The sequence below is a fragment of the Hemiscyllium ocellatum genome, unplaced genomic scaffold (genome assembly GCF_020745735.1).
Source record: "Hemiscyllium ocellatum isolate sHemOce1 unplaced genomic scaffold, sHemOce1.pat.X.cur. scaffold_296_pat_ctg1, whole genome shotgun sequence".
Lineage (NCBI taxonomy): Eukaryota > Metazoa > Chordata > Chondrichthyes > Orectolobiformes > Hemiscylliidae > Hemiscyllium > Hemiscyllium ocellatum.
Window position 1 is genome coordinate 3,718 of NW_026868264.1, and position 72,089 is coordinate 75,806.

At 49.8% G+C, this 72,089-nt stretch overlaps 1 long non-coding RNA gene across 1 annotated transcript; it reads right to left on the reverse strand.

Moving 5' to 3' along the window:
• Nucleotides 1–25,296: 25,296 nt before the first annotated feature.
• Nucleotides 25,297–55,838, reverse strand: LOC132812742 (uncharacterized). Its single transcript, XR_009643772.1, has 3 exons — nt 55,756–55,838; nt 29,090–29,226; nt 25,297–25,376 (listed from the first exon to the last, which is right to left on the reverse strand). It is a non-coding gene; the product is annotated as an uncharacterized LOC132812742 (long non-coding RNA).
• Nucleotides 55,839–72,089: the final 16,251 nt, after the last annotated feature.

Below are 72,089 nucleotides of genomic sequence, written 5' to 3' on the forward strand. Positions count from 1 at the left end.
ATTAGGATGTTAGGTATTGGAGAACCTGACAGAGACAGAGAGAATGATGTGAACTAGAGAAGATTCCAGACAGAGGTAGGATTATTGGGACTGGAGGATATTACAGAGATCACTAACACAGCATGGGCCAGGATTGATGCCTGCGATCCCCTGTGCTGTCGCATTGAGGACCAGTACAGCAGAGGTGAAAGCAGACCCTCACAAAATGGTGGGAATGAAGCCTAGAATGTTTGCTGTTCCTTGCCCAGCTCTGTATCTATGTCCTGTATTCCAAGTCTGAATATAGAAAGTCTACCACCCCACCCTGTGCTGTTTACTGTGAGTGATCTTACCGGCTGCAGGATTTACTGAAGGCTCCAGATCTCCCTCTCCACCTCTCTCACTCGGGCTGACCAACCAGTTTCAATGAGGTGATGGATGAGACAGGAGTGAGGAACATCCTGATTACCTGCATGAGACAGAAGTAGACAGAATGGGAAATTAGACTGATGCAATGAGGATAACTCATGCAGAGTGGCACTGAGTCCAACAGAGATCTCGAGAATCCCAGTCTCCATCCCTTGCCTGTGTTGCTGTGTCTCTCTGGAGTGGACAATTCTGTTGACTCAGGATCTCAGGCCATCTGTAAGAGGGAGAAATGCTGCCAGAGGCAGCAAATAGACCGACACAGCGAGGATACCACATGGAGAGATACTGAGTGATATCACATTATTAGACACTGCATTAACAGGGAATTTTTTGAATTTGTAACAAAGGCACTGGATAATTGTGAGGGATTCAACATTCCTGTCTCGTCATCCTTTGGCGGTGGGTCACAGACGAGGCTGACTCTCTCCCACTCTCGGGGCGGGCGGGGGGGGGGGGGTAGAGGGGAAGTTTGTTGTTGGCTGTACAGACCGATGTGGACTTTCACACACACTGTTAGACTTGGGGCAGAAGGTGGCCATGGGAAAGGGGTGGGTGGGGCATTGATGTGACAGCGCGCTCCTTGTGCTGTTTTCTCCTGGATCCCATTTCACCACAGCAAGTCTCGAGGTGCTCAACATTTACATATAATAAATAGAAAGCAGGAGACAACAGCTTCGCTTCACTTAGAGGTCACCACTGATGATGTTACCGAGCCAGGTAACGAAATCTCTGGAAATCAAACCTACAGCTCAGCGAGCAAACCTACACCCTAAACCTCAACCTGAGCTACAAACCTTCACAAAACGTGCGACATTCCAGCACGTTCCCTACTTACTGTCAGGCTAACATCGTTTGGTTTCAGACTGACTGCACAAAGGATTTTGGTAATCCTTGTGTATCAATCTGACAAAGGGAGTTTACGGATCAGCAGGTAATTGAGAAGGCAAATCAAATGCTGGCATTTATTACAAAGGGAATGGAGTTTAAAAGTAGGGAGGTCCTGCTACAACGAATGTAAGGTAAAAGTCAGACCAACCTAGATTAAATGAACAGTATGTGTGCCCTAAGGAAAGATATTCTTGTATTGGAGGCAGGCCAGGGAAGGTTCACTCAGCTGATCCTGGAGATGGCAGGTTTTTCCAATGAGCAGAGGTGGGGTAGATTGGCCTTGAAATTATTGGGGTTTTGAAGAATGGGAGAGAAATCGAAAGAAACATCCAGGATTCTGATTTGCTTTGACAGGGTAGATGCCGTTAAGTTGGAAAATAGAACAGTACAACACAGTAATAGGCCCTTCGGCACACCATGGCTGTACTGACCATGATGCTATTCTCAACTAATCGCATCTGCCTGCACATGGTTGATATCCCTCTATTCTCTGCCTGTTCATGTTCCTGTCTAAATGCCACTTCAAAACTTTGCTCTCATTGCCACCTCTCCCACCTCCTGAGCAGCTTCCACTCTCTCGGTAAAGAAAACTGGCCTCATTCATCTCACTTAAAACTCTCACTCTCACCTTAAACCGAGGCAGACTAGTATTTGATATTTCTACAGTGAAAGAAGGATTCCAACTCTCCACACTGTTCACACCTCTCCTAACGCTATATACCTGTACCAGGTTACCCCCCAGTCTCTGATATTCTCACAAAATAATCCAACTGCGTCCAACCTCCTTACAGTAAACACATTCTCATCCATGCAACATTCTGCCAACCCTCTGTTACACCCTCCCCAAAACCTCCACATCCTTCCTGTAGCGTGGAGATGAGAACGACACACAAACCTTCCAAACATGGCCGAATGAAGTTTCATTCAGTCACAACATGACATGCAAACGTCTGTACTCAATACTGTGACCAATGAAGGTAAGAATACCATACTCCTCCTTTACCACCACATCCTACTGTGTTGTTATTTTGCGGGAGCTATGGATTTGCATCCAAGGTCATCTGTTTATCAATGTTTCCAATTAGTCAATCATTGTACTTCTCTCTTCCATTTGACTTCATAAATGTATCACTTCACACTTGTCCCGATGAAATTCGGTTTGCAATTTCTCTGCACAGCGTCCCAGCTGATCTACACACTGCTGCAACCTTTAACACTCTCCTCACTATCCACAATTCCCCTCACTATCCCTGATCATTACATGCTTTTCCAAATTTCATCTGCAAAATACTAAGCAAACTGCTGACCTTTTCATCTGAAGCACAGATATAAATTACACACAGACACCGCAGCACTGATCCTTGTGAAACACCATTGGCCACAGACGTCCAATCAGAAATTGACCACTCCACATTCCTCTGTCTACTATCACCAAGGAAATATTGTATCCAACTTACCAACGAGCATGAATTGTGATTTGATCTTCCAGATCCCCCTTGCTATTTGGAAGCTGCAAATTCAAAATGATTCGATATTTTGATTCCCAGATTAAATTGGCTGTCTCACTAAAGCACTGACTGTATCCTTTCTTCACAACAGACGGATATTGCTTTTTTTTTGCTGATCCTGCCTAAATCCCTACAACCCCTCAATAATCACATTGCTGTCATGATCATTCTGCAGCCACCCCTCCACAATAACAGTTCGATCATTTCTGTTCTCTTCAGTTAATGCTCTCATTCCATCTGCCTTGTTGCAAATGCATGGCGCGTGTCACCGAGAGAGGACCTTGAGGGATGTTTGGGAGCGCAACAATGTTAAATGTAGTTATAGTTGCTACAAAATGTTCGCAGGAGAAAACATTTTATTGTTTGGAGGAAGTTAGAGAGATAAAGCAACTTTGATTAGACTTCAGAGACAGGGATGTGTGTAGGGCTGTGGATCATTACATGAGAATATCACAGTGATAGGGAGGGTGGTATGGAATGGAGAATATTACAGGGAAAGGGAGGGTGGTATGGACAGGAGAATGTTGCAAGCACATGGAAGATGCTATAGACTGGAGTATGTAGCAGGGATAGGGAGGAAGTTGTAGACGGCATAAAGTTAGAAGGAGAGATGATTTTATGCACTGTAAGGTATGTCAGAGAGAGTGAGTGGTGTGCATGCTGCAAGATACGACAGGGATAGGGAAGCTTGTAGAGACTGGATGAGAGAGTCGTAGAGAGTCTTGTGAGAGACCAGATTCACTTATGAGCATAGGATGTGCTGCAGTGAGCGGAGCCTTTTGCAGATATAAACGAGGATACAATTGCCACAAAGCAGTCACACCAATACATAGGTATATAGGAACGGAAGGATTTAAAGAGATTACACAGACTCGGAGTGTTGTATGCAGTGGAGGAGATTAAACTGATAGGGATGGTTTTGGAGTCTCAAAAATGTTAGAAAATAATGAGAGTTGCGATGGTGAGGGCAAGTTTCAACAATTTGGAGGATATAGATCTAAAGGAGCTTTGTCAGTTAGCGATGGTACAGTAAAGGGAATTGTAGTGGCTTCCCTTCCATAAGCAATCCATAAGCACTTAAAATAGCCTGTTTGACATCTGCATTATCTCTCGACCATTCATCAGACAGTGCTGCAAATACTTCACTGCCTCCGCCTACCAGCTTAGACTGAACTAGCATTTGTCAGAAGATCTCGGGCCACTCTATCTCTCTCTGCAATTTTTCAAATGAAATATAGAGTTCCTTGACACTAGAGTCACACATAGTCAGGATAACGAAGAAGGTGCTTGGTATGCATTCCTTTATTGGTCAGAGTATTGAGTACAGGAGTTGGGGGTCATGTTGCGGCCGTACAGGACAGTGGTTAGGCCACTTTTGGAAGACTGCATGCAACTCTGTTCTACTTCCTATCGGAAGGGTGTTGTGAAAATTGAAAGGGTTCAGAAAAGATTTACAAGGATGTTGCAAGTGTTGAGCTATAGGGAGAGTTGAACAGCTGATGGTTGTTTTCCCTGGAGAGTCGGAGGTTGAGGGTGATCTTATAGAGGTTTATAAAATCAAGAGAGGCATGGATAGGTAAATAGACAAAATCTTTCTCCTGGGACGTGCGAGTCCAGAATTGTAGGGTGAGGTTTAGGATGAGAGGAGAAAGATATAAAAGAGAACCAAGGGGCAACATTTTCATGCAGAGGGTAGTACATGTATGGAATGAGCTGCCAGAGGAAGTGGTGGAAGCTAGTACAACTGCAATAGTTAAAAGGCATCTGGATGGATGTATGAATAGGAAGGGTTTAGAGGGAGATGAGCTGGGTGCTAGTAGGTGGGTCTACATTGGGTTGGGATATCAGATCTGCAGGATGGGACCGTGAATGGGTTGTGGGACCTGGAAGATGTTATGATTTGAGCTACCTATAATTTTTGATTGGATCTTTTAGCTGATCTTACAGCTGGTACAATTGCAACATTTAAGAAGCATTTGGATGGATATATGAATAGAAAGAATTGGGAGGGATATAGGCCAGGTACTGGCAGGTGGGACTAGATTGGGTTGGAATATCCTGTCGGCATGGACGGGTTGGAATGAAGGGTCTGTTTCTATGCTGTACATCTGTATGACTGTAAGACTGGCTGAATGGTCCAATCAAAAATTACCTCCGGTTCAAATCATAATATCCTCCATGTTCCACAACCCATCCTCAGTCACATCCTGCAGGTTCTATGAATTCCGTAACCTCCTGCAGGTCCCAAGTCCCTTCCTACATTTGTACCATCCTCCATGTTCTGCAGCCCTTCATACCTCGTAACATGGCCCAGGCTCTCCCACTCCTCCTTCCTCTGCAATGTTCCCCAGAAGGGCACTGGAGGATGGTGGGGGTTACAGATATATGGAGGGACATCAAGACGGCAGGATTTTGTAGATATTAGAAATATAGGGACTTGAGGAGTTTAGGAGTGTTGTAGGGACTGGAGGAACTTACAAAAGGTAGGGATAGTTTTAGATTGGAGGATTCTGCAGAAAACCTTTACGTGGTAAAAGGCAGGATTCTTAGCAGCGTGCAGGAACAAAGGGATCCTGTGTCCTTCAGGTCACCACCCAAGTTGACAGGGTGTTAAGAAGGCGGATGGTGTGTTGGCTTTCATTAGCGGGGGGATTGATTGTCAGAGATGAGAGGTTTTCCTGCAGCTATACAGAACCCCAGTTAGACCAAACTTGGAATATTGTGAACAGTTCTATTCGCTTCATTATAGGAAGGATGTGGAAGCTTTAAAGACAGTGCAGAGGAGATTGAGCAGGATGCAACCTGGACTAGAGGGCATGCCCATAGAAGGTAGTTTGTGGAAGCTGGGGCTTTTCTGATCAGAGCGAAGAAGGAAGAATGGTGACATGATAGAGGTGTACAAGGGAATGAGAGGCATAGATAGAGTGGATAACCAGAGACTATTTCCCATGACGAAATGGCTATCACAAGGGGACATAAGTGTCAGGTAATTGGCGGAGTGTTTAGCTTAGATATCAGAGGGTCTGGTGCTGGCAGGTAGAACTAGATTGGGTTGGGATATGCTGTCGGCATGGTCAGGACTGGTACGTTATTTACACAGAGTGTGGTGGGTGCGTGGAATGGACTGCCAGCTTTGGTAGTAGATTCAAACACATTACAGACATCTAAGCAACTCTTGGATCGGCATATCAATGATAGTAAAATGTAAGGTATGTAGGTTTGTTTCGTCTTCAGAATAGGATAAAAGGTCAGCACAATATTGAGCGTGGAAGAGCTTGTACTGGAACATGCAATTCCATGTTCTAAATAGCAAGCGTTATGTTGGCAGCAAGATGTTTTGGGAGATGGGAGAGGATGTGATCTGAATTAAGTGACACAAATAAGAGGCGTTGCTAAGGTTGTAGGAGGGAACAGAGACAGAAATTGTCTGGTCTTGAGCAGATGACCCTGACTGAGACGGGTGTGGGGACTGGAGGTGGTTTCACAGGGAAAGAGGACCATAGAGCCACGGGAGGTTGCAGAAATGTGGAGAGCTACCGGGCCTACAGGAGTTCATGGAGATGGGAGGTTGGGAGGAATGGAGCAGTTTACAGGGATAAGGATAGTGGTAGGATGGGGTGTTTTACACAGACAGGAATGTTTCAGGTGAATGGAGCTGAGTACAGAGATAAAGTGGGTTGTACAGATTGGAAAAACAAATAGACGTATGGAGGGTAGTCGTGACTGAAGATGTTTGTATTTTCAGGAAGGCTTAGGTTCTGAAGGTTATTTAGATAAAGAGGATGTGGAATCAATCAGATTTTCCAAGTGATAAAGACAGCAATTTTCTTTGGAGACAGTTTCACAGATTAGCGAGCATTAGTAACCTCCTCCAGTTTGGTCAAAGTGGGAAGGATTGTCGGGGAGGGTGATGTTTACACATGTAAGAGCTGGAGAAGATTATGGAAATGAGTGGATGGATGGAGACACTGGAGGAGCTTCCATTGACAGGGTGGGGCTGGCAATGAAAAGATATCACATAGATAATGGGTCTTGTAGGAACTGGATCGGAAGAGTCACAGGGATTGGAATGATTTCTGCAGATTTGGAGTCTTAGAGGGACTGAAAGAATTGTAGGGTCTCCACAGATTGATCGTGTCTTTAAGAATAGAAGAGTTTATGTAGATACGGATAGCTTAAACCCAATGCAAGCAGTCTTCATTTCAAGACCAGAGCCTTATTATCCCTCACCAGCCAAGGATTCCTAACCCTGCCAGTTTTTCCCTTTATCCCAATGGGGAAGACTGGTCCTGGATTCTTGAGATCACACTCTAACAACCCTCCCATTTACCAGTTGTTCCCTTTCCTTCAAACAGACTCACCCAATCGACTGGAATCATAATATGGAGGTGCCGGTGTTGGACTGGGGGTGTACAAAGTTAAAAATCACCCAACACTCGGTTCCAGTCCAACCAATTTTTTTGAAAGCACTAGCTTTCAGAGCACTGCTCCTTCATCAGGTGGTTGTGGAGCACAATCCTAATACACAGAATTTATAGCAACAGGATGGCAGGGTCATGGAATATAATATCAAACAAATTTAGTTGAAGCCTTTCATCTGTTACAGTGATCACCAGCGCTTCCAAAGGGAGTTGGATTATAACTGGGCATTGTGCAATTTTAAATTCACAGCATTGACGCTGGCCAGATCCTGCAGAATGGCCCCAAACCTGGCCCTGTTCCAGTTTTCCTACTCAATCTGGGGACCTGCTGATCTTCCTCCATAACTATGTTAAAACGAAGACAGTTGTGGGCACTGGACCCAAAGTGCTCTCCGAATGACACTTCAGTCACTAGTCCGACCTTGTTTTGTGAGGGGTGTTCCAGTGTTGCACCTGCTGAGTAGAGTAGGGCCCTCGGCATACTGATTTAGAAACCTTCCTTGGACACATTTGAAAAATTGCACTCCGTCCAGGTCTTTTATACTCCAGGTGGCCCAGTCAATACAGGGAATATTAAAATCTCCAGCCTGTACTCCTCTTCCAATCCTATAGTTATCAGCAATCTCTCTACACATCTGCTCCTCTGGCATCTGTTGTGTCTATAACAGTCTACAATACAGTCCCATCAAAGTGACCACCCCCCTTCTTCTTTATAAATTCTAACCATGTGGAATTTTAAATGAGTATATGTTTTAAAAATTGGAATTAACAATCCATAAATAAGTATTGATAAAAATCCAAACACTTGACCTTCAGAGAAAGACAACAGTTCACTCTCATGTGGTCTGCACGACATACCCACAGCAAAGTGGTTGCCTCTCAATGACCCTGTGAAATGGGCGAGCCAGCTGCTTAGCTCAAGGGCAGCAAGGGATGGGCAATAAAGACTGGTCAGCCAGAGACACCCACATCCCAGACCGGATTTTTTTAAAAAAAAAATCCATTCAGATTGGTCCCAGCTCAGTTCCAGTGGAACAATGTCCTGGCCAATCACGTTGGTAGGTATATGGACAGGGCTTTAAACTGACAGGGAGGATGCAGGGACAGGCTTCAGGTGAAAGAAGCTTTCCAAATCCAAAGAGAAAACGTGAAGCATCAGAGCAGCGTGGGAATGTGACTGAAGACAACAGAAAGGAACAGGATGGGACAAAGTTTAACTAAAACTGTACATCAGCAAATCCATTTGTGACAGGAAATTGTGGGAACGAGTAAATTATGTTTTTTATTAATGGCCAAAGTCTCTGCAACAAGGTAGATGGATTTGTGACACAGAGATAAAAGAGGTTTAGACACCAGAGAGATGTGGTTACAGGACGAACAAAAGGTGGACAGAAATATTCAATGGTTCACAACCCTGTGCAAATTCAGTCAAAATGGGTAAGAATAACGATAATGGTTAAGAAATGCATTATAGAGAAAGCATTAGGCCTCAGATCATGAAGTAGAGTCAGTTTGAATGTAAATTCTGGCTACTACTTGCCAAGGACACAAGTAGCAGAACAGTTTTAGACCACCAAACAATATTCCATGGCTCGTCACTGCAATAAATAGGAATTCATTGGATTTTTAAAAAAGGAATGGTGAACATTTAGTGAAATGTCAATATTCGCAAAGTCTGGGACACTCACACTGACAACAGTGATATTGGAAGAGGAGTTCAGAGAATTTTTTTCAGTGTTTCTTAGAATAACACATTGTGCAATTGGTTAGGGACGTAACTGTCTCAGAGCGACTGTTGTGTGATAAAACTTAGTGAATGAGTAATGTCACCTGGAGAGATCCTTTGGGAAATTGTGATAAAGTGCAGTTTAAAGAAATATAAAGTTTTAAAGTAAATCACAGAAAGGACAAGCTACAACTAGAAACAAAAATAGCCAATTACATGGATTTGATAGGAGAACTGACCAAGGTAAACAGGCTGAACAGACTGAAATATGGGCGTCTGGAAATGAACAGTGGCAAACATTTGAAGGAACAGTGTAAAACACTCAACAAAAGGACATTCGACTGAAACAGACAAAAACTCAGCAAGAAATCCCCCCCGGTCCCTCACTCAGGACAAAACTGATCATATTAGATTATGAAGCTGAGAACATCACCAAAAAGTACTTAAAATCCTCAACTGAGAGAGAGTTTTAGAGTAAGTTTTAAAGGGATTGAAATGGGTCTGCTAACAGGAGGAGGGCAATGGGAAGGGGAACATTGTCAACGTTTATTGACACGAGAGAAACATGGAGAGACGAAGGTGCTAGAGTTAGTGAGAGAGTTACAGAGAGTGGGCAGGGCCAAAACGGTGTTACAAAGCCAGGACAGATTGCTGCAGCTGGAGGGGTTTGCAGAAGTAGGGAGGGACATATGTACTTTTATTTATTCATTCATGGGATGTGGGTGTCATTGCCTGGACCAGCATTCTTTTACCCTACTGCTAATTACCCTGAATTTGTTGGGCTCCGGTGGATATATATAATACTTTGCTGGACACAGGTGAAGTGCTGACTGACTGCAGGGTCGCTAATGTCGTTCCTTTGTTCAGGAAGGACAGCAGGGATAGGCCAGGTAATTACATAGCAGATAGTCTGACAGCAGGGGGAGGGAAATGATTGGAATGAATTGTGAGGATGAATCGACACTTGCAAAGATAAGGACCAACTTGGTTTAGTCATCACAGATTTGGCAGAGGAAGGTACTGTCGGAGGAATTCAGTTCAGTTTTTTCTTTAAATGGTGCTGAAGTATATTGATGAAGGCAGTGCAGATGAGTGTTTTACATGTACTTGACTAAGTCCTTGAACAAGATGCAAAATGTAAGGCTGATCCAAAAGAACTGCGTTTCAAGGCAGGTTGGCAAATTGGATGCAAATTTGGTGAATAGAATACTTTCACCAGCGGGTGTACCACAGGGATCTGTGCAGGAACCATTGAACATTAATAACTCGGATGTGAAAACAAAAGGTATCATTAGTAGGTTTGCAGATGATATGAAAGGTGAGGGTGTTGTTCACAGTGAGGAGGATCATCTCCGTCTGCTGTTCGATGTCGATCAGATGAAAATCTAAGCAGAGTTTAGTTCTGATCGAAGTGAGGAGATACTCTGTGGGAGGTACGATAAGCGAAGGACAGACATAATGAATGGTAGGACCTTGCGGAGTATTGAGGAATACAGGGTCCTTGGTGGACAAGTCCATAGATCCCTGAAGGTGTCAGCACAGGGAGACAGGGTGGGAAAGGCACCTAAACTGGGAGCGGGAGAGGGACCCACATCCTGCTGGGGTGAATTGCTAGAGATGCTTGAGAGGATATAACCTAGTCTGGCAGGGTGTTGGACCTTAAATAGACGTAAGGCCAGAAAGAAGATTGATGCTGGTACACGAGTTACAGACAGTAATTTTAGCAGACAAGGCAGGCAAGAACATAGCAGGGAATGGGAGAAAACCGATGATTAAACCGCATTTATTTCAATCCAAGGGGCCTGACAGCTAAGGAAGATGAACTCAAGGCATGGATTGGAACATGGGACTGGGATATTTTAGTTATTACAGAAACACAGCTGAGGGAGGGGCAGGACTGGCAGTTCATTGTTTCAAGGTAGAGATGCTACAGGAAGGGGAGGCAAGAGAGGACGTGTGGTGGTGAATGAATCATCCCAGCAGTACTTAGAGAGGATATTCCTGTGGGATCGCCCAGTGAAGCTATGTTAGTCGAACTGAGAAATAAGAATGGGTCATCACTTTGATATGATCTGACTGCTGACCCCGAATAATCCGTGGCAGACTGAGGAACAAATATGTTGGGACATCTTAAATATCAACCAGAATAACAGGGCTGTTATGGTCGGGTTTTTGAACTTTCCAGACCTAGACTGGGACTGCCAGTGTTCAGCGTTTGCAAGGGAGGAATTTGGTAATTGTGTTCCAGAAAACTCCCAATCAATATGTAAATGGCCTGAAAAGAGAAAGGGGCGAAACCTGACCGCCCCTTGGGAATCAAGGTCGGGAAAGGGACTGAGGTGTGAGTGGGAAAGCATTTTGCCAAAGTGACCACAGTTCTAGTAGTTTCAAAACAGCTTTGGAAAAGGACAGGCCTGGTCCACAAGTGCAAGTTATAAAATGGAGCCAGACCAATCTTGATCGTGTTAGCCAGGAACTTTCAAAATATGATTGGGGAAGGGAATTATTTACAGGGAAAGGGAAGTTTGCCAAGTGAGAATATTTTAAAAGTGAGATAAACTGATCGATTAGCGCCAGCATTTTCCTGTTTGTGTGCAGCTCAATACTGACAGCATTCGGAAACACTGGCTGTCTATTGAGGGTCTGGTCAAGGAAAAGGGGGCACATGTCAGGTATAGCCAGCTGGATCAAGGGAATCCCTGAAGATATACAGGGGCTGTAGGAATACACTGAGTAGAAAACAGGAATGGAGAAAGGATACAAGAAATAGCCTCAGCAGAGAAGGAAAGGGAATCCAAAAGTGATTGTATCAGTATATTAAGAGTGCATAAGTAACTCAGGACAAAATAGTATCCATTAAAGATCAATGATGCCATCGATGTGTGGAACTGCAGGATATTTGCTAAGATCCTAAACATTTTTTTCACCCCAGAACTTACTGTGGAGAAAGACCGGGGACCTCAGGGACCAAGAGCAATTCGTTAGACCACATTTGGAGTCCTCTGCAATTCCAGTCTCCCTGCTATAGGAAGGATGTTGTGAAACTTGAAAGGGCTCAGAAAAGATTTACGAGATATTGCCCGGGGTGTTGCTGAATAAGCTGGGGTTACTGTCACTGGAGAATCGGAGACTTAGGGATGACCATATAGAAGTTTATATGAACATGAGCGGTATGGATAGGGTAAGCATTCAGGGCCTTTTCCCAGAATTTGGGGAGTCCAAAACTAGAGGGCATAAGTTTAAGGTTAGAGGTGAATGGTTTACAGAGGGACTGAATGGACAACGTCTTCACACACATCGTGATGTGTGTATGGAATGAGCTGAGAGAGAAAGTAATGGAGACTGATACAATTACAACATTTAAAAGGTATCTGGATGGGCAGCTGAATAGTAAGGGTGTAGACGTATATGGGCCAAATGCTGGAAAAGGGAATGGATTTATTTAGGTCTTCTGGTCAGCCTGGACGAGTTGGGGACCAAAGGGTCTGTTTCTATGCTGTATATCTCTATGACTTGAAAAGAGGTGGTGCTGGAGGTTTTAAAACACAAAGCTATGGCCTGTCCCAGAACCTGATTAAGTGTATCACAGGACACTGTGGAATGCTAGGGAGTAAATTTTGGAGCCCCTAACAAACGTACGTGTACTATGTGTGATGGGCTGGCAGGCTGGAGGGTGGCGTCATGGACAGTGAAGGATGTTTTCTGAGATTACAAAGGGATCTTGATGAAGTGAGTGAATGGGCTGAAAAACTAGAGATGGAATTCCATCTGAATAAATACAAGGCAATGCATTTTGTAAAACAAACAAGGGTAGAGCTTATACAATTAATGTTCGAGCCTCGGTTGGTGTTTTAGAGCAGAGGGACCTCCGGGTTCAGGTACATAATTCTTGACGTTTGCATCACAGGATGGATAAGACAGTGCTTGGCATGCCTGACTATTGCTCAGTAAATTGAGTTGAGGAATTGGGACGTCATGTTGAGATTGCACAGACATTTGTGAGGCCTGTTCTGCAATACTCTATCCAGTCCTGGTCGCCCAGTTAACAGGGAGGGTATTATTAAGCTGCAGGGCATTCAGAAGAGATTTACCAGGATATTGCTGGGTATGTAAGGATTCAGTTCTGAAAAATGGCTGGATAGTCTGAGCCTTTTTTTCACTGGAGCCTGGAGTTTGAGACATTATACTATAAAGGTTTATGAAAAAAATGAGGAATATAGATCAATTTAATGGTCGTTGCCTTTTCCGCAGGATGGGGGAGTCTCAAGAGGAGGAGCCACATTTTAAGGTTAGAGGAGAGAGATGTTCAAAAAAAAGATATGGGGCTATTTGCTACACCGAGGGTGGTTTGAGTGTGGAATGAACGTCCTGAGAATGGGTTGATATGGGTACAATTACAACATTTAAAAGGTATTTGGATAAACAGGTGAATAGGGAAGGGTTGGAGTTATATGGGCCAGCAACAGGCAGCTGGGAAGAGTTTAGTTTCAGATGATGGTGAGTATCAGCTGAAGGGTCAGTTTCTATGCTGTATGGCTCTATGACAAGAATATGGTTTTATTCCTTTATTGAATAAAGGATCAGGGCTGGGTCCACTGATGTGCATCATCTACATAAAGGAATTGGTTGAAAATATAGGAGTGATTGTGCGAAAGTTTGTTGAAGATCAAATTAATGGTGTAGTGGGCAGTAAATACGGTTATCAAAGCGGATCTTGACCAACTGGGCCAGTGGACCAAGGAATGAAAGATGGAGTTTAATTCAGATGTTGGATTTTGTTAAGACAAACCAGGGAGGACTAACACAGTTAATGGAAGGGCTCTGGCCAGGGTTGTCGAAGAAAGAAAGAGAGAGAGACCAGGGGGTGCAAGTTACATTGTTCCTCGGAAGTGGCATACCGGGTGGACAGGGTGGGGAAAGCGGCATTTGGCACACTTGTCGACATTGGCCAGCACTTTGTTACATACGTTGGAGATATTTGTATCATTGTCCTAAATATTTCCCTTGGGCAGAGGAGGCCACGGGGTGACCTAAGAATGATGAATAGCCAAGGGTAGGTGAGTCCAAAACTCGAGGGTATAAACAGGAGGTGAGAGAGCAAGGATTTAAAGAGGGAGTTAACGGGGAACGTTACCCACAGAGGATGGTGCATAGACGGAACAGACTGCCTCAGGCACATTCGAGAAACAAGAACAATTACAGCATGGAACAGACATTTGGGCAGGAACATGGAGAGGATAAGGTTGGAAGAGCTAAGGGCCAAATGCAGGCAATTGAGACTCATTCAGTTTAGGAAACATAGGCAGCATTGTGGAGTTGGACCACAGGTTCTGTTTCCGTGCTATATCACTCTGTATCCAGTTAAAGAGGATTAGTGTACCAAAATAAGGCATGTTGTAGACACTGAAGCAAGTTACAGTGATAGGGATGGTATTCTGGAATGCAGTACATTTCAAATATGTGGAGGGACTATCGGGAATGGAGCAGGTTACAGGGCCAGGGACTATTGTAGGAGTTAAAACTGACTGAAGACACTGGTGCACAAGCCATGCCACAGATACAGTTTTGCAGAGTAGTGAGTCTTAGTACAGTGTTAGAGGGAGACCACAGAACAGAAAGATCCCAGGCAGCATTCACAACATCTCGTCGGAGGCCCACTCTCCCCTCTGTTGTCCTGACGCTCACTGAGACAGCACAGGCCTGGATTGATAACTATGAACTTCCGATGCTGTCTCAGTGCAATTTCAGTTAAAGTAGATGTGGTGACTGAGCATGGGGTGTGTCTATACTGTGCTCCCCACGCAGCACTGTATCTATATCATGTATCGTTAGCCAATATTTGCACTGTGCTCCCTGCTCTGTGCACTGTGAGTGATCTTACCTCACTGCAGGATTTATTGAAGGTTCCAGATCTCCCTGCCCTTTGTCTCTCTGGCTGACCAACCATCTACAATAAGGTGATGGATGAGACACACAGCAGTTGGGAAGTCTATTGAGTCAGGAACTTCCTGAGTACCTACAGGAGACAGAGAAATAGACAGAATGGGAAATTAGACTGATGCAGTGAGGGTTACACAAGGAGAATGGAAATGAACCCCACAGATATCTGGAAAATCCCAAGCTCCATCCCTGGCCTGTGCTGTTGCATCTTTCTGGAGTGGAGAATTCTGTTAGCTCAGGATCTGGAGTAGCTGCAAGAGTGAGAGACACTGACAGAGGCAGCAATTAGACCCACACAGTGAGGGATACCACATGGGGAGAGACTAAGAGAGATCACCGGAGTGCTGGAAGGCTTCAGGATCACACAATCATGTTGGAAGAATGGGTTTAGCTTCATGTATCAGTGCTCAGGGATGAACAACCAGTGAGCAGGTGAAGTGATGACCCAGTAACATTATTGTTAGGGCATTTGTCCAAAACCTCAGTTAGTGCTCAGGGGAGGCAGGTTTGAATCCAATCATAAGATATGGTGGAATTTAAAATCAATAATTTTAAAAATAGCAATTAACAATCCATAAACAAATATGAAACCATTGCTGATGTACAAAAATCACAATCTCTTAGATTAGATTCCCTCCAGTGTGGAAACAGGCCTTTCGACCCAACCAGTCCACGCCATCCCTCGAAAGAGTAACCCACTCAGACCCATCTCCCTCCACCTAATACACCTAACATTATGGACAATTTAGCATGGCCAATTCGCCTGACCTGCACGGCTTTGGACTGTTGGAGGAAACCGGAGAATCCGAAGGCAATTCACGCAGACAAGGGGAGAATGTGCAAACTCTACACAGTCGCTGGTATCGAACCTGGGACCCTGGTGCTGTGAGGCAGGAGTTCTCAGCACTGAGCCAGCGTGCCGCCCACTTGTCCTTTCGACAACAAGGTCTGATCATCCTCACGTAGTCTGCATGACATGCCTACAGCAAAGTGTTTGCCTCTCAATTGCCCTCTGAAATGGCCAAGCAAGCTACTCAGCTCATGGGCAGATAGGGCTGGGCTACAAAGGCTGGTCAGCCAGAGACACCCACATCCCCTACCTGATTTATAAAAAAAATCCATGAGGATGGTCCCACTGGAACTGTGCTGGGACCAGTGTCCTGGCCAAACATGTCAGTTGATTTATGAACAGGGCTTTAAAGTGACATAGAGGATGCAGGGACAGGGTTCGGGTGAAAGGAGATTTCCAAATCCAAAGAAAAAAGGTGAAGCATCAGAACAGCATGGGGATGTGACTGAAGACAATCGGAAAGGAACAGGATGGGACAGAGTTGAACTAAAACTGTACATCAGTGAATAGGTTTGTTATAAGAAATTGTGGGAAAGAGTAAATTATGGGTTTTTTTTTTAAATGGACGAAGTCTTATCAATAAGGTGGATGGATTTGTGACACTGAGATAAAAGAAGCTTAGAAACCAGAGAAATGTGGTTACAGGGTGAACAAAAGGTGGACATAAATATTCAATGGATCACAACCTTGCGGAAACGCAGGCAAAGTGGGCAACACGAACAATAATGGGTAAGAAAGGCATTACAGAGAAAGCATTTGGCATCAGATCATGAAGTAGAGTCAGTATGAATGTAAATTCTGGCTACTACCTGCCAAGCTACAAGCAGCAGAACAGGTTTAGCCACCGAACAGCATTTCATGGCTCATCACTGCATTAAACAGGAACTCTTTGGAATTATTTTAACAAACATATTGTGATAATTTTGGGAAACATCAATATTCCCATAATCTGGGACAGTCACACTGACAACAGTGATATTGGAAGAGGAGTTCAGAGAATTAGTTTTCACTGTTTCTTTGAAAAACAAATTGTGCAACTGGCGAGGGACAAAACTATCTCAGAGCGACCGTGATCAAACTTCGTGAATGAGTAATGTCACCGGGAGAGATCCTCTGCGAAATTGTGATAAAGTGCAGTTTAAAGAAAGATAAAGTTTTAAAATGATTCACAGAAAGGACAAGCTACAAGTAGAAACAAAAATAACCAATAACATGAGTTGGAGAGGAGAACTGACCAAGGTAAACAGGCTAAACAGACTGAAATATGTGCCTGTAAATGAGCAGTGGAAAACATTTGAAGGAGCAGTGTAAAACACTCAACAAAAGGACATTCCATTGAAACAGACAAATCCTCAGCAAGAAATCCCCATCGGTCCCTCACTCAAGTAAAAAGGATCATATTAGATAATCGGGCTTAGAGGATCACCAAAATGTACTTTGTCCTGAAGTGAGAGAATATTTTAGGAGTAAGTTTTAAAGGGATTGCAAAGGATCTGCTCGCAGGAGGAGATCTGATGGAAGAGGGAATAATTGTCAAGGTTTTATGTCACAACAGGAACCGGGAGAGCTGAAGATGCTGGAGGTGGTGCGAGTGTTACAGAGAGTGGTCAGGGCCTGAACGGTGTTACAAAGCCAGTACAGATTGCTGCAGCTGGAGAGGTTTGCAGCGGTAGGGAGGGACATAGGTATTTTTATTTATTCATTCATGGGATGTGGATGTCACTGATTGGACTAACGTTCTTTGCCCCACTGCTAATTACCCAGAGTATAGCACAGAGTCAGCCATATTGCTGTGGATCTGGTGTCCCGTGCAGGCCAGACCAGGTTAGAATGTCAGATGTTCTTCTCTAAAGGATGTAAGTGAAACAGATGAGTACTTCCTACTGGTCAACAATGCTTTTATGTACAGCCACAACATGACATCCCAACTCCCAACTCCTACTCTCAGTGCTGTGCCCAAAGAAGGTAACCACCCCAAACGCCTGCTTCACCAGCCTGTCTACCTGTGACACCACTTACAAAGAACTGTGTACCTGCATCCCTGGGTCTCTGACTGACACCGCTCCCCAGGGCCCGAACATTAACTGTACAGGTCCCGCCCTGGTTTGTTTCACAACATTGGAACACTCCATCTGCTATTCTTCAGCCCACTATCCCAGCAGTACTGTTAATCTTGTTGTATCATAGACAACTTTCTTCACTGTCCACTTTACCAACAATTTCAGTGTCACTCAAAAAACTTACTTACCACAAAACCAATATTCCCATCCAAACCATTTATCCAAATGACAAATAACAGGGGACCCACTACAGCACTGGTCACATGTCTCCAGTCAGAAAAACAACATGTCTCCCATCACCCTCTGTCTCCTACCATCAAGCCCAATATTGTATCCAATTGACTAGCTCCTCCTGAATGCTATACCTTTTTACACTGATCTGAGCTTATTACACAGTTTACCAAACAGAACATACAACACAGAACAGTACAGCACAGGACCCTTCGGCCATGAAGCCATGCCCATCTTTGACCCGACGGTAAGATCAAACTAACCTACATACCCTTCATTTTGCTACCATCCATGTGCCTATCCAAGAGTCTGTTAAAATATCTCATTCTACCCACCCACCACTCTGTGTGTAAAGGACCTACATCTGAAATCTCCCCTTACACATCCTCCAATCACCTTATAATTATGCCCCCTGGTACCATGTATGTCGTGGGATAAAGAGGTCTCTCACTGTTCATTCTATCTTTGCCTCACACCATCTTGTTGACTTCTATCAAATCACAGCACACTCTTCTTCATTCCTATGAGAAAAGCCTTAGCTCCCTCAACCTTTCTTCATAAGACATGCTCTCCAGTACAGGCAGCATCCTGGTAAATCTCCTCTTTACCCTCTCTAAAACTTCCACATCCTTCCTGTAATGAAGGGATCAAAACTGAACACAATATTCTAATTGGGATCTAAACAAGGCTGTATAGAGCTGCAGCATAACCGCATGGCTTTAAAACTCAATCCCCCAGCTAATGAAAGCCGATACAACATATTCTTTCTTAACAACACTCTCAGCTTGGTGGCAAATTTGATGGATCTCTGGTCATGAAACCCAAGATTGATCTGTTCCTCCACACTATCCAGTATTCTGCCTTTATCCCTGTATTCTGCATTCAAGTCTCACCTTCCAAAATACACCACTTCACACTTTTCCAGATTTGACTTCATCTGCCACTTCTCAGCCCAGCTCTACATCCTGTCAATGTCCCATTGCAATCTCCAATAGACATCCACACTATTCACCACTCCACCAACCTTCATGTCATTGAGAAACTTACTAACCCAATCTTCCACTCACACATCCAAGTCATTCATAAAATTACCAAAAGCAGACGTCCTGTAACCTCTCCGTGCAGAAAACCACTGGTCACCGAGCTCCAGGCTGAATGCATCACCCTCTGTCTTCTATGGGCCAGGAATTCTGTATCCAGACAGACAGGTTTCCATATATCCCATGCATTGTTCTTTCTCAATGAGCCATACATGTGTTTTGTCACATTCTCAAAGGATGCAATAAGATTTGTGATCATGACCTGTCCCTTACAAATGCTGACTTTCTCTAATCAAACTATGGTTTTCCAAGGAATCATAAATCCTGTATCTCAGAGTCTCCAATAATCTGCACATCACAGACAGAAGACTGACAGGTCTGTAGTTCCCAGGATTATCTCTATTCCCTTTCTTGAATAACGCATGGCTGATTCACCTAACCTGCACATCTTTGGGCTGTGGGTGGAAACCGGAGCACCTGTTGGACACCCACACAGACATGGGGAGAATGTGCAAACTCCACACAGACAGTCGCCCGGGGCTGGAATTGTAATCGCGTCCCTGGTGCTATGAGGCAGCAGTGCTAACGACTAAGCCACCGTGCTGGCCCATGTAACTCTCTAGAGCCCTGCTTCTGATCCTTCGTTCCTCAAACTTCGGTTTAGCTTCATTCTTCATCTTGACGAGATGTGCTACATCCCTTGGAACCTTGTCAAATGCTTTGCTGAAGTCCACGTAGACAACGCTGACTGCTCTGCCTTCATCTATCTCTTGGCCACCTCCTCGAAGAGTCAATCCAGTTGTGAAATACGGTTTCCCACTCACAACGCCATGCTGAGTATCTCTAATCAGCCCTTGCCTTTGCAAATATATGTCGCTCCTTTCTCTCCTAATCTCCTCCAACAACTTAGCTAGCACTGGCTCACTGGGCTGTTATTCTCTGGTTTTTCCCTGCAGACCTAAAGTGATGGAATAGCATTAGGCACCCTCCACTCTTCCGGTAACTCATTGTGTCTATTGATAATATAAATATCTCTGTTAGGGACACCACAATCTCTTCCCTAGCTTCCCATGAATATTCAAGGATAGACTGAATGAGCTATTGAGGATTGATCTACCTTTATTTGCTTTAAGATTCCAGCACTTTCTCTTCTCTGTTGAGGATTCTTTCCAAGACATCACTATTCATTTCCTCAAGTTCCCGAGATTCCATGTCTTTCTCCACACTAAATACTGACATCACTATTTTGTCTAATACCTCAACCACCTCAAGGTAAGGTGCCCTATTTTCTACCAAGTTACTCTTTAGCCTTTATTGAAACTTGTGTAAAGGTTTCTGAAAATTCAAATAAACCGTATCCTCGGTACAACGACCCCTACACCCGTATCTACTCTGCCATTTATACTCACGCCAATAAAAATACAATCCTACAGGCTTAAAGCCACATTCTCTTTTTATTATAAGTGTTTCTGGGGGTCCAGTTATTGTTCACTGACATATCCTTTCAAACATATTTTAGCTCCCGACCTACTGTCAGGCTAACACTGTTTGGTTTCAGACTGGCAGCAAAAAGGGTTATGGGGGTTCGTGTTTAACAAACTGAAAAAGGGAGCTTACAGGTTCACCAGGTAATAGATGTTTTGGAAATAAGGAAGGTCATGGGGACTGAAGGACATTATGAAAATAGGGAGTGATGTGGGGACTGTATGAGGTTATGGAGATAGTGTGTGCAGTGGTGACTGAAGAACATCATGGAGATAGGGAGTGCTGTGGGGCCTGAAAGGGGACAAAGAGATCTGCATGGCTGTTGGGCCAGAAGGAAGTTGCACAGATCAGGAGGATCATGGGAATTGAAGGAGGTTACTCTGAATGGGAGGGTCGTCAGAAATGGATGAGATTATGGAGATTGGGAGGGTCGTAGGGCCTTTTGGAGTTTATGGAGTTAGGGAGGTTTGTGGGGAAGGATTCAGGTTACATGGATAGGAAGAGTCGTGGGGACTGAAGGAGTGTATGGAGATAGGGAGGGCTGTGGGTACTGAAGGAGGTGATATAGATAGTAAGTTTATAGAGAAGCACAGGAAAGAAGAGCATGTATCGACCATTTGAACACAGAGTCGGTCCCACCATTCAATATGATCAGGGCTGATAATCTAACCCAGTACAGTGTTCCTGCTTTCACACGTACTCTGATATTATAGTGACGATGGCATTTAGTGATACAGCGGGCTGTAGTAACTGGGACGGGGGTGGTATCTTACAGAGATAGGGAGGGTTGTGGAAGTTGGGACAGGTGACAGATACAGGGCGGGTTTTAGGAATTGGAGGACTTTACAGGGATTTGGAGGAATGCAGGGATGGGACGTGGTAACAATCACAGGGAGGATTTAGGGAGCTGGATCTGAGACAGGTACGGCTGAGAACAGAAGTGAGTCAAACAGTCAGGACTGGCAGGGACTAGGTAGAGCGAATAAATTAAACTGCATTTATTTCAATGCAACGAGCCTAACAGGGAAGGCAGATGAACTCAGGACATGGTTAGGAACGTGGGACTGGGATATCATAGCAATTACAGAAACATACCTCAGGGATGGGTAGGACTGGCAGCTTAATGTTTCAGGATACAAATGCTACAGGAAGGATAGAAAGGGAGGCAAGAGAGGAGGGGGAGTGGCATTTTTGATAAGGGATAGCATTACAGCCCTGCTGAGGGAGGATATTCCCAGAAATACATCCAGGGAGGTTATTTGGGTGGAACGGAGAAATAAGAAAGGGATGATCACCTTATTAGGATTGTATTATAGATCCCCCAATAGTCAGAGGGAAATTGAGAAACAAACTTGTAAGGAGATCTCAGCTATCTGTAAGAATAATAGGGTAGTTATGGTAGGGGATTTTAACTTTCCAAACATTGACAGTGACTGCCATAGTGTTAAAGGTTTAGATGGAGATGAATTTCTTAAGTGTGTACAAGACAATTTTCTGATTCAGTATGTGGATGTACCTACTAGAGTGGGTGCAAAACCTGACCTACTCGTAGGAAATAAGGCAGGGCAGGTGACTGAGGTGTCAGTGGGGGAACACTTTGGGGCCAGCGACATAATTCTATTTGTTTTAAAATAGTGATGGAAAAGGATAGACCAGATCTAAAAGTTGATGTTCTAAATTGGAGAAAGGCCAATTTTGACGGTATTAGGCAAGAACGTTTGAAAGCTGATTGGAGGCAGATGTTCACAGCTAAAAGGACGGCTGGAAAATGGGAAGCCTTCAGAAATGAGATAACAAGAATCCAGAGAAAGTATATTCCTATCAGGGTGAAAGGGAAGGCTGGTAGGTATAGGGAATTCTGGATGACTGAACAATTGAGCGTTTGGTTCAGAAAAAGAAGGAAGCACATGTCAGGCATAGACAGGAAAGTTCGAGGGAATCCTTAGAAGAGTATAAAGGAAGTAGGAGTATACTTAAGAGGGAAATCAGGAGGGCAAAATGCGTACATGAGATAGATCTGACAAATAGAATTAAGGAGAATGCAAAGGGTTTTAACAAATATATTAAGGAAAAAAGGGTAACTAGGGAGAGGATAGGGCCCCACAAAGATCAGCAAGGCTACCCTTGTGTGGAGCCAAAGAAAATGGCAGAGATATTAAATGAATATTTTGCATCAGTATTTACTGTAGAAAAGGATATGGAAGATATAGACTATACGGAAATCGATGGTGACATCTTTCAAAATGTCCAGATTACAGAGGAGGAAGTGCTGGATGTCTACAAACGGTTAAAGGTGATTAAATCCCCAGGACCTGATCAGGTGTACCCGAGAAATCTGTGAGAAGCTAGAGAAGTGATTGCTGGGCCTCTTGCTGAAATATCTGTATCCTCGATAATCACAGGTGAGGTGCCGGAAGACTGGAGGTTGGCAAACGTGGTGCCACTGTTTAACAAGGGTGGTAAGGACAAGCCAGGGAACTATAGACCAGTGAGCCTGAACTCAGTGGTGGGCAAGTTGTTGGAGGGAATCCTGAGGGACAAGATGCACATGTATTTGCAAAGGCAAGGACTGGCTTGGCTTTGTGCGTGGGAAATCATCTAGAATCCGGAATTCCTGATGAAGGGCTTGTGCCCGAAACGTCAAATTTCCTGTTCCTTGGATGCTGCCTGACCTGCTGCGCTTTAACCAGCAACACATTTTCAGTATGGGAAATCATGTCTCATAAACTTGATTGAGTTTTTTGAAGAAGTAACAAAGAATATTGAGGAGGGCAGAGTGATAGATGTGATCTATGTAGACTTCAGTGAGGCATTCAACAAGGTTCCCTATGGGAGACTGATTAGCAAGGTTAGATCTCCTGGAATACAGGGAAAACTAGCCATTTGGATACAGAACTGGCTCGAAGGTAGAAGACAGAGAGTGGTGGTGGGGGTTGTTTTTAGGACTGGAGGCCTGTGACCAGTGGAGTGCCACAAGGGTTGGTGCTGGGTCCTCTACTTTTGTCATTTACATAAATGATTTGGATGCGAGCATAAGAGGTACAGTTAGTAAGTTTGCAAATGACACCAAAATTGGAGGTCTAGTGTTCAGCGAAGAGGGTTACAACAGGATCTGGACCAGACGGGACAATGGGCTAACTGGCAGATGGAGTTCAATTCAGATAAATGCATGTGCTGCATTTTGGGAAACCAAGTTTGAGCAGGACTTATTCACGTAATGGTAAGGTCCTACGGAGTGTTGCTGACCAAAGAGACCTTGGAGTGCAGGTTCATAGCTCCTTGAAAGTAGAGTCGCAGGTAAATAGGATAGTGAAGGTGGCATTTGGTATGCTTTTCTTTATTGGTCAGAGTATTCAGTACAGGAGATGGAAGGTCATATTGCGGCTGTACAGGACATTGGTTAGGGCACTGTTGGCATATTTTATGCAATTCCAGTCTCCTTCCTATCGGAAGAATTGTTGTGAAATTTGAAAGGGTTCAGAAAAGATTTATAAGGATGTTGCCAGGGTTGGAGGATTTGAGCTACAGGGAGAGGCTGAACAGGCTGGGGTGGTTTTCCCTGGAGCATCGGAGGCTGAGGGGTGACCTTACAGAGGGTTACAAAATTATGAGGGCATGGATAGGATAGGATAAATAGACAAAGTCTTTTCCCTGGGGTCAGGGAGACAAGAACTCGAAAGCATAGGTTTAGTGTAAGAGGGCAAAGATATAAAAGAGACCTAAGGGGCAGCTTTTTCACACAGAGATATGGAACGAGCTGCCAGAGGATGTGGTGGAGGCTGGTACAATTGCAACATTTAAGAGGCATTTGGATGGGTATATGATTAGAAGGGTTTGGAGGGATATGGGCCGGGTGCTGGCAGGTGCGACTAGACTGGGTTGGGATAACTGGTCGGCATGGACGGGTTGGACCGAAGGGTCTGTTTCCATGCCGTACGTGTCTATGACTGTATCACTCATGGGGGTTATAGAAATAAACTGTATGGTTGCGTCTGGAGGAGATTAAAGGTATAAAGGTTTGTAGTTACTGAAGGAAATTACATCAATTGGGACCAGCAGAGTTTACAGAGACTGAGTGCGTTTCAGAGACAGGAAGAGCTCATAGTCATCATTAGAAATGCAGAAACTAATTTATGAGAGAAGCAGGGTCACTCTGCTTTGTGCCCAGAGATAAGGAGGAGTCTAACAGCTGGAGGAGGTTACTAAGGTACAGAGCTTTTTTGTTGTCATGACGGGGAAGGTTACTGAGATCATGAAAGCAGTAGGAGTTCAAAAAAGTCACAAAGACAGGGAGGTTTTTCAGGTCTGGAAAGGACTACACTGACAGGGATGGCTTAAGGAACTGAGGAGTTGTTTTTCTTCAGTTAAGGAGAGATGTGACAGAACCAAGGATTAAAGGCAAAGGCAGAAACTTGGAGAGTTTTACTGATATGAGGAGCTTACAGGGATAAGCAGGATTGTAGGGGCTGATAGAGATAGGGGAAGTGGTATCAATGAAACAGATAGTGGAGAAAATGACAGACATAGGGAGGGTTCTGTGGAACAGATGAATTTACAGAGAAGGTGGTGATAATGAAGCCTGAGATTTTTCTCATGTTCCTTGCCCAGCATTGTTCCTACATCATGCCCTCAGGGACTGAATTAATGCCCATGAACCCCTCCCTGTACTGTTTACTGTGAGTGATCTTACCGGCTGCAGGATTTACTGAAGGATCCAGATCTCACTCTCCATCTCTCTCTGGCTGACCAACCGTCTTCAATGTGGTGATGGACGAGACAGGAATTGGGAATTCTGTTGAGTCAGGGACATCAGGAATACCTACAGGAGACAGAGAAGTAGACAGAATGGGAAATTAGACTAATGCAATGAAGGTTACCCATGGAGAATGTCACTGAGTCCCACAGAGATCTGGAAAATCCCAGTCTGCATCTATGGACTGTGCAGTTGCTTCCCTCTGGAGTGGGGAATGCTGTTGGCTCAGGATCTGGAGTAGCTGCAAGAGTGAGAGGCGCTGACCGAGGCAGCAATTAGACCCACACAGTGAGGGATATCACATGGAGAGAGGCTGAGTGATATCAGCAGAGTGCTGGAAGGTGTCAGGATCACACAATGGTATCATTAGAAGTGGTTCTGACCAGTGAGCACTGCTCCCAGTACTCAGGGAGGACAGAGCTATTTTATTGGGATAGGCTCCTCTGGTACCAGGATTATGCAGTGTGCTATAAACGGACACAGATGAGGAGGGGGACAGGTCTGAGGTGAATGGAAATTCCCAAGACCAAAGAGAAAGGTTGAAATATTGGAACACCATGGAGATGTGGATGAAGACCAAAAGAAAGAAACAGTAAAGGACGGAGTTTAATTAAAATACGACATTATCAAACAGATTTGTGACAGGAAATTATTGGTTAAAATAAAGTAAATGCCATTTCCGCCCCTCAGCATTCCTCATACACCATAAGTGACATTACTTCCGCCCCTCACATCATCGCTGATGTCACACACTCAATGACTTCCGCGCCCCCCCCACTGCCGTGTTTGCCAACACTTCTGTCCCCACCAACACCACTCACCTGCATTCTGCTGACACCACCCCCAGGTCCCACTGTCACCATCCCTGCCCCGAGAACCCTGAAAGGAGCAACACCCCTGCTCATGACTCCATCCCCATCCCCCCTAACACAACAACCACTCCAGTTACAGGCTCCGTCCCCTCCCCCAGCTCCACACCTACGCCTGGTCCCAGCTCCCAGTCCTGCCAAGTTTTCACCATCCCCCCCGACCTCCCCCTCACTGATGACGAATGATCAGTCCTCAGCAAAGGCCTCACCTTTATTCCCCTCCGTCCAAACATCAATTAATTTAATATACGCCGTGACATCGAACACTTCTCCCACCGCCTCCGCCTCAGAGCTTATTTTGATAATGAAAACTCCCGCCTATTTTCTGAGAACCCCTTTTCCGGCCTCCAACACACTCCATCCACCTGGACACCCCAAGCTGGCTTATTACCTGCCTTCGATCTCTTCATTTCCAACTTTCACCGAGACATTAACCGCCTCAACCTATCTACCCCCTCATCCACTCCAACCTCTCACCCTCACAACGTGCAGCCCTCCACTCCCTCCGCTCCAATCCCGACCTAACCATCAAACCAGCAGATAAAGGGGGTGCAGTGGGAGTCTGGCGCACTGACCTCTACACCACTGAAGCCATGATGCCAACTCAAAGACACCTCCTCCGACCACCCCCTTTACCATGACCCACCTCCCATTACCAAACCGTCATCTCCCAGAGCATACAGAACCTCATCACCTCAGGAGGAGATCTCCCACCCACAGCTTCCAACCTGATTGTCCGGGATCCCCCACTGCCCGGTTCGACCTCCTTCCCACGATCCACAAGCCTGACCACCCTGGCCGACCCATTGTCTCAGCATGCTCCTACCCGACCGAACTCATGTCTACCTACCTCGACATTGTCCTATCCTCCAGTCCAGGAACTGTCCATATTCGTTCGCGACACCACCCACACCCTCCACTCCTCCAAGACTTCCGTTTCCCTGGCCCCCAACGCCTCATCTTCACAGTGGATATCCAATCCCTCTACATCTCCATCCACCATGACCAGGACCTCCAAAGCCCTCCGTTTCTTCATCTCCCGAAGTCCACAACCGTACCCTTCCACCGATACTCTCATTCGTTTGGCTGAACTGGTCCTCACCCTTAACAATGTTTCCTTCAAATCCTCCCACTTCCTCCAGACCAAAGGGGTAACCATGGGCACCCGCATGGGCCCCAGCTATGCCTGTCTCTTTGTTGGCTACGTAGAACAGTCCGTCTCCTGGAGTTACAATGGCACCATTTCCCACGTCTTCCTCCGCAACTTTGATGACTGCATTGGCGCCACCTCGTGCTCCCGCGAGGAGGTTGAGCAATTCATCAACTTCACCAATACATTCCACCCTGACCTTAAATTTACCTGGACCATCTCTGATACCTCCCTCCCCTTCCTGGCACTCTCCATCCCCTTATGACAACTGACTTGACACCGACATTTTTTACAAACCTACCGACTCCCACAGATGCCTAGATTACATATCTTCCCACCCCACCGCCTGCAAAATTCCCAACCCCTATTCCCAATTCCTCCATCTCCGCCGTACCTGCTCCCATGTGGGCCAGTTCCACCACAGAACACACCAGATAGCCTCCTTCTTTACAGATCGGAATTTCCCTTCCCACATGGTAAAAGATGCCCTCCAATGCATCTCGTCCACATCCCGCACCTCCGCCTTCAAACCCCATCCCTCCAACCGTAACAAGGACAGAATGCCCCTGGTGCTCACCTTTCACCCTACCTACCTTCACATAAACCAAATCCTCCGCCGCCATTTCCACCACCTCCAAACGGACCCCACCACCAGTGATATATTTCCCTCCCCAACCCTCTCCACTTTATGCAAAGACCATTCCCTCATTGACTACGTGGTTAGTTTCACGCCCCCCAAAACCCACCCTTCCTTCCTGGTACCTTCTCCTGCCACCGCAGGAACTGTAAAACCTGTGCCCACACTTCCTCTCTCACCTCTTTCCAAGGCCCCAAAAGGAGCCTTCCACATCCATCAAAGTTTTACCTGCACATCCACCAATATCATTTATTGTATCCGCTGCTCCCGATGCAGTCTCCTCTACATTGGGGAGACTGGACACCTCCTAGCAGAGCGCTTTAGGGAACATCTCTGGTACACCCATTCCAATCAACCCCACCACCCTGTGGCTCAACATTTCAACTCCCCCTCCCACTCTCCGAGGACATGCAGGTCCTGTGCCTCCTTCACCGCCGCTCCCTCACCACCCAACGCCTGGAGGAAGAACGCTTCACCTTCCGCCACGGAACACTTCAACCCCAGGGCATCAATATGGACTTCACCAGTTTCCTGATTTCCCCTTCCCCATCTCACCCCACCTCCAGCCTTCCAGCTCAGCACCGCCCTCATGACCTGTCCTAATGGCTTATTTCCCTTCCCACCTATCCACTCCATCCTCATCTCTGACCTATCACCCCCATCCCCAACCCCATTCACCCACTGTACTCATTGCTACCTTCCCCCATCCTCCACTCTGACCTATCACCTTCTTCTGCACCCCATTCACCTATTGTAACACCCTCTCATTTATCTCCCCACTCTGCAGGCACCCTGCCTCTGTTCCCGATGAAGGGCTTTTCAAATGCATTTCAAATATGTGGAGGGGCTATTGGGAAGAGAGGAGGTTACAGAGATAGGATCTGCTACAGGAATTAAAAATTATTGAAGACACTGGACCACAAGACATGCCATAGATACACTGTTGCAGAGTAGTGAGTTTTAATATATCAGAACTTATGTTGGGGCGGTGATTGAGCCTGGGAGTGGTGTGTGTGTGTGTGTACTGTGCTCCCCTCCAACACTGTGTCTATGTCATGTTGTGTTAACAGATGTTTGGAGTCCTCTCATTGTTCTTTGCTCTGTGCACTGTGGGTGACATTACCTCGCTACAGGATTTATTGAAGGCTCCAGATCTCCCTGCCCTTTGTCTCTCTCTGGCAGACCAACTGCGTGCAATGTGGTGATGGACGATCCACCCAGCAGCTGGGAAGGCTATTGAGGCAGGACTTTCCTGAGTATCTACAGGAGACAGAGAAATGGACAGAATGGGAAATTAAACAGATGCAGTGAGGGTTACACATGGAGAATGGCACGAAGTCCCACAGAGATCTGGAAAATGGAGCGATATGAAGTAATAGTCCCAGATTGCTGGAAGATGCCAGGATCACACAGCCATGTTGGAAGAATGGGTTTAGCTTCATGATGCCCTTGTATCAGTGCTTAGGAATGAGCACCCAGTGAGAAGGTGAAGTGATGGCCTAGTGGTATTACTGTGAGAGAATGTATCCAAAACCTCAGCTAATGTTCAGGGGAGGCAGGATTGAATCCCACCATCTGAAAAGGAGACATTTGAAATCAATAATTTGAAAATTAATTATTAACAATCCACAATTAAGTATGAAACCATTACTGATGTATAACAAACCCAATCCCTTGTCCTTTCGAGAAGGACATCTGCCCATCCTGACGTGGTCTGCACGACATACCCACAGCAAAGTGTTTGCCTCTCACTGACCCTCTGAAATGGCCGAGCAAGTTACTCAGTTCAAGGGCTTCTAGGGTTGGGCAAGAAAGGCTGGTCAGCCAGAGAAACCCACATCCCACAGCTGATTTATAAAAAAAACTATTAGGATGGTCCCCCTGGAACTGTGCTGGGACCTGTGTCCTAGCCAGTCATATCGGTAGGTTTATGGACAGGGCATTAAACTGACAGAGAGGATGCAGGTGAAAGGAGCTTTCCAAATACAAAGGGAAAAGTTGAAGTATGGGAGCAGTATGGGAATGTGGCTGAAGACAAGCAGAAAGGAACAGGATGGGACAGAGTTTTACTAAAATTGTACATCAGCAAATAGATTTGTGACAGAAAATTGTGGAAGACAGTATATCATGTTTTTTTTAATGGACAACGTTACTGCAATAAGGTCGATGGATTAGTGACACAGAGATAGAAGAGATTTAGACACCAGGGAGACATGGATAAAGGGTGAACAAAAATATTCAGTGGTTCGTAATCTCGTGAAAACTCAGGCAAAATGGGCAACGTTAACAATAATGGATAACAAAGGCATTACAGAGAAAGCATTTGGCATCAGATCATGAAGTAGAGTCAGTCTGAATGTAAATTCTGGCTACTACTTGCAGAGGACACAAGCAGCAGAACAGTTTTAGCCACCAAACAGTATTTCGTTGCTCATCACTGCATTAAACAGGAAATCATTGGAATTTTTTAACAAAGGCATTGTGATCATTTTGGAAATCTTCAATATTTGTATAATCTGGGACAATCACACTGACAACATTGACATTGGAAGAGGAGTACGGTTATTTTCTTTTCAGTGTTTCTTTGAAAAACACATTGTGCAACTGTTAAGGGACATAACTATCGCAGAGCGACCATGTAATGAAACTTAGTGAATGAGTAATGTCACCTGCAGAGATCCTTCAGGAAATTGTGATAAAGTGCAGTTTAAAGAAATATAAAGTTTTAAAGTGAATCACGAAAAGGACAAGCTACAACTAGAAACAAAAATAGCCAATGACATGAGTTTGAGAGGAGAACTGACCAAGGTAAACAAGCTAAACAGACTGAAATATGTGCCTGTAAATGAATAGTGGAAAACATTTGAAGGGACAATGCAAAACACTCAACAAAAGGACATTCAATTGAAACAGTAAAAACCTCAGCAAGAAATTCCCACTGATCCCTCACTCAGGACAAAATGGATCATACTAGATTATGAGGCTGAGAAGATCACCAAAAAGTACTTCAAATCCTGAAGTGAGGAGTGTTTTAGGAGTAAATGTTAATGGATTGCAAAGGGTCTGCTCGCAGGAGGAGGGCTGTGGGAAGGGGAACATTGACACGATACGAACAGGGAGAGGTGAAGGTGCTGGAGATGGTGAGAGTGTTACAGAGAGTGGTCAGGGTGTTACAAAGCCAGTCTGAATTGCTGCAGCTGGAGGGGTTTGCAGAGATAGGGAGGGACATAGATATTTTTATTTATTCATTCATGGAATGTGAGTGTCACTGCCTGGAACAACGTTCTTTGACCCCACTGCTAATTACCCAGAGGGCAGCTCAGAGTCAGCCATATTGCTGTGGGTCTGGAGTCCAATGTTAGCCAGACCAGGTTAGAATATTTGATGTCCTTCCCTAAAGGAGGTCAGTGAATCAGATGTGTTATTCCCACTGATCAACGATGCTTTTATAGTGGCCTGATTAATGTCTTGTACAGATACAACATGACGTCCCAACTCTTACTCTTAATGCTCTGCGCAATGAAGGTAGACATCCCAAACGCCTGCTTCACCAGCCTGCCTCCCTGTGACACCACATTCAAAGAACTGTGTACCTGCATCCCTGGGTCACTGACTGACAACACTACCCAGGGCCCGAACATTAACTGTACAAGTCCCACCCTGGTTTGTTTCACCAAAATGGAAAACTTCATATCTATCTAATTAAACTCCATCTGCTATTCTTCAGCCCACTCTCCCAGCAGTACTGTTCATCCTGTTGTATCACAGATAACCTTCTTCACTGTCCACTTTATCACCAATTTCAGTGTCACCCAAAACAATTACTTACAAGGAAACCAATATTCCCATCCAAACCATTTATCCAAATGACAAACAACAGGGGACCCACTTCCCCGCTGGTCACATGTCTCCAGTCAGAAAAACAACATGTCTCCCATCACCCTCTGTCAACTACCATCAAGCAAATTTTGTATTCAGTTCACTAGCTCCTCCTGAATGCCATATCCTTTTACACTGATCTGATCTTATCACCCAGTTTATCAGACAGAACATAGAACACAGATCAGTTCAGCCCAAGACCCTTCGGCCATGATTTCATGCCAATATTTTATCCAACTGTAAGATCAAAGTCAGCTACATTCCCTTCATTTTACTATTATCCATGTGTCTGTCCAAGAGTCTATTAAATGTCCCATATGTGTCTAATTTTACTATCACCATTGGCAGTCCATCCAACCACCTACCATTCTCTATCCTCTTATCCATCCTCCAATCACCTTAAAATTATGTCGCCCTGTAATAGCCATTTATTCCACCAGAGAAAAAGTCTCTGACTATTCACTCTCTCTGGGCCTCTTATCATCTTATTCACCTCCACAAAGTCGCCCCGCCCCCTTCTTCACTCCAATGAAAAATGTCTTAGCTCCCTCAATTTTTCTTCATAAGAAATTCCCTCCATTCCAGGCAGCATCCTGGTAAATCTCCTGTGTACGGTCTCTAAAACTTGCACAGCCTTCCTGTAAACAGGGGACCAGAACTGAACACAATATTCCAAGTGTGCTCTCACCAGGATGCTAAGGAATGTCAACACAACGTATGCCTTGTTAACAACCCTACCAACGTGCGTGGCGATTTTGAGGCATTTATGAACACGGACCCCATGATCTCTCTGTTCTTCCACACTGCCAAGTATTCTTTCACCCTGTATTCTGTATTCTGTATTCAAATTCAACCTTCCAGAATGAATCACTTCATACTTTTCCAGATTTAACTCCATCTGCCACTTCCAGCCCAGCTCTGTGTCCTGTCAATGTCCCATTGCAACCTACAACAGCCCTCCACATTCCCACCACTCCACTAACCTTCATGTTATTGGCAAACTTACTAACCCACTCTCCAACATCCACATCCAAGTCATTTATAAAAATCACAAAGAGCAGAGTCCCAGAGCAGATTGTTACAGAACACCTCTGGTCACTGAGCTCCAGGCACAATACTGTCCATCTGCTGCCATACTCTGTCTTCTCTGGGTCATCCAATCCTGTATCCAGACAGACAGATTTCCCCTGTATCCCAATTTTCCTCCTTTTCTGAATGAGCCATGAACATATTCTGCATATCCTCAAAGAATTCAATAAGGTTTGTGAGGCATGACCTGCCCCACACAAACCCATACTGACTGTCTCTAATTTAACTATGGTTTTCCAAGTAGTCATAAATCCTGTCTTTAGAGTCCTCGTCAATAATCTGCACACCACAGACATTAGAGTAAATCTGTAATTCCCAGAATTCCACCTCCGTAACATAGCCCGGACTCTACAAATCTTCCCTCCCCTGCCATGTTCCCCAGAAGGGCACTGGAGGGTGGCGGGGGTTACAGAGGTAGGGAGGGATATCAGGACAGGATAATTTTGCAGACATTAGGAGTGCCAAAAGGAGGATACAGTAATTGTGAGGTTACATGGTGATGAAGGTAGTTGAGGAGGGAGGGAGGATTGTAGAGGTTTCACAGTTTAGGTATTTTGTTCGGGCTGCAAGTGGTTACTGAGTTGGGGAGGGTGTAAGCACTGGTGGGTATTACAGAAACATGTGGTTTTGGTTGCAATGCAGGAAGTGGGTGCAGGAAGCTGGAGAGTATGGGGTCGGACCGAGGTTACACAAATGGGAAGAGTTGTCAGGAGTGGAGGTGTTTACAGAGACAGCAATGGTCTGATCTGGAGCAAAGTACCCGATTGGGAGGGATATGGGGACTGGAGGTGGTTTCACAGGGAGGGAGGACCATAGGCCCACAGGAGGTTACAGAAATGTGGAGAGCTGTAGGGCTGACAGGTGTTCATGGAGTTGGGAATGTTGGGAGGGATAGAGAAGTTTACAGGGATAAGGATGATTATAGGACAGGGCTGGACTACACAGACAGGGACTGTTTTAGGGAGCTGAGCAGATTACAGAGATAAAGGGGTTTGTATCGACTGGAGGAACAAACAGAGATATGCAGGGTAGTCGTGACTGAAGATGTTTATAGACATAGGAAGGCTTAGGTTCTGGGGGTTACAGAGGCTGTGGAATCTGGATTTCTTTTCAGAGACCGGGAAAACAATTTTGGTCAGAAACAGTTTCACAGATAAGGGAGCATAGCACAAACAAGAGGAAGGTGATATTTAAACAGATAGTGATGTAAGAGCTGGACACGGTTATGGAGATGGGTAGATGGTGGAGACACAGAAGGAGCCTACATTGACATGGGGGTGATAGTGACAGGACGGTGTTAAATAGATAGTGGGTTTTGTAGGGACTGGATTGGGAGAGGCACAGGCATGGAGTGAGTTCAACAGATCAGGAATACTGCAGAGACCTGAGAGGATGACACTGGTAGGGATGGTGGTCGGGTCTCCACAGACTGTTGGTGTTTAGGGAATGGAAGAGATTTGGTAGATAGGGAGGGATGCAAGAGCTGCAGGAGCTTATGGAGAGTCGAAGAGTTGGAGCAATTTGCAGAGGTAGGTTTCTCAGACAGGAGTAGGTTATAGATAGTGAGGGTCGTGTGGTCTGAGTAAGTTAAAGACAGGGGAGTTTTCGGGTCTGGAAGATATTACACTGACAGGAACAGTTGAAGAGACTGAAGCAAAAAAGCCTGGCGAAGGTTACACAGATAGGGAAGTGAGTAGGGACTGAAGGTGAATACACAAACATGGAGGGTTGTATTGTTAGATGGAGCTTAGAGGGATATGGACTGGTGTAGGGATTTACACAGATAGAGAAGGTTGTGTTTTTGGAGAAGGTTACAATGATACAGACAGTGTGAGGGAGTGTTTAATGGACTTACAGAGGAGCTCAGAGGGAATGAATTCTGGGGATTGGCGGAGATTACAGACACAGAGATGGCTGTCGGTTTGAAAAGAGCTTCTCCAGATCCTCGGTGGCGTAAAGCTGGAGGGAGGTTATAACAGTGAGTGTTGCCAAGACTTAATAACTTCACTGATATAGAGCAGGTCTCAGCACGTAACTGTCAAAGGGAAATTGCGACAGTCCAGATGAGTTTTCAGAGATACAAATGTGTTTTTGGGAGTTTCAATAGGGAGCAATGATTGGGAGTGCTGTACCAATTGGTAATAGTTATAGGGAGGGTTCTAAAAGCAGGAAGAGGTGACAGACATATCGATCTTTGCAAGGACTGGAGAAGCTTACATAGGCAAGGAGTGTTTTAACGACTGGAGGAGATTACATTGTTAAGGAGAATATTGGGGATAAGGCAAGGTGTAAGAGACAGGGATGGTTGACAGGGCTGGACAATAACCTGAATAGAATCGCCATAGTGGGGAATCAGGCCATTCGGCCCAACCAGTCCATTCCAAATCTCTGAAGAGCATCCTACCCAGACCCACCCCTCTATCTGTCCATTAAACACTGCATTTCTCATGGTGAACTTAAACCACACATTCCTGAATACCACAGTCAATTTATGATGGCCAGTTCACTGATGGTGCAAATATTGGACACACACAGCAAGGGAGCGACACGCAAACACACACAGGGAGGGAGATACCCGCAGGCACACAGCGAGGGAGGGACACACACACACATACAGCGAGGGAGGTACACGGACACACACAGCGAGGGGGGGAACATGCATCCGCGCACACACACATAGACAAAGCGAGGGAAGGACACTCACACATAGTGAGGGGTGGACATGCAGACACACACACACACATACACACACACACACACACACGAGTGCGGGACACGCACACAGCGAGGGAGGGACAAGCACATACAGCGAGGGAGGGACACGCACACATACAGGAGGGAGGGACATGCACATACAGCGAGGGAGGAACACGCACACATACAGGAGGGAGGGACATGCACATACAGCGTGGGAGGGACACGGGCACACACCGAGGGAGAGACAAACACATACACAGCGAGGGAGGGGGACACGCACAGATATGCAGCGAAGGGACACACACACACATGCACGTGAGGGACACGCACACACAGCGAGGGAGGGACACACACAACACGGGGAAGGGACACGCACACACAACATGTTTTAGGGACACGCACACACACAGCGAGGGAAGGACACGCACAGACACGCAGCGAAGGGGGACAGACACACACACACACACACACACACACACACAGAGGGAGGAAGGGACACGGACACACACAGCGAAGGGGGGATCATGCATCCGCACACACACACACACAGACACAGCGAGGGAAGGACACACACACAGAGAGGGGAGGACATGCACACACACGCACACACAGCGAGGGGGGAACACGCACAAACACACACAGCGAGGGGGGGACACACACAGCGAGGGAAGGGGGCACACACACACACACACACACAGCGAGGGAGGGACAAACACACAGACAGCGAGGGAAGGACACGCACAGACAGCGAGGGGGCGCGCAACCAGCAAGGGAGGGGGACATACACAGCGAGGGAGGGGATGCGCACACGGCGAGGGAGGGGGACACACACACACATACACACACACACATACACAGCGAGGGATGGACACACACACACAGCGAGGGGGGGATACGCACACAACGAGGGCAGACACACACACACACACATACACAGCGAGGTATGGACACACGCACACAGCGAGGGGAGACACACACACACACAGCTGGGGGGGACACGCATACAGCGAGGGGGGACACACTCACAGCGAAGGGGGGACACACTCACAGCGAGGGGGGTCACGCACACAGCGAGGGGGGTCACGCACACAGCGAGGGATGGGGGGACACACTCACAGTGAGGAAGGTACACACACACACACACACACACACAGCGAGCGGGTGGGACACACACACTGACGGGGAGGGACACACACACAGCGAGGGAGGGACACACACACACACGCACGCATGGCGAGGGAGGGACACGGACATGCCCACACAGCGAGGGAGGGGTCACTCTCACACACACACACACACACAGCGAGGGAGAGGGACACACACACAGCGAGTGAGGGACACACACACACTCAGCGAGGGAGGGACATGCGCACACACACAACATGGGAGGGGACACACACCCGCACACACACAGTGAGGGATGGGGACACACACACACACACACACAGTGAGGGAGGGACACGCACACACACACAGCGATGGAGGGGGATACTCACGCACACAGCGATGGGGGGTCACGAACAGCGTGGGAGGGGACATGCGCACACACAGCAAGGGAGGGGGACACGCACACACAGCGAGGGAAGGGGACACGCACACACAGGGAAGGAGGGGGACACGCGCACACACAGCGAGGGAGGGTCACACGCACACACACAGCGAGGGAGGGGACACACGCACACACACACACACACACACAAAACAAGTGAGGGGGATACACACAGCGAGGGGGGGACCATCATCGAGGGGGTGGGACGCACACACAGCGAGGGAGGTACACGTGCACACACACAGCGTGGGAGGGGGGACACACACGCAGCTAGGGGGGACACGCACACAGCGAGGGGGGACACGCACACAGCGAGGGAGGGGGATACTCACACACACAGCGAGGTGGGGGTCACGCACATCGAGGGAGGGGACACACGCTCACACACAGCGAGGGAAGGACACGCATACAGCGAGGGAGGGACACGCACACACACAGCAAGAAAGGGGACACACACACAGCGAGGGAGGGGGACACACACAGCGAGTGAGGGGGGACACACTCAGCGAGGGGGGACACACAGCGAGTGGGGGGACACACACAGCGAGGGGGGGACACACACAGCGAGGGGGGGACACACACAGCGAGGGGGACACCGACACACACAACGAGGGAGGGGGACGCACAAAAAAACAGCGAGGGAGGGGGACACACACAGTGAGGGAGAGGGTGCGCACACAGCGAGGGAGGGGGACACACACACACAACGAGGGAGGGGGACACACACACAGCGAGGGAAGGGTGCATACACACGCACACACACAGCGAGGGAGGGACAAACACACACACAGCGAGGGAAGGACACGCACAGACAGGCAGCGAAGGGGGACAGACACACACACACACACACACACACACAGAGCGAGGAAGGGACACGGACACACACAGCGAAGGGGGGAACATGCATCCGCGCAGACACACACACACACACACACAGCGAGGGAAGGACACACTCACACAGTGAGGGGAGGACATGCACACACACGCGCACACACACACACACACAGTGAGGGACACACACACAGCAGGGAGGGACACACACAGCGAGGGGGGACACATACACACACACACACAGCAAAGGGGATACACACACACACACACACACACACACAGCGAGGGAGGCACACGCACAAACACACACAGCGGGGGGGACACACACAGCGAGGGGGCACGCAAACAGCAAGGGAGGGGACACACACAGCGAGGGAGGGGGACACACACAGCGAGGGAGGGGGACAGGCACACAGTGAGGGAGGTGGACACACGCACACAAACAGTGAGGGAGGGACACGCGCGCGCACGCGTACACACACACACACACACACACAGCAAGGGAGGGACATGCGCACACACACAACAAGGAAGGGGGCACACACCCGCACACACACTGCGAGGGATGGGGACACACACACGCACACACACACAGCGATGGAGGGGGATACTCACGCACACAGCGAGGGGGTGTCACGAACAGCGTGGGAGGGGACACGCACACACAGCGAGGGAGGGGGACACGCACACACACAGCGAGGGAGGGGGACACACGCACACACAGCGAGGGGGGAACACGCACAAACACACACAGCGAGGGGGGGACACACACAGCGAGGGAAGGGGGCACACACACACACACACACAGCGAGGGGGGAACATGCACAAACACACACAGCGAGTGGGGTGACACACACAGCGAGGGGGGACACACACAGCGAGTGAGGGGGGACACACTCAGCGAGGGGGGACACACAGTGAGGGGGGACACACACAGCGAGTGGGGTGACACACACAGCGGGGGGGACACACACAGCGAGGGGGGGACACACACAGCGAGGGGGACACAGACACACACAAAAAAACAGCGAGGGAGGGGACACACACAGTGAGGGAGGGGGTGCGCACACAGCGAGGGAGGGGGACACACACACACAACGAGGGAGGGGGACACACACACAGCGAGGGAAGGGGGCATACACACGCACACACACAGCGAGGGAGGGACAAACACACACACAGCGAGGGAAGGACACGCACAGACAGGCAGCGAAGGGGGACAGACGCACACACACACACACACACACACACACACACACACACACACACACAGCGAGGGAAGGACACTCACACACAGTGAGGGGAGGACATGCACACACGCGCACACACACACATTGAGGGACACACACACAGCAGGGAGGGACACACACAGCGAGGGGGGACACATACACACACACACACACACACAGCAAAGGGGACACACACACACACGCACACACACAGCAAGGGAGGCACACGCACAGCGGGGGGGACACACACAGCGAGGGGGCACGCAAACAGCAAGGGAGGGGACACACACAGCGAGGGAGGGGGACACGCACACAAACAGTGAGGGAGGGACACGCGCGCGCACGCATACACACACACACACACACACACACACACACAGCAAGGGAGGGACATGCGCACACACACAACAAGGAAGGGGGCACACACCCGCACACACACTGCGAGGGATGGGGACACTCACACGCACACACACACAGCGATGGAGGGGGATACTCACGCACACAGCGAGGGGGTGTCACGAACAGCGTGGAAGGGGACACGCGCACACACAGCGAGGGAGGGGGGACACGCACACACATCGAGGGAGGGGGACACGCGCACACACAGCGAGGGAGGGGACACACAGCGAGGGGGTGACACACACAGCGAGGGGGACACACACACACACAACGAGGGAGGGGGTCACGCACACAGCGAGGGAGGGGGACACACAAAAACACAGCGAGGGAGGGGGACACACACAGTGAGGGAGGGGGTGCGCACACAGCGAGGGAGGGGGACACGCACACACAACCAAGGAGGGGGACACGCACACAGCGAGGGAAGGGGGCATACACACAGACACACAGCGAGGGAAGGACATGCACAGACAGGCAGCGAAGGGGGACAGACACACACACACACACACACAAAGAGCGAGGAAGGGACACGGACACACACAGCGAAGGGGGGAACATGCATCCGCACACACACACACACACTGACACAGCGAGGGAAGGACACTCACACAGTGAGGGGAGGACATGCACACACACACAGACACACACACACACACAGCAGGGAGGGACACACACAGCGAGGGGGGACACATACACACACACACACACACAGCGAGGGAGGCACACGCACAAACACACACAGCGAGGGGGGGCACACACAGCGAGGGTTCACGCAAACAGCAAGGGAGGGGACACACACAGCGAGGGAGGGGGACACACACAGCGAGGGATGGGGACACACACAGCGAGGGATGGGGACACACGCACACAAACAGTGAGGGAGGGACACGCGCGCGTATGCATACACACGCACACACACACACAGCAAGGGAGGGACACGTGCGCGCACGCATACACACACACACAGCAAGGGAGGGACACACACACACACACGAGGGAGGGGGACACACACACAGCGAGGGAGGGGACACACACACAGCGAGGGAGGGGGACAGGCACACAGCGAGGGAGGGGACACGCACACACACAACGAGGGAGGGACGCGCACACACAGCGAGGGAGGGACACGCACACACAGCGAGGGAGGGACATGCACACACACAGCGAGGGAAGGACACACACAGACATATACAGCGCGAGGAAGGGACACGGACACGCACAGAGAAGGGGGGAATATGCATCCACACACACACACACAGACACACAGTGTGGGGGGGGAGGGACATGCACACACAGCAAGGGAGGGACACGCACACACACAACGAGGGAGGGACAAACACACGCACAGCGAGGGAAGGACACGCACAGACACGCAGCAAAGGGGGACAGACACACACAAACACACACACACACACACACACACACAGAGCGAGGAAGGGACATAGACACACACAGCGAAGGGGGGAACAGGCATCCGCACACACACACACACACAGACACAGACACAGCGAGGGAAGGACACACACACAGTGAGGGGAGGACATGCGCACACACACACACACACACACACACACACACACACACACATTGTGGGACACACACACAGCAGGGAGGGACACACAGCGAGGGGACACACACACACACAGCAAAGGGGACACATACACACACACACACACACACACACACACACACACACAGCGAGGGAGGAACACGCACAAACACACACAGCGAGGGGGACACACACAGCAAGGGAAGGGGGCACACACACAGCGAGGGAAGGGGGCACACACACACAGTGAGGGAAGGGGGCGCACACACACACACGCACACAGCGAGGGGGGACACGCACACACACACACACGCACACAGCGAGGGGGGACACGCACACATACATGGCGAGGGAGGGACACCCCCACAGCGAGGGACAGACAAACACACACACACAATGAGGGAGGGGGACACACACACACACAGCGAGGGGGGACACACACAGCGAGGGGGGGACACACACAGCGAGGGAGGGGGACACGGACACAGCAAGGGAGGGACACACACACACACACATACACAGCGGTGGGGGACACGCACACAGCGAGGGGGACATGCACACAGCGATGGGGGGGACACGCACACACACACACAGCGAGGGAGGGGGACACACACACAGCGAGGGAGGGGGGACACGTACACACCGAGGGGGAGACACGCACACAGCGATGGGGGTACATGCACACAGCGAGGAGGGTACACGCACACGGAAAGCGAGGGAGGGACCGGACACGCACATACAGCGAGGGGAGACACACCCACACACAGCGAGGGATGGACACACACACGCACACACAGCTGGGGTGGACACGCACACAGCGAGGGGGGGACACGCAGAAAAGCGAGGGATGGGGGGACACACTCACAGCGAGAAAGGGACACACACACACACAGCAAGGGAGGGGGGACACGCACACACAGCCAGGGAGGGACACGCACACAGCGAGGGAGGGGGACACGCACACAGCGAGAGAGGAGGACACACACACAGCGAGGGACGGGGGCACACACACACACACACACACACACATACACACATACACACAGTGAGGGACGAACACGCACACATACACAGTGAGGGAGGGAAACGCACACAGCGAGGGAGGGACAAACACACACACAATGAGGGAGGGGGACACGCGCACACCGCGAGGGGGGACACACCCAGCAAGATGGGACACACACACACACACACACACATACACAGCGAGGGAGGGGGACACGCACACAGCGAGGGAAGGGGGCATACACACACACACACAGCGAGGGAAGGACACGCACAGACAGGCAGCGAAGGGGGACAGACACACACACACACACACACACAAAGAGCGAGGAAGGGACACGGACACACACAGCGAAGGGGGGAACATGCATCCGCGCGCGCGCGCACACACACACACACACACACACACACACACACACACTGACACAGCGAGGGAAGGACACTCACACAGTGAGGGGAGGACATGCACACACACACAGACACACACACACACACAGTGAGGGGCACACACACAGCAGGGAGGGACACACACAGCGAGGGTGGACACATACACACACACACACACACACACAGCGAGGGAGGCACACGCACAAACACACACAGCGAGGGGGGCACACACAGCGAGGGTGCACGCAAACAGCAAGGGAGGGGACACACACAGCGAGGGAGGGGGACACACACACAGCGAGGGAAGGAGGCACACACACACACAGCGAGGGAGGGGACACACACACACAGCGAGGGAGGGGGACAGGCACACAGCGAGGGAGGGGACACGCACACACACAACGAGGGAGGGACGCGCACACACAGCGAGGGGGGACACACACAGACATATACAGCGCGAGGAAGGGACACGGACACGCACAGAGAAGGGGGGAATATGCATCCACACACACACACACACACAGACACACAGTGGGGGGGGGGGAGGGACATGCACACACAGCAAGGGAGGGCCACGCACACACACAACGAGGGAGAGACAAACACACGCACAGCGAGGGAAGGACACGCACAGACACGCAGCGAAGGGGGACAGACACACACAAACACACACACACACACACAGAGCGAGGAAGGGACATGGACACACACAGCGAAGGGGGGAACTAGTATCCGCGCGCACACACACACACACACACACACACACACACACACATTGTGGGACACACACACAGCGAGGGGGGACACACACAGCGAGGGGGGACACATACACACACACACACACACACACACACACACACACACAGCAAAGGGGACACACACACACACACACACACACAGCAAAGGGGACACAGACACAGACACACACACACACACACACACAGCGAGGGAGGAACACGCACAAACACACACAGCGAGGGGGGACACACACAGCGAGGGAAGGGGGCACACACACAGCGAGGGAAGGGGGCACACACACAGCGAGGGAAGGGGGCACACACACACAGTGAGGGAAGGGGGCGCACACACACACAATCACACAGCGAGGGGGGACACGCACACACACACAGCGAGGGAGGAACACGCACAAACACACACAGCGAGGGGGGACACACACAGCGAGGGAAGGGGGCACACACACAGCGAGGGAAGGGGGCACACACACACACACACGCACACAGCGAGGGGGGACACGCACACATACATGGCGAGGGAGGGATACCCCCACAGCCAGGGACAGACAAACACACACACACAATGAGGGAGGGACACACACACACACACAGCAGGGGGGACACACACAGCGAGGGGGGACACACACAGCGAGGGAGGGGGACACGGACACAGCAAGGGAGGGGGACACGCACACAGCAAGGGAGGGGGACACGCACACACACATACACAGCGGTGGGGGACACGCACACAGCGAGGGGGACACACACAGCGAGGGAGGGGGACACACACACAGCGAGGGAGGGGGACACACACACACAGCGAGGGAGGGGGACACACACACACACAGCGTGGGGGGGGACACGTACACACCGAGGGGGTAACACGCACACAGCGATGGGGGTACATGCACACAGCGAGGGGGGTACACGCACACGGAAAGCGAGGGAGGGACCGGACACGCACACACAGCGAGGGAGGGAGACACACACACACAGCGAGGGGGGGACAAGCACACAGCGAGGGGAGACACACACACACACAGCGAGGGATGGACACACACACGCACACACAGCTGGGGTGGACACGCACACAGCGAGGGGGGGACACACTCACAGCGAGGGGGGGACACGCAGAAAAGCGAGGGATGGGGGGACACACTCACAGCGAGAAAGGGACACACACACACACACACACACACAGCGAGGGAGGGGGGACACGCACACACAGCCAGGGAGGGACACGCACACAGCGAGGGAGGGGGACACGCACACAGCGAGGGAGACACGCACACAATGAGGAGGGGACACGCAGACAGCGAGAGAGGGGGACACACACACAGCGAGGGACGGGGGCAGACACACACACACACACACACACACACAGTGAGGGACGAACACGCACACATACACAGTGAGGGAGGGAAACGCACACAGCGAGGGAGGGACAAACACACACACAATGAGGGAGGGGGACACGCGCACACCGCGAGGGGGGACACACCCAGCAAGATGGGACACACACACACACACACATACACAGCGATGGAGGGGGACACGCACACAGCGAGGGGGGTACACGCACACGGAAAGCGTGGGATGGACCCGGACACGCACACAGAGCGAGGGAGGGAGACACACACACACACACACACACACACACACAGCGAGGGTTGGACGCACACACACAGCGAGGGGGGACACACACACAGGGAGGGGAGACACACACACAGGGAGGGGAGACACACACACACACACACACACACACACACATGCACAGCGAGGGATGGACACACACGCACACACACACACACACACACATGCACAGCGAGGGATGGACACACACACACAGCGAGGGGTGACACGCACACACAGCGAGGGGAGACACGCACACACACACACACAGCTGGGGGGGACACGCACACAGCGAGGTGGGACACACTCACAGTGAAGGGGGGACACACTCACAGCGAGGGGGGAACACACTCACAGCGAGGGGGGTCACGCACACAGCGAGGGGGGTCACGCACACAGCGAGGGGGGGTCACGCACACAGCGAGGGGGGGTCACGCACACAGCGAGGGGGGTCACGCACACAGCGAGGGATGGGGGACACACTCACAGCGAGGAAGGGACACACACACACACACACACAGCGAGCGGTTGGGACACACACACACTAACGGGGAGGGACACGCACACAGCGAGGGAGGGACACACACACACACACACACGCACAGCAAGGGAGGGACACGGACATGCGCACACAGCGAGGGAGGGGTCACACACACACACACACACACAGCGAGGGAGGGGACACACACAGCGAGGGAGGGACATGCGCACACACACACAGCGAGGGAGGGACATGCGCACACACACACACAGCGAGGGGGCGGACACACACAGCGAGGGGGGGACACACACAGCGAGGGGGGGACACACACAGCGTAGGGGTGGGACGCACACACAGCGAGGGAGGGACACACACAGTGTGGGAGGGGGGACATGTACACACCGAGGGGGGGGACACGCACACAGCGAGGGGGGTACACGCACACGTAAAGCGAGGGATGGACCCGGACACGCACACAGAGCGAGGGAGGGACACACACACACACACACATACACACATACACACATACACACATACACACACAGCGAGGGATGGACACACACACACAGCGAGGGGGGACACGCACACACAGCGAGGGGGGGACAAGCACAGCGAGGGGAGACACAAACACACACACACACACACATGCACAGCGAGGGATGGACACACACACACAGCGAGGGGGGACACGCACACACAGCAAGGGGACACACACACACACACACACACACACAGCTGGGGGGGACACGCACATAGCGAGGTGGGACACACTCACAGTGAAGGGGGGACACACTCACAGCGAGGGGGGAACACACTCACAGCGAGGGGGGTAACGCACACAGCGAGGGGGGGTCACGCACGCAGCGAGGGGGGTCACGCACGCAGCGAGGGGGTGTCACGCACGCAGCGAGGGGGTGTCACGCACGCAGCGAGGGATGGGGGACACACTCACAGCGAGGAAGGGACACACACACACACACACACACACACACACACACACAGCGAGCGGTTGGGACACACACACTAACGGGGAGGGACACACACGCACAGCAAGGGAGGGACACGGACATGCGCACACAGCGAGGGAGGGGTCACACACACACACACACACACACACACACAGCGAGGGAGGGGGACACACACAGCGAGGGAGGGACATGAGCACACACACACAGCGAGGGAGGGACATGCGCACACACACACAGCGAGGGGGCGGACACACACAGCGAGGGGGGACACACACAGCGAGGGGGGACACACACACACAGTGTGGGAGGGGGGACATGTACACACCGAGGGGGGGACACGCACACAGCGAGGGGGGTACACGCACACGGAAAGCGAGGGATGGACCCGGACACGCACACAGAGCGAGGGAGGGAGACACACACACACACACACACACACGCACAGACATACACAGCGAGGGTTGGACGCACACACACAGCGAGGGGGGACACGCACACAGGGAGGGGAGAAACACACACAGGGAGGGGAGACACACACACAGGGAGGGGACACACACACACACACACACACACACACACACACACATGCACAGCGAGGGATGGACACACACACACAGCGAGGGGGGACACGCACACACAGCGAGGGGGGGACACGCACACACAGCGAGGGGGGGACACGCACACAGCGAGGGGAGACACACACACACACACACACACACACACACACACACAGCGAGGGATGGACACACACACACAGCGAGGGGGGACACGCACTCACAGCGAGGGAGACACACACACACACACACACACACACACACACACAGCTGGGGGGACACGCACACAGCGAGGTGGGACACACTCACAGTGAAGGGGGAACACACTCGCAGCGAGGGGGGTCACGCACGCAGCGAGGGGGGTCACGCACGCAGCGAGGGGGGTCACGCACGCAGCGAGGGATGGGGGGACACACTCACAGAGAGGAAGGGACACACACACACACACAGCGAGCGGTTGGGACACACACACTAACGGGGAGGGACACACACACAGCGAGGGAGGGACACACGCACAGCAAGGGAGGGACACGGACATGCGCACACAGCGAGGGAGGGGTCACACACACACACACACACACACAGCGAGGGAGGGGGACACACACAGCGAGGGGAGACACGCACACACACACACACAGCTGGGGGGGACACGCACACAGCGAGGTGGGACACACTCACAGTGAAGGGGGGACACACTCACAGCGAGGGGGAACACACTCACAGCGAGGGGGGTCACGCACACAGCGAGGGGGGTCACGCACACAGCGAGGGGGTGTCACGCACACAGCGAGGGATGGGGGGACACACTCACAGCGAGGAAGGGACACACACACACACACACACAGCGAGGGAGGGACACACACACACACACACGCACAGCAAGGGAGGGACACGGACATGCGCACACAGCGAGGGAGGGGTCACACACACACACACACACAGCGAGGGAGGGGGACACACACAGCGAGGGAGGGACATGCGCACACACACACAGCGAGGGAGGGACATGCGCACACACACACACAGCGAGGGGGCGGACACACACAGCGAGGGGGGGACACACACAGCGAGGGGGGGACACACACAGCGAGGGGGGGACACACACAGCGTAGGGGTGGGACGCACACACAGCGAGGGAGGAACACACACAGTGTGGGAGGGGGGACATGTACACACCGAGGGGGGGGACACGCACACAGCGAGGGGGGTACACGCACACGGAAAGTGAGGGATGGACCCGGACACGCACACAGAGCGAGGGAGGGACACACACACACACACATACACACACAGCGAGGGTTCGACGCACACACACAGCGAGGGGGGACACGCACACAGGGAGGGGAGACACACACACAGGGAGGGGAGACACACACACACACACACACACACACACACACACACATGCACAGCGAGGGATGGACACACACACACAGCGAGGGGGGACATGCACACACAGCGAGGGGGGGACAAGCACAGCGAGGGGAGACACAAACACACACACACACACACACATGCACAGCGAGGGATGGACACACACACACAGCGAGGGGGGACACGCACACACAGCGAGGGGAGACACACACACACACACACACACACACACACAGAGCTGGGGGGGACACGCACATAGCGAGGTGGGACACACTCACAGTGAAGGGGGGACACACTCACAGCGAGGGGGGAACACACTCACAGCGAGGGGGGTAACGCACACAGCGAGGGGGGGTCACGCACGCAGCGAGGGGGGTCACGCACGCAGCGAGGGGGTGTCACGCACTCAGCGAGGGGGTGTCACGCACGCAGCGAGGGATGGGGGACACACTCACACACACACACACACAGCGAGCGGTTGGGACACACACACTAACGGGGAGGGACACACACACACACACGCACAGCAAGGGAGGGACACGGACATGCGCACACAGCGAGGGAGGGGTCACACACACACACACACACACAGCGAGGGAGGGGGACACACACAGCGAGGGAGGGACATGCGCACACACACACAGCGAGGGAGGGACATGCGCACACACACACACAGCGAGGGATGGGGGGACACACACACAGCGAGTGAGGGACACACACACACACACAGAGCGAGGGAGGGACATGCGCACACACACAGCGAGGGAGGGGGACACACACACAGCGAGGGAGGGGGACACACAAAGCGAGGGAGGGGGACACACACACAGTGAGGGAGGGGGACGCACACACACACAGCGTGGGAGGGGGTGACACGTACACACCGAGGGGGGACATGCACACAGCGAGGGGGGTACACGCACACGGAAAGCGAGGGATGGACCGGATACGCACACACAGCGAGGGAGGGAGGGAGACACACACACACACACACACACACACAGCGAGGGGGGGACACGCACACAGCGAGGGGAGACACACAAACACACAGCGAGGGATGGACACACACACGCACACACAGCTAGGGTGGACACGCACACAGCGAGGGGGGACACACTCACAGCGAAGGGGGGACACACTCACAGTGAGGGATGGGGACACACTCACAGTGAGGGATGGGGACACACTCACAGTGAGGGATGGGGACACACTCACAGTGAGGGATGGGGACACAATCTCACAGCGAGGGGCGGACACGCACAAAAGCGAGGGATGGGGGGACACACTCACAGCGAGAAAGGGACACACACACACACACACACACACAGCGAGGGATGGGGAACACGCACACACAGCGAGGGAGGGACACGCACACACAGCGAGGGAGGGGGACACGCACACACACACAGCGAGGGAGGGGACACGCGCACACACAGCGAGGGGGGACAAAAATCGAGGGGGTGGGACGCACATACAGCGAGGGAGGCACACGTGCACACACAGCGTGGGAGGGGGACACGCACACAGCGAGGGAGGGACACGCACACAGCGAGGGAGGGACACGCACACAGCGAGGGAGGGACACGCACACACACAGCGAGGAAGGGGACACACACACACAGCGAGGAAGGGGACACACGAGCACACACACACACGGCGAGGGAGGGACACACACACACACACAGCGAGGGAGGGGGCACACTCGCGCACACACACACAAACACACACACACAACGAGTGAGGGGGATACACACAGTGAGGGCGGTGGACACACAGCGAGGCGGGGGACACACAGCGAGGGGGGGGACACACAGCGAGGGGGTGGGACGCACACACAGCGAGGGAAGCACACGTGCACACACACAGCGTGGGAGGGGGACACACACGCAGCGAGGGACACACACACACACAGCGAGGGAGGGACATGCGCACACACACAGCGAGGGAGGAGGCATACACACACACAGCGAGGGAGGGACAGACACACAGCGATGGAGGGGGATACTCACGCACACAGTGAGGGGGGTGGACACGCACACACACAGCGAGGGAGGGGGGACCCGCACACACACAGCGAGGGAGGGGGACCCGCACACACACAGCGAGGGGGGACACACACAGCGAGGGGGGACACACACACACAGTGTGGGAGGGGGGACATGTACACACCGAGGGGGGGACACGCACACAGCGAGGGGGTTACACGCACACGGAAAGCGAGGGATGGACCCGGACACGCACACAGAGCGAGGGAGGGAGACACACACACACACACACACACACACACACACGCACAGACATACACAGCGAGGGTTGGACGCACACACACAGCGAGGGGGGACACGCACACAGGGAGGGGAGACACACACACAGGGAGGGGAGACACACACACAGGGAGGGGAGACACACACACACACACACACACATGCACAGCGAGGGATGGACACACACACACAGCGAGGGGGGACACGCACACACAGCGAGGGGGGGACACGCACACACAGCGAGGGGGGGACACGCACACACAGCGAGGGGGGACACGCACACACAGCGAGGGGGGACACGCACACACAGCGAGGGGAGACACACACACACACACACACACACACACTGCTGGGGGGGACACGCACACAGCGAGGTGGGACACACTCACAGTGAAGGGGGAACACACTCGCAGCGAGGGGGGTCACGCACGCAGCGAGGGGGGTCACGCACGCAGCGAGGGGGTCACGCACGCAGCGAGGGGGGGTCACGCACGCAGCGAGGGATGGGGGGACACACTCACAGAGAGGAAGGGACACACACACACACACACAGCGAGCGGTTGGGACACACACACTAACGGGGAGGGACACACACACAGCGAGGGAGGGACACACGCACAGCAAGGGAGGGACACGGACATGCGCACACAGCGAGGGAGGGGTCACACACACACACACACAGCGAGGGAGGGGGACACACACACAGCGAGGGGAGACACGCACACACACACACACACAGCTGGGGGGGACACGCACACAGCGAGGTGGGACACACTCACAGTGAAGGGGGGACACACTCACAGCGAGGGGGGAACACACTCACAGCGAGGGGGGTCACGCACACAGCGAGGGGGGTCACGCACACAGCGAGGGGGGTCACGCACACAGCGAGGGATGGGGGGACACACTCACAGCGAGGAAGGGACACACACACACACACACACAGCGAGCGGTTGGGACACACACACACTAACGGGGAGGGACACGCACACAGCGAGGGAGGGACACACACACACACACACACGCACAGCAAGGGAGGGACACGGACATGCGCACACAGCGAGGGAGGGGTCACACACACACACACACACACAGCGAGGGAGGGGGACACACACAGCGAGGGAGGGACATGCGCACACACACACAGCGAGGGAGGGACATGCGCACACACACACACAGCGAGGGGGCGGACACACACAGCGAGGGGGGACACACACAGCGAGGGGGGGACACACACAGCGAGGGGGGGACACACACAGCGAGGGGGGGACACACACAGCGAGGGGGGGACACACACAGCGTAGGGGTGGGACGCACACACAGCGAGGGAGGGACACACACAGCGTGGGAGGGGGGACATGTACACACCGAGGGGGGGGACACGCACACAGCGAGGGGGGTACACGCACACGGAAAGCGAGGGATGGACCCGGACACGCACACAGAGCGAGGGAGGGACACACACACACACACACATACACACATACACACATACACACATACACACACAGCGAGGGTTCGACGCACACACACAGCGAGGGGGGACACGCACACAGGGAGGGGAGACACACACACAGGGAGGGGAGACACACACACACACACACACATGCACAGCGAGGGATGGACACACACACACAGCGAGGGGGGACACGCACACACAGCGAGGGGGGACAAGCACAGCGAGGGGAGACACAAACACACACACACACACACACACACACATGCACAGCGAGGGATGGACACACACACACAGCGAGGGGGACACGCACACACAGCGAGGGGAGACACACACACACACACACACAGCTGGGGGGGACACGCACATAGCGAGGTGGGACACACTCACAGTGAAGGGGGGACACACTCACAGCGAGGGGGGAACACACTCACAGCGAGGGGGGTAACGCACACAGCGAGGGGGGGTCACGCACGCAGCGAGGGGGGTCACGCACGCAGCGAGGGGGTGTCACGCACGCAGCGAGGGGGTGTCACGCACGCAGCGAGGGATGGGGGACACACTCACAGCGAGGAAGGGACACACACACACACACACACACACAGCGAGCGGTTGGGACACACACTAACGGGGAGGGACACACACACACACACGCACAGCAAGGGAGGGACACGGACATGCGCACACAGCGAGGGAGGGGTCACACACACACACACACACACACACACACACACACACAGCGAGGGAGGGGGACACACACAGCGAGGGAGGGACATGCGCACACACACAGCGAGGGAGGGACATGCGCACACACACACAGCGAGGGGACGGACACACACAGCGAGGGGGGACCCGCACAGCGAGGGGGGACACACACACACAGTGTGGGAGGGGGGACATGTACACACCGAGGGGGGCACACGCACACAGCGAGGGGGGTACACGCACACGGAAAGCGAGGGATTGACCCGGACACGCACACAGAGCGAGGGAGGGAGACACACACACACACACACACACACACACACGCACAGACATACACAGCGAGGGTTGGACGCACACACACAGCGAGGGGGGACACGCACACAGGGAGGGGAGACACACACACAGGGAGGGGAGACACACACACAGGGAGGGGAGACACGCACACAGGGAGGGGAGACACACACACAGGGAGGGGACACACACACACACACATGCACAGCGAGGGATGGACACACACACACAGCGAGGGGGGACACGCACACACAGCGAGGGGGGGACACGCACACACAGCGAGGGGGGGACACGCACACACAGCGAGGGGAGACACACACACACACACACACACACACACACACAGCGAGGGATGGACACACACACACAGCTGGGGGGGACACGCACACAGCGAGGTGGGACACACTCACAGTGAAGGGGGAACACACTCGCAGCGAGGGGGGTCACGCACGCAGCGAGGGGGGTCACGCACGCAGCGAGGGGGGTCACGCACGCAGCGAGGGGGTGTCACGCACGCAGCGAGGGATGGGGGGACACACTCACAGAGAGGAAGGGACACACACACACACACACAGCGAGCGGTTGGGACACACACACTAACGGGGAGGGACACACACACAGCGAGGGAGGGACACACGCACAGCAAGGGAGGGACACGGACATGCGCACACAGCGAGGGAGGGGTCACACACACACACACACACACAGCGAGGGAGGGGGACACACACACAGCGAGTGAGGGACACACACACACACACAGAGCGAGGGAGGGACATGCGCACACACACAGCGAGGGAGGGGGACACACACACAGCGAGGGAGGGGACACACACACAGCGAGGGAGGGGGACACACAAAGCGAGGGAGGGGGACACACACACAGTGAGGGAGGGGGACGCACACACACACAGCGTGGGAGGGGGTGACACGTACACACCGAGGGGGGGACATGCACACAGCGAGGGGGGTACACGCACACGGAAAGCGAGGGAGGGACCGGATACGCACACACAGCGAGGGAGGGAGGGAGACACACACACACACACACACACACACACAGAGCGAGGGGGGGACACGCACACAGCGAGGGGAGACACACAAACACACAGCGAGGGATGGACACACACACGCACACACAGCTAGGGTGGACACGCACACAGCGAGGGGGGACACACTCACAGCGAAGGGGGACACACTCACAGCGAAGGGGGGACACACTCACAGTGAGGGATGGGGACACACTCACAGTGAGGGATGGGGACACACTCACAGTGAGGGATGGGGACACACTCACAGTGAGGGATGGGGACACACTCACAGTGAGGGATGGGGACACACTCACAGTGAGGGATGGGGACACACTCACAGTGAGGGATGGGGACACACTCACAGTGAGGGATGGGGACACAATCTCACAGCGAGGGGCGGACACGCACAAAAGCGAGGGATGGGGGGACACACTCACAGCGAGAAAGGGACACACACACACACACACACACACAGCGAGGGATGGGGAACACGCACACACAGCGAGGGAGGGACACGCACACACAGCGAGGGAGGGGGACACGCACACACACACAGCGAGGGAGGGGACACGCGCACACACAGCGAGGGGGGGACAAAAATCGAGGGGGTGGGACGCACATACAGCGAGGGAGGCACACGTGCACACACAGCGTGGGAGGGGGACACGCACACAGCGAGGGGGGACACGCACACAGCGAGGGAGGGACACGCACACAGCGAGGGAGGGACACACACACACACAGCGAGGGAGGGGGCACACTCGCGCACACACACACAAACACACACACACAACGAGTGAGGGGGATACACACAGTGAGGGCGGTGGACACACAGCGAGGCGGGGGACACACAGCGAGGGGGGGGACACACAGCGAGGGGGTGGGACGCACACACAGCGAGGGAGGCACACGTGCACACACACAGCGTGGGAGGGGGGACACACACGCAGCGAGGGACACACACACACAGCGAGGGAGGGACATGCGCACACACACAGCGAGGGAGGAGGCATACACACACACACACACAGCGAGGGAGGGACAGACACACAGCGATGGAGGGGGATACTCACGCACACAGTGAGGGGGGGTGGACACGCACACACACAGCGAGGGAGGGGGGACCCGCACACACACAGCGAGGGAGGGGGGACCCGCACACACACAGCGAGGGAGGGGTACACGCACACACACAGCGAGGGATGGGAACACGCGCATACACACACACACACAATGAGTGAGGGGGGATACACACAGCGGGGGGGACACACACAGCGAGGGGGGACACACACTGCGAGGGGGTGGGACGCACACACAGCGAGGGAGGCACACGTACACACACACAGCGTGGTGGGGACACACACACACACAGCGAGGGAGGGGGATACTCACACACACAGCGAGGTTGAGACACACAGACACAGCGAGGGTGGGAGATGTGCTGAGAAAGGGAGAGGGGACACACACACTCAAAGTGAGGAAGGGTGACACGCAGACATATGCACACACAAACACACACACAGTGAGGGAGGGACACGCACACACACAGTGAGGGAGGGACACGCGCGCACACAACGAGGGAAGGGGACACACACGCATACACACACACGCACAAACACAGAACAAGGGAGGGACACGTGCACACACAGTGATGTGTCCCCTCGGACGTGTAATTGTCCAGCTCTCACTCCAGTTTGCTCCCTCACAGGATCACGGTCTCTGTGACTCCCAGGTACAACTAGGCCTCGATCCTCAGTGCTGATTTATATTCTCCCAGGTGTGAGTCAGCCTCAAGCTCCTGCTCCAAGTTGCTCCCTCATATGGTCACTCCCTCTGTGACCCGGTGCTGATTTCGAGCCTCCTGCTCTGCTGTTTCTCCAACTCCAAGTCCCAGTCGGCCTTGACCCTCGCTGCTGATTTATATTCTCCCAGTCTGTGCTGCTCTCTCTCGGGTTCCTTCTCTTTGTGACTCCCAGGTAATGGTAGGCATCAAGCCTCAGCTGAGATTTATAACATCCCATTCCGCACTGCTCTCTTACAGGATCGCCGTTGTGCTTGGAAGACAGTGGGAAATAGGAGGATTAGACAGAGCAGAGGGTGTTACAGTGATTGAGGGAGCTGTAGGGCATGGAACAGGTTATCTGGGGAGCTAGGCAGACCTGCAGTAACTAAAGAGCGTTACTGGAAGACACAGCAAGAGTTGCAGACACTGAAGAAGGCAAAAGAAATAGAGAGATGGTGGCTTGTTCATGACGGAGCTTTGTAGAGTCTAAACGGCTTCAAAGTTTGGGAGAAGATTTGTAGCTCGGGTGCTCGTTGTTGTGTTCTGTTCGCCGAGTTGGGAATTTGTGTTGCAGACGTTTCGTCCCCTGTCTAGGTGACATCCTCAGTGCTTGGGAGCCTCCTGTGAAGCGCTTCTGTGATCTTTCCTCAAGCATTTATAGTGATTTGTCTCTGCCGCTTCCGGTTGTCAGTTGCTGTCCGCTGCATTGGTCGGTATATTGGGTCCAGGTCGATGTGTTTGTTGATTGAAACTGTGGATGAGTGCCATGCCTCTAGGAATTCCCTGGTTGTTCTCTGTTTGACGTGTCCTAGAATAGTAATGTTGTCCCAGTCGAATTCATGTTGCTTGTCATTGGAGTGTGTGGCTACTAAGGATAGCTGGCCGTGTCGTTTCGTGGCTAAATGGTGTACTTGGATGCGGATCGTTAGCTGTCTTCCTGGTTGTCCTATGTAGTGTTTTGTGCAGTCCTTGCATGGGATTTTGTACACTACGTTGGTTTTGCTCATGCTGGGTATCGGGTCCTTTGTCCTGGTGAGTTGTTGTCTGAGAGTGGCTGTTGGTTTGTGTGCTGTTATGAGTCCTAGTGGTCGCAGCAGTCTGGCTGTCATTTCAGAAATGTTGTTGATGTACGGTAGTGTGGCTAATCCTTTGGGTTGTGGCATGTCCTCGTTCCATTGTCTTTCCCTGAGGCATCTGTGGATGAAATTGCGTGGTGTTTGACCCCATCCCGCAGCTCACCAGTAGGATAAACAACACACTGAGAAACCTATATATAAAAAAGACAGATAACCAGGTTTGACCTACAGATAATGAAACCGGAAAGCAACAACACCTTCAAATTCTATGGACTACCTAAAATGCACAAACCAGACACCCCAGTCAGACCCAGAGTATCACTACCAGGGACACCATCACACAAACTGGCTAAAGAACTACAACAGAAACTGAAACACCTGATCAGCGGATCCAGACACTCTATACAGTCAACACAGGAATTCTTGGACGTCATCAGAAACATAGACAAGGAAGAAACCATGGTCTCATTCAATGTAACGGCACTGTTCACCTCTCTCGCTGTGTGTGTCCCCCAACCTGCTGGACATACAGAACAGACAACAAGACGGGGAACCTATCAACAAAGACTGCAGACTCAAACTACCGATCTGTACCTCACAACACACTTCACATTCAACAACCAAATATGTGAACAAATCAACAGCACACCCATGGGCTCACCCATCTCTGGACTCATCGCAGAAGTGGTAATGCAAAGGTTAGAACAAACAGTCTTACCGCAAATTCAACCCAAACTCTGGGTAAGATATGTGGATGACACCTTTGTAATAATTAAAAACACAGAAATAGAGAACACACACCGGATCATCAACGCCACACTCACAGGAATCCGATTCAGTAGAGAGGTAGCAAAGAACAACCAACTCCCATTCCTAGACATGATGGTACAGAGAACACTGAACGGAGAATTCACAACAAAGGTATACAGGAAAGCCACACACACAGACCAAGTCCTGAACTACGAAAGCAACCACCCCAACACATACAAAAGAAGTTGCATCAAGACACGGTTCAAAAGGGCCACAACACACTGCAGTACACCAGAACTGCAAAAAGAGGAAGAAGAACACCTCTACAATGTATTCGCCAGAAACGGATACCTGCGCAGTTTCATTCGGGATTGTCTGTACGGATCTGCTAGACGACTGTCCTCTGATATTGATGAGGACAGTGCAGATGATTTGGTTTATATGGAGTTAATTAAGGTCTTTGACAAGGTCCCACACAGAAGGCTGGTCCAAAAGGGAAGATCCCATGGGATCCAAAGTAAGTTTGGTAAATTGGCTCCACAATTGGTGGAGGGTTGGTTTTGTGATTGAAAGCCTTTGCCCAGTGGGTGGACCACAGGGATCTGTGCAGGAGCCATTGCTGGACATTATGGACATTAATCACTCGGATGGGAAAGCAGAAGATAACATTCGTAGGTTTGTAGATAACATGAAAGGTGAGGGTGTTGTCCATAGTGAGGGGGATGGACTCAGGCTGCGGTCTGATATCGATCAGATGATGAACTGAGCAGAGTAATGGCAGACAGATTTTACTTCTGATCACCGTGAGGGAATGCACTGTGGGAAGTCTCATAAACGAATGATATACATCATGATCGGTAGGTCCTCCTGGTGTACTAAGGAACACAGGGACCTTGGTGGGCAAGTCCCTGGATGTCTGAAGGTGTCAGCACAGGTAGACAGGGTGGGGAATACACCTGAACTGCGAGCAGGAGGGGGATCCACATCCTGGTGGGGAATGTTGCTGAAGCTGCTCGAGAGGATTTAAACTCGTCTGGCAGGGCTGTGTGACCCCAAAGAGTCGTAAGGCCAGAAGGAAATTTGAGGCTGGTACAAATGATTAAGGGAGAAATATAAATAGACAAGGCAGGCAAGAACATAGCAGACAGTGAGGGAAAACTGGTGGATTAAACTGCAGTTATTTCAATGCAAAGGGCCAGACAGATAAGGCAGATGAACCCAGAGTATGGATGGGAACATGGGACTGGGATGTTGTAGGTATTACAGAAACAAAGCTGAGGGAGCAACAGGACCAGCAGCTCAATGCTCCAGGGGACAGATGCTGCAGGAAGGACAGAACAGGAGGCAAAACAGGAGGAGAGCTGGTGGTTTTGAGTGGGGGGGAAAATCCCAGCAGTACCTTGAGGGAGTATTCATGTAGGATCGCCCAGTTAAGCGATATTAGTGGAACTGAGAAATAAAAAATGGCCATTAGTTTTCTATGGTCGGACTACAGCGATAGGCAATGGGAGATGAAGGAGCAAATATGTCAGGAGATTTCAGATACTTCTTAGAATAATAGGGTTGTAATGATAGTGGATCCTAACTGTTCCAAACCTGGACTGGGATTGCTACTAAGTTAAGCATGTGGATGGAAGGAATTTGTTAAGTCTGTTCTGAAAACTCTCAGTCATTATGTCAATGGCCCAACTGGAGAATGGGGCTAAACCTGACCTCCCCTTGGGAAACAAGGTCGGGAACGGGACTGAGCTGTTAGTGGGGGAGCACTTTGGAAAGTCACCACAATTGTATTAGTTTGAAATAGCGATGGAAATGGACAGGACTGGTTCACAAGTTCAAGTTATACAATGGAGCAAGATAGTATTGGACAGGAATTTTTAAAGTAGATCTGGGGAGGCTATTTGCAGGTATGTGGATGGGTGTATGACTAGCAAAGATTTAGAGGGATATTGGCAAAATTGTGGCAAATGCGACTAGAAACGTCATGCAGGAGTTGGTCTGAAGGGCCTGTTTCCGTGCTGTACATCTCTATGACTCAACGCCTTGAAATGAGTCCACATTATAGAAGAGGAGGTGCTGGAGGGTTTAAAACACAAAGGTAGATAAATCCCCAGGACTTGATCAAATGTATCTCAGGACATTGTGGGAAGCTGGTGAAGAGATTGTAGGGCCTCTAGCAGAGATATTTGTACCATAGAGAGCTATGTGTGACAGGCTGATAGACTGGAGGGTGGCGTTGTGGACAGTGAAGAAGGTTTTCTGAGATTACAAAGGGATCCTGATTAAATGCGTGAATGGCTGAAAAACTGTAGATGGAGTTCAATGTGAATAAATGTGAGGGAATGCATTTGGTACAACAAACACGGGCAGGACTTATACAATTAATGGTAGGACCTTCAGTAGTGTTGTAGAACAGAGGGACCCCGGGGTTCAGGTACATAATTCTTTGAAATTTGCAACATGGTGAGACAGGATAGTTTAAAAAAAGGTGCTTGCCTCATTTGCTTTCATTGCTCAGTCCTTTGGATATAGGAGTTGGAAGTCACACCGAGATTATACAGGCCACTGGTGAGTCCTCTTCTGGAATGCTGTGTCCAGTTCTGGTCGACCAGTTATAGGAAGGATATTATTAAGCAGGAAAGGGTTGGGAGGAGATTTACTGGGACGTTGCTGGGTATGAAAGGCTTCAGTATAAAGAAAGGCTGGATAGGTTGGTACTTTTCACTGAAACCTGAATGTTGACAGATGACCTCATAGATGTTTATAAAATCATGAGGAGGATAGATAGGGTTAATGGGAGTTGTCTTTTCCCATGGTCAGGGGAGTTCCAAGGCAAGGCATTACATTTTTAAGTTTAGAGGAGAGAGAGACATATAAAAAAAAGACATGAGGAGCACATTGTTACACAGAGGATGGGTTGTGTGTGGAATGAACTTCCCAAGGAAGGGGTGAATGTGCGGAAAATTACAATGTTTAAAAGACATTTGGATTAGAGCAGGAATAGGAAAGGTTTGAAAGGATGTGATCCAGGAACAGGCAAGTGGGACGAGATCCGTTTTAGAGTATGGTTAGTGTGAACCGAACAGTGTGCTATGACTCTCTGACTATGATTATAATGTTGTGTCATTAATTAAGAAAGGCTGCAAGAGGAAGCCAGGGAACTACAGACTGATGAGCGAGACATCAGGGTGGGTCAGTTGTTGGAGGTCATTCTGAGAGGTAGGCCTTATTACAGACAGCCAGCATGGCTTTGTACATGGGGTAACATGTCTCACAAACTTGACTGGAGTTTCCTCAAGATGTGACCAAAAAGAGAGACGAAGGCAGAGTAACTGACGTTGTTTCTGGCTTCCACAAACCCCTGTTCAGGGTGAAGCATGATCCATTGGTTAGTAACGGTAGATAACAAAGGATCAGGGAGAGCTTGCCAACTGGATACAAAATAGGATGACAGTGGGAGACAGAGGGTGGTGGGAGAGGGTTGTTGTTTAAACTGGGGACTCTGACCAGCAGTGTGCTGTAAGGATTGGTGCTGGGGCCACTGTTGTGCACCATTTAATAAACAATCTGAGTGAAAAGTTAGTATGTTTGTGCATACCAAGATTTGTGGAAGAGTGGGCAGGGAATATAGTTATCGAAGGGGATGTTAATCAACTGGGCCAGTGGGCCAAGGAATGAAAGATGGAATTTAATTCAGGTGTTGGATTTAGTTCAGACAAACCAGGGAGTACTAACACAGTTAATGGTTGGGCCCTGGGCAGTGTTGTAGAAAAGGAGTGCAGTTACATTGTTCCTTCGACTGGCATCACAGGTGGACAGAGTGTTGTAAGCGGCAATTGGCGCACTTGTCTTCATTGGTCAGAGTATTGAGTACATGAGTTGGAGATGTTGGTAACACTGTCGTCAATATTTCTCCTGGGCAGAGGAGGCCACGGGGTGCCCTTATAAAGGTTTATGAAACAATGTAGGGCCTAAGTAAGGTGAATAGCCAAGGGTAGGGGAGTCCAAAGCTAGAGGCATAAGGGTGAGGTGAGAGAGCAAGGATTTACAGAGGGAGCTGAGGGGCAACATTATCCACAGAGGATGTGCATAGACGGAATGGACTGCCAGAGGAAATGGTAAAAATAAGTACAATTACAACATGGAAAAGACACTTGGGCAGGTACATGGAGAGGAGAAGGTTTGAAGGGATATGAGCCAAACACAAGCAAATGCAACTCATTCCATTTCGGAAACCTCGGCCGAAGAATCATGCCGCTCAGAAACAGACCCGACGTCTGCAGTTATTGGAGGAGAAGACTATCGAGACAAGGCATGTTGTAGAGACTGAAGCAAGTTACAGCGATAAGGATGGTCATCTGGACTGGAGTTTTCAAATATGTGAAATAATTGGTGAGAGGGGAGGAGATGACAGAGATAGGAACTGTTATAGGAGTTAGAATGATTGAAGACACTGGTCCTCAATACAAGCTATTGATACAGTGTTGGAGACGGAATAGGGAACAGAAAGATCCCAGGCAGCATTACCACCGTCTCATGGGAGGCCTGCTTTCCCCTCTGTTGTTCTGTTGCTCCCTAAGAAAGCACAGGCCTGGACTGATTACTGGGAACTCCCGATGCTGTCTCATTACAAGAAAGCTTGCAGCAGGCGTGGTGATTGAGCCTGGGTTGTGTCTGAACTGTGCTGCCCCCCCCCCCCCCCACCCACCAGCACTTTCTCTATGTTATGTCTTGTTAGTTGATGTTTGGATCCCTCTGACTACTTTCGGCTCTGTGCACTGGAATGATCTTACCTGGCAGCAGGATTGATTGAAGACTCCCTGACTTTGTCTTTCTGGCTGACCAACCATCGTCCCAACCAGCATTTGGCAAATCTATTGAGTCAGGAACTCCATGAGTACCTGTAGAAGACACAGAAATAGGCAGAATGGGAAATTAGACTAATGCTTGGAGGGTGACACATATAGAATGGCACTGACCCCACAGACATCTGGAAAATCCCAGTCTCCATTCCTGACCTGTGCTGCCTCATCTCTCTGGAGTGGAGAATTCTGTTGCCTCATGATCTGGAGTAGCTTCAAAAGTGAGAGACGCTGACAGAGGCAGCAATTCGACCCACACAGTGAGGGACACCACATGGAGAGGTACTGAGTCACATCACCAGAGCGCTGGGTCAAACAAATGTGCAGGAAGAAAGGGTTTTGATTCATGTTGCACTGGAATATACAAACTGTGAGCAGGTGAAGTGATGGCCTTGGAGCATTATTATGTGATAATTTATCCAGAAACTCAGCAAGTGTTCTCTGGACACAGGTCCAAATCCCACCATTGCAAATGATTGAATGTGAAATAACTGCTTCAAAAACAATGTAATTGAAAACCTGTGAGTATTAAACAATTGCCGATGTTAAGAGAAATCCATCGGGTGCATCCCTGTCTTTAGTGAAGTAATCTAAGATGAGATTGGGATATCACAGGTATTACAGAACAACAGCTGAGGGAGGGACAGGACAGGCAGCTCAATGCCCCAGGGGACAGATGCTGCAGGAAGGACAGAAGGGGAGCTGAGAGAGGAGGAGAGCTGCTGGTTCTGATTGGGTGAAACATCACAGCAGGGACTGAGAGAGGAGATTCCTGCGGGACCGCCCAGTGACGCTGTGTTCATGGAATTCATCAATAACAATGGGGCTTCCCTTTCCTCTGATGGTTCTACAGACCCCGATAGCCCCGCCCTCCTGCACCTTGACCTTCTCAAGATGGCAGCCTGGAGCTCTCCCTCTTCCCTCAAACAAATGGCGGCCGTGACCCTGATCAGAGACCGCCACCTCCTTCCCCGGGCCTGGAGGATCTTTCTCGGGTTTTTTTTTACCTCTAGCCGGGACTTGTGAATTCTCTCCGCTCCTTTCTACCAGCGAGGCTCCCACACACCGGCTCTGAGCGCCGCTCTCTGAATCCTATCACAGCCTCTGCCGGAGAAAGCAGCTCCATGTCTCTCTCTCTTTGTCCTGATCAATGTGACACTGCGCATGCTCCACATAGAAACCAAACTGCGCGTGCGTCTGAGGTTTCCGGTGGGTTTATACAGATTATTCATTACTGCATAGAATCATGGGTGAAATATTTGTCATTAACAACAGTTCTGTCGACTTCCAGACATAGAGTTGTCTAGTATTCAAATAGATTGTTCGGGGCAACTCAACCATACTGGACAAGTATGTAAATTACCAGTCGTTCTGAGTTGGAAAAGAAGTTTCTTACTCAATTTGTGCAAATCAATTGAAAATATGTACGTTATCAGATTTACATCACAACTATTTCTTAAAATCTCACATTGATTTATGACAGAGGTTTAACACTCCACTATGTAGTGAAAACGATCAATCCTGCAAAACAGTTTGGTTTCTGACCAATCCTGAAGCGTTCACTCACGAGAATGCTTTGGCCCCGCTCCTCACTCACTCAGTACCGCCCCTTCGTCCTATTTGCAAAGTTGATTCGGGCGTGACTCAGCAGCTACGCACCAGAAACTTTAAGGGACAAGGGAAGTTAGAGACGATGTCTTGTGATGCGGTGAAAATATCCCGAATCTTGGAGGCTGGGTTCAATTCGCGGCGAGTGCAGGTGTGTCTAATAACAACTTTAAACAGGTTCATTCGGAAAAACAAGGGAAGTCAGGAACCGAGTAAAAACAATAGAAAATGCTTACAATGTGGTGGGGTTCTCAATGCTCAGATGATTTTAGTCTTTACCAAGTGTTTCAGGGCTCCAATGGGTCCCAGTACAGACTATTCCACTCCACCTTGTGCACAGCCAGATACCACGATTGTGGGGCAAATTGTGGTGCTGGGATACATAGGTGCTTCCCCTCAGTTTTGGAGGTAAAAATAGGTGAGAAGAAGCAGGGTTTTGTATGGAGTTACATGTTCCCCTACTTAATATTGCCCTAACTTGACCTCGTACATTTTTGGTAGAGATCAGTGACATTTCGTAAGCCAACATACAAGATCTGTCATTCTGTTTAAGACAGCGGAAATCTCTTATAGCACGATAGACATAGAACAATACAGCGCAGTACAGGCCCTTCAGTCCATGATGTCGCGCCGACCTGTGAACTGATTCTCAGCTCGTCCCCCTACACTATCCCAAAATCACCCATGTCTTTATCTAAGGATTGTTTAAATCTTCCTGATGTGGCTGAGTTGTCTACATTAGCAGGTAGTACGTTCCACAACCTTACCACTCTCTGAGTAACTGTGAGCAGGTGAAGTGATGGCCTTGGAGCATTATTATGTGATAATTTATCCAGAAACTCAGCAAGTGTTCTCTGGACACAGGTCCAAATCCCACCATTGCAAATGATTGAATGTGAAATAACTGCTTCAAAAACAATGTAATTGAAAACCTGTGAGTATTAAACAATTGCCGATGTTAAGAGAAATCCATCGGGTGCATCCCTGTCTTTAGTGAAGTAATCTAAGATGAGATTGGGATATCACAGGTATTACAGAACAACAGCTGAGGGAGGGACAGGACAGGCAGCTCAATGCCCCAGGGGACAGATGCTGCAGGAAGGACAGAAGGGGAGCTGAGAGAGGAGGAGAGCTGCTGGTTCTGATTGGGTGAAACATCACAGCAGGGACTGAGAGAGGAGATTCCTGCGGGACCGCCCAGTGACGCTGTGTTCATGGAATTCATCAATAACAATGGGGCTTCCCTTTCCTCTGATGGTTCTACAGACCCCGATAGCCCCGCCCTCCTGCACCTTGACCTTCTCAAGATGGCAGCCTGGAGCTCTCCCTCTTCCCTCAAACAAATGGCGGCCGTGACCCTGATCAGAGACCGCCACCTCCTTCCCCGGGCCTGGAGGATCTTTCTCGGGTTTTTTTTTACCTCTAGCCGGGACTTGTGAATTCTCTCCGCTCCTTTCTACCAGCGAGGCTCCCACACACCGGCTCTGAGCGCCGCTCTCTGAATCCTATCACAGCCTCTGCCGGAGAAAGCAGCTCCATGTCTCTCTCTCTTTGTCCTGATCAATGTGACACTGCGCATGCTCCACATAGAAACCAAACTGCGCGTGCGTCTGAGGTTTCCGGTGGGTTTATACAGATTATTCATTACTGCATAGAATCATGGGTGAAATATTTGTCATTAACAACAGTTCTGTCGACTTCCAGACATAGAGTTGTCTAGTATTCAAATAGATTGTTCGGGGCAACTCAACCATACTGGACAAGTATGTAAATTACCAGTCGTTCTGAGTTGGAAAAGAAGTTTCTTACTCAATTTGTGCAAATCAATTGAAAATATGTACGTTATCAGATTTACATCACAACTATTTCTTAAAATCTCACATTGATTTATGACAGAGGTTTAACACTCCACTATGTAGTGAAAACGATCAATCCTGCAAAACAGTTTGGTTTCTGACCAATCCTGAAGCGTTCACTCACGAGAATGCTTTGGCCCCGCTCCTCACTCACTCAGTACCGCCCCTTCGTCCTATTTGCAAAGTTGATTCGGGCGTGACTCAGCAGCTACGCACCAGAAACTTTAAGGGACAAGGGAAGTTAGAGACGATGTCTTGTGATGCGGTGAAAATATCCCGAATCTTGGAGGCTGGGTTCAATTCGCGGCGAGTGCAGGTGTGTCTAATAACAACTTTAAACAGGTTCATTCGGAAAAACAAGGGAAGTCAGGAACCGAGTAAAAACAATAGAAAATGCTTACAATGTGGTGGGGTTCTCAATGCTCAGATGATTTTAGTCTTTACCAAGTGTTTCAGGGCTCCAATGGGTCCCAGTACAGACTATTCCACTCCACCTTGTGCACAGCCAGATACCACGATTGTGGGGCAAATTGTGGTGCTGGGATACATAGGTGCTTCCCCTCAGTTTTGGAGGTAAAAATAGGTGAGAAGAAGCAGGGTTTTGTATGGAGTTACATGTTCCCCTACTTAATATTGCCCTAACTTGACCTCGTACATTTTTGGTAGAGATCAGTGACATTTCGTAAGCCAACATACAAGATCTGTCATTCTGTTTAAGACAGCGGAAATCTCTTGTAGCACGATAGACATAGAACAATACAGCGCAGTACAGGCCCTTCAGTCCATGATGTCGCGCCGACCTGTGAACTGATTCTCAGCTCGTCCCCCTACACTATCCCAAAATCACCCATGTCTTTATCTAAGGATTGTTTAAATCTTCCTGATGTGGCTGAGTTGTCTACATTAGCAGGTAGTACGTTCCACAACCTTACCACTCTCTGAGTAAAGAACCTGCCTCTGACATCTGTCTTAAATCTGTCACTCCTCATTTGTAGTTATGCCCCCTCGTGCATACTGACATCGTCATCCTAGAAAAACCCTTCCACTGTCTACCCTATCTAAGCCTCTGATCATCTTGTATGTTTCTATCAAATCTCCTCTCAGCCTTCTTGCCAAGGAGAACAGGTTCAAGTCTCTCAGCCTTTCCTGATAAGGCCTTCCCTCTAGACTAGGCAATATCCTGGTTAATCTCCTCTGCAACTTTTCCAATTCCTTCATGTCTGTCCCGAAATATGGGCACCAGAACTGCACACAATATTCCAAGTATGGCCGCACCAATGCTTTCCAGTATGATATTGCGGCTCTGGAACTCAATTACTCTATGAATGAAACCTAACACACCGTATGCCGCCTTAACAGTACTATCCACCTGGGTGGCAACTTTCAGGGATCTAGGTACATGGACTCTGACATCCCTCTGCACATCCACACTGCCAAGAATCTTTCCATTGACCTAGTACTCTGCCTTCCTGTTATTCTTCTCAAAATGCATCACCTCACATTTAGCTGCATTGAACTCCATTTGCCACCTCTCAGCCCAATTCTGCAGTTTATCCAAGTCCCCCTGCAATCTGTAACACACTTCCACACTGTCCACTACTCCACCGACTTTAGAGTCATCAGCAAATTTACTAATCCATCGACCTATGCCTGCGTCTAAGTCATTTCTAAAAATGACAAACAGCAGTGGTCCCAAAACAGATTTTTGTGGCACACCACTAGTAACTGGACTCCAGTTAAATATTTTCCATCAACCACCACTCGCTGCCTTCCTTTAGAAAGCCAGTTTCTAATCCAAACTGCTAAATCACCCTCATTTCCATGCCTCTGCATTTTCTCTAACAGCCTATCATGTGGAACCTTATCAAAGGCTTTACTGAAGTCCATGTATACCACGTCAACTGCCCTACCCTCATCTACATGCTTGGTCACCTTCTCAAAAAAACTCAATGAGGTTTGCGAGACATAACCTGCCCTTAACGAAGCCATGTGGATTATCTGAAATCAAATTGATGTTTGCAAGATGATTATAAATCTTATCTCTTATAATCCTTTCCAAAACCTTTCCTACAACAGAGTCAGGCTCACTGGTGTATAATTACCTGGATCATCTCTATTGCCCTTCTTGAACAAGGGTACAACATTTGCAATCCTCCAGTCCTCTGGTACCAAACCTGTAGACAATGACGACTCAAATATGAAAGCCAAATGCTCTGCTATCTCCTCCCTAGCTTCCCAGAGAATCCTCGGATAAATCCCATCCGACCCAAGGGGCTTGTCTACTTTCACTCTTTCTAGAATTGATAACACCTGTTTCTAACTAATCTCGATCCTTTCTAGTCTAATATCTCATACCATGTTCTTCTCCTCTACAATATTCTCCTTTCCCTGAGTGAAAACCGATGAGAAATGTTCATTAGCACCTCTCCAATCTCCACAGAGTACACACTCAACTTCCCATTCTGTCTTTGATTGGACCTATTCCTACCCTAATCATCATTTTATTCCTCACATACCTATAGAAAACTTTAGGGTTCTCCTTTATTATGTTTGCTAAATACTGATCATGTCCTCTCTTTGCTCTTCGTAACTCTCTCTTTAAATCCTTCCTATCTGATCTGTAACTCTCCATCTCCTCATCTGAACCATCTTGTCTCATCAACACATAAGCTTCCTTCTTCTTCTTAACAAGTGATGCAATTTCTGTAATAAGCCACGGTTCCCTTACCTTATCACTTCCTCCCTGCCTGACAGGGACATACCTATCAAGGACATGCAATATCTCTTCCTTAAACCAGCTCCACATTTTCATTGTCTGCATCCCCAGCATTTTGCTACCCCATTCTATGCATCCTAATTCCTGCGTAATTGCATTATAATTGTCCTTGCCTCATTGATAACTCTTGCCCTGTGGCATGTACCTGTCCCTTTCCATTGCTAAACTAAATATATCTGAATTATGGTCATTCTCTCCAAAGTGCTCACCTGAAACTAAATCAAACACCTGGTCTGGTTCATTACCAAGCACCAAATCCAATGTGGCCTCCCCTCTTATTGGCCTTCGACACACTGTGTCAGGAAACCCTCCTGTATGTACTGGACAAAAATTGATCATCCAATGTACTAGAGTTATAGCATTCCCAGTCAATGTTGGGGAAGCTAAAGTCCCCCATAATGCCCACCCTGGTACTTTTGCTCTTACCCAGAATAATTTTGCTAATCCTCTATTCCACTTCCCTGGAACCCTGTGGAGGCCTATTTAAAAAACTCCAAGCAGTGTGACCTCTCCTCTCCTCTTTCTAACCTCAGCCCACACTACCTCAGTCATAGAGTCCTCATCAAAAGTACTCTCAGCCACCGTTATAATGTCATTGACTAATATGACTTGCATGGACCCATTGCTGTGCTTCAAACTCCATGAGGCAGCCATACTCTCTATGACACAGACAGACTCAGTCTGGAATCTCCTCTGTCCTTGAGACCTTATACACTGCCTGCACTCCTCCGTTTCCTTTTTGCATGTTCCCTTTCCAACCCACCCTACCTGCATCACAAGCAGAAGTCAAGAGCAGAAGTCTGTCAAATAGCCTCCCTAAACTTTTCTATCCTCCTTTCAGATTTTTTTGAAAATCATTCTCCTTAATCAATGTTTTGCTCATCCATGAAGCACCTTAGGAGATTTGCCATTGTGAAAGATTCCTTACGATGCAAGTAGTTGTTGTTTTTGCCGTACATTAGGAGAAACAGGAATGATGCATTCAAAATTCTAACAAGGAAGTCACTGATAGGTGCTGTGTATAAGCCACCAAATAAGAACATCACATTGGGATGGGCAATAAACAAAGAAATAACTAATGCCTGTAAAAATGGTATGGTTATTATCATGGGTGATTTTAATCTGCATATAGATTGGTCAAACCAGCTCAGTCAGGGTAGCTTTGAGGAGTTCATTAAGTGTATCTTGATATTTTACTTGAACAGTATGAAATGGATCTACAAGGGTGTAAGCTATCCAAGATCTGGCCCTGTACAATGAGACAGGAATAATTAGTGATCTCAGAGTTAGGGATCCTCTCGGAAGAAGTGATCACTATATGGTTGAATTTAATACATATGGAGAGTGTGAAGATAAAACCTAATACCTGGGTCCTGTGCTTGGTCATGGGGAACTACAATAGAATGAGGGAGAACCTGGATAACGTAGATTGGAAACAAAGATTTTATGGTGGGACAGTGGATGAGCAGTAAAAGATTTTCAAAGACATTTTACAAAGTCCTCAGCAAAGGGATATTCCAGTCAAAGCGAAGGACTGTAAGAAAATGTGTTCTCTGTAATGGGTATCTAAGGAAAGTGATCAAATTGAAAGCCATACAAAGTGGCCAAAACCAGCATGAAACTAGAACTGGGAAAACTTTATAGGACAACAGAAAGCCACAGAAGAGCTATAAAGAAATGTAAGGTAAAACATGAGAAAAATAAACTAGCATAGACTATAAAGACAGATAGCAAAAGTTTATATTAACATACATAATGAGAAAACAGTGGCTAAAGTAAATGTCGGTCCTTTGGAAAAAGAGAAGGAGCATTTAGTGATGGGACATCACAGTGAAGGATACTAATATCTTGCCAGTAATTAACAAAGAAACAAAGGTAACTGAGGATTTGGAAACTATCATTATTATAGAACAGCAAGTGTTGGACTGTTGTAGGTAATTGAGCTAATAATAGAAAATTCTCCTGGCCCTGACAGAATGTATCCCAGGGTACTAAAAGAGGTGCCAGGAGAAATAGTAAATGCACTGACAGTAATTTTCCAAAATTCACTGGACATTGTAGCAGTCCCAGCAGATTGGAAAGCAGCAAAAGTGACACCACTATTTTAAAAAGGAGGTGGACAAAAATGGGGAATTATACCCCAGTTCGCATCTTCTCTGTAGTGGGAAAGATGCTTGGGTCTATTATCAGGGAAGAAATAGGAGGGACTTGATAGAAATTGTCCCAAAGTGCAGGTCATGCTTGGCAAATCTTTTGGAATTCTATGAAGACATTTCGAGCAAGGTCGACAACGGAGACCCAGTGGATGCGGTGTACCTGGATTTCCAGAAGGCCTTCAGCAAGGTGCTGTGCAAGAGGCTGTTGCATAATATAAGGGTGCATGGTGTTAGGAGTAGAGAATTAGCATGGATACAAGATTGGTTGACTAACAGGAAGCAAAGTGTGGGGATCTGGTTGGCAATCAGTGACTAGTAGTGTGCCTCAGGGATCACTGTTGGGACTGCGATTATTTAGAATTGATACAGATGATTTGGAGTTGGGGACCACATGTAGGGTGTCAAAGTTTGCATATGAGACTAAGATGAGTAGCAGGACAATGTTTGCGGAGGACTGTGAAACTTTCCAGAGTAACATAGATACAGTGAGAGAGTGAGCAATGATCGGTCATATGTAATATAATGTTCATAAATGTAAAGTCATACTGTTTGGTTGGAGTAACATTAAAAAAGAAATTATTACTTGAATTTTTATAAGTTGCATTTTTGCTTTGCAGAGACACCGGAATATCCTTCTGCATGAAGGTTGGTCACCAGGTATAACAATCAATTCAGAAAGCAAATGGAATTTTGTCCTTCATTGCTGAAGGGATTGTGTTTAAAAGCCGAGTCTATGTTCCAGCTGTATTGGGTGCTGGTGAGGCCACACCGGGAATACTCCATGTAGTTTTTATCTCCTTCGTGGAGAAAGGATGTACTGGTACTAGAGGGGGTGTAGAGGAGGTTAACAAGGTTGATTTCAGAGATGAGGCTGAGACTGAGTAGATTGGGATAATACTCATTGGAATTCAGAAGAATGGAAACATATAAAATAATGAATGAAATGGATAAAATAGAAGTAGAGAGGATGTTTCCACTGGCAGGTGAATCTAGAACAAGAGGGCATCAACTCAAGATTAGAGGCAGCAAATTTAGGACTGAATTGAGAAGGAACTTCTTAACCTCAATGGAATTCATTGCGCAGGGAAGTAGTTGATGCTAGTTCAGTAAACGTTTTAAAAGCTAAGGTAGCTTTTTAAAAAAATAAATAATTAA